The sequence below is a fragment of the Rattus norvegicus genome, chromosome 5 (assembly GCF_036323735.1).
Source record: "Rattus norvegicus strain BN/NHsdMcwi chromosome 5, GRCr8, whole genome shotgun sequence".
In the NCBI taxonomy this organism is placed as follows: domain Eukaryota; kingdom Metazoa; phylum Chordata; class Mammalia; order Rodentia; family Muridae; genus Rattus; species Rattus norvegicus.
Window position 1 is genome coordinate 76,167,758 of NC_086023.1, and position 72,089 is coordinate 76,239,846.

General features: G+C 45.8%; 1 long non-coding RNA gene and 1 pseudogene across 1 annotated transcript; one reads left to right on the top strand and one right to left on the bottom strand.

Moving 5' to 3' along the window:
• Positions 1 to 22,416: 22,416 nt before the first annotated feature.
• On the bottom strand, positions 22,417 to 34,676 carry Sec24c-ps1 (SEC24 homolog C, COPII coat complex component, pseudogene 1; annotated as a pseudogene).
• Positions 34,677 to 38,084: 3,408 nt separating this feature from the next.
• LOC102553455 (uncharacterized) lies at positions 38,085 to 42,389 on the top strand. The gene is made up of 2 exons (XR_354030.4): positions 38,085 to 38,249; positions 41,951 to 42,389. It is a non-coding gene; the product is annotated as an uncharacterized LOC102553455 (long non-coding RNA).
• Positions 42,390 to 72,089: the final 29,700 nt, after the last annotated feature.

Consider the following 72,089-nt stretch of genomic DNA (forward strand, 5'->3'; position numbering starts at 1 on the left):
AGCCCCCATGGCCTCTATGGGAACTATAGCATGAACTCACTATAGCATGCCAAAAACACAAAAAGCACACCGTGAAAGTGAATGAACATGATTGTGCCTCAATAAAACTTTATTTATAAATACAGATCCTGCACCAAGTTTAGTAGTTTACTTTTCCTTATTAGAAGTTCTTCGCTTCCAGCCCTGATATCACATGTACTGAAAACGAGACTCAGTCAGAGCCTGTCACTTGACAGACAGGGATCTGAAACCAGGTGTCTGTGTTCCAAGCCAGGAATCGCCCTCCTCTGCAGACTGCTGAGTCAACCAAGAAACCTGCAGCCACAAGAGCACCAGGTACCTCCATGGAGAATAGGAGCGATTTGCTAGGTTTCGGGCATAATGACTTTCCTTGGCATTGAGTCACTAGATTCCATGATTAAGGTGGCCCGAAGGCTTTCCTGCATTACCAAGGGATGTATCATCAAAGTGAATAGAAAGATTTGAGTAAGTGGGAATCTGCAGACCTGGAAATTTATCAAAGTCCCCTGTCCCCCTCACATGTCTTTTTTGAGACAGTCTCACTATGTGTGGTGGTTTGTATATGTTTAGCTCAGGGAATGGCACGATTAGGAGGTTTGGCCTTGTTGGAGTGGGTGTGTCACTCTGGGCATGGGCTTAAGATCCTCACCCTAGCTGCCTGGAAGTTAGTCTTCCACTAGCAGCCTTCAGATGAAGATGTAGAACTCTCAGCTCCTCCTGCACCATGCCTGCTTGGATGCTTACATGTTCCTGTCTTGATGATACTGGACTGAACCTCTGAACTTGTAAGCCAGCCCCAAATAAATGATGCCCTTTATAAGACTTGCTTTGGTCATGGTCTCTATCCACAGCAGTAAAACCCTAAGACACTGTATAACCCAAGCTATCCTTGAGCTCTTGTCTTGGCCTATGGATGCTGGGATTATAGCATAGACCACCAAGCCCAGCCACAGAGAACATCCCTGTGGTTGTTTGATTGGTCATCATGTATCTGTGGGATTGAACTTGTTTTTGGTTTGGTTTGGTTTGGTTTGGTTTGGTTTGGTTTGGTTTGGTTTGGTTTGGTTTAGTTTTTGACACATGGTAGCCCTAGCTGCCCTGGAACTCACTATGTACACTAGGTTGTCCTTGAACTCACAAAGCTCTGCTTGCCTCTGCCTCCCAAGTGCTGGAATCAGAGGTGCATAGCACCATGCCTAGCCATGGAACTGGTGTTGACAGGTAAAGAAATAGAGGCTTTGAGTAACTCCAGAAACTTGATGACAATAGTGCCTACGGCTACAATTCATTCCTTTGTCTGTCTTTTCACCCATCGTAGTCAACACTGACCAGGCAATTGACAAAGGACTTGAGGACAGGCAGTTACAATTAGCCCTCTTTCCCTGACTGCATGGAGCTTTTGGCCCAATTGTGATGTGGGGGCGAGAGACAAACAGAAAAATAAGAAAGAACATTGGGATGGGGAGAAAATAAGTATGGCAACCAGAGGATGGGGATCCTCAGGAGAATAAAGGCCAAGAAAGATTTCTAAAATGAGGGTTTGTGGCTGAGCCCGAGGGAGAAGAAGGATCCAAGCAAAGAGAGAAGCATAAAGGACTCTAAGAAATAAAAATACGGAGTCCAAAGAGTTGGTGACTGTGAGCTCTGGGCCCGTCACCAGAAGAAGGAAGTGGAATACCTGGGGAGGCAACTAGGCTGTGGGAAGCCAGGACCCTCTGCTCTTCTCCTCTGGGGTCACACTTTCAGGGTGATTATATTCCCACTTGGTAGGAAGGGCTCAGAGGTTTAACACGAGTGTCTCTTAAAGTAGGAAATGCAGGGCCTGCTCCCCAAGAAGTGCTAGATAAATGTAGACCATGAGGATTACAGTGGATAACAGGTGTGTGTAGTAAGGGACCATTTCTTCAAACTCTACTTGATAGCTATGATGTATTGAGTGATTTCACTGTCCTGGAAATCCTACTTAACAAGGAAGTCTAGAGTGATTATATGAACCATAATTTGCCTCTCTTCTCACTATCATTCCAAAGAAATATCAGATGCCCAGTTCTGCTTGATAGACAAGGTCTTACAACCCACACTCCTCCCTCAAGAGTTAAGACCCCTATAAATATGCTATGGTAAAAACAAATGTTATAATCAAGAGGAATGTTGGGGTTAAAAATAATGAAGTAAGAAACACTGAGAAAGGTAAATCGGATGGTCACCATTGCTCTTTGTTGCCCACCAGAACTTGATGTAAGACCCTATTGCTAAAGACACCACATATTTTTTGATCATAGGAAGGAGAAATCAATGACCTAGAAATCTCCTCTCTGCTGACAAGCTTTGAGAGTACTAGAAGGTTCTATGCAGGCTGCTCAGGGAGAAAACCATCAATAGTTTTCCCCAGGGTGAATCCTGTGAGCAATAACAACTAGCATAGTAAAATGCCCATCCACGTGACCATGGTATGAACATTATGGAGGCAACAAACTGCTTCTCATTGAATTTAAGGCCTACCTCACAGGAGAAGACTCGTGCCTGATACTGTAAATCTGGCTAAGCATCTATAGTTAGAAAGCTCATAGACCCCAAAAGTAGACTTACTGCTTTTTGTTATTAAATGGATATACTATCAAAGTGCCCTCTAAATTCCTATCTCTTTTCCACACAGGGAGTTAGCTATGATGTAACTGAGGAAAACTGCAGTTGCATCATGCAGCTCTGCTGCCTGAAGGTCAGATGCCCTTTGTGGTTAGATATCCTTGACGCTGCAGTTGGACTGTTCCCGCTACACCAGAAACTAGGCCACCTGGGCATTTGCCTACACACGTATACTAACAAAGGATCCTTGGTCTCGAAAGAGATGATGTCATCCAGGATCACCTGCATTGCTGTTTTGACACTCCTCCACTTTTGTGGAGATCATGGGAGGAACTTCCCTAAAAGGGAAATCCAATCCACTATGATTCGGGACAAAAATATCTTATTCCATGAATGTGCCACTCACTTCTTAAATGTTCATTAAGTGCCTAAAATCCACAAGATCGTGGGACTGTATAACTTTAATCCCAGAACCTGGGAGACAGAGGTATGTGTATTTCTGAGTCAAAAGCCAGCATGGTCTGTTTAGTGAGTTCCAGTCCAGCCATGTCTCAACAAAAGAAACAGACATTCACCACACAGAACCCACTAGATTCTACTAGGGTGCTACTCCACTCCACCAGTGCTACTCCACTCCACCCAGGGCATCCTACTCCAGAGTCTCTTTGAAGTGTTTTGCTCAGTTTCACTAACTTAACTGCTACTTTCCTAACTGTGTGTGCAAACTGTTTGTATCTCTTGGTTGAAGTCATTCCTACAAAAAATACAAGAACTGAGAGACTGCCTATAACGTCTGCCACAGAGGGACCACAGTTCTGTTCAAAGTAGACTTGACATCTGTCCAGCTTCACATCCCAGAAATGTCGTAACAGCATCACATCTACTATAACCCCATCTACCTAGGAAGGCTTCAATATCCCATCAAAGTCTCACCCACTCACTGCCACGTCCACCCAGCACAGTCTCCGTCTTCATCAGTCTTCCTTCATCCACCCCAGCCCCCAGCCCGCTATCAGAGCTCATCAGAGTCACCAACTGTCCATCACAGTCCTCACCCTGTCCAAGCCTTCATCCATCACAGCCTTTATTTATCACAGTCTCCGTCCACCCCCTCCTTCCAACCATCACAGTCTCCATCCATTCATTAGAGTCTCCATCAGCTCACTGCTCTGTCTGTCCATGGCTGCTTCTACCCATCAATCAGGTGTCCACTCACGTATCACAATGTACATATATCACAGAGCCTATCAGATGTCCCCACTGTGTCAAGGAAGTCAAGCGCCTCCCTTTCCGTGTTCCTTGCATTATTCCCCCTACTCTGCAAACAGGGATTCTAAGGCTCAGAGAGCTGAATTAGCGACCCTAGAAGTCACATGAATGAGAGATGACAGAATTCAAATTTTCAGGCTGCTTCTTTTCCGTCATAAAGAGGGAAAACACTTCATGTAAGATGCGGCAACTGGGAAACTTCACATTTAATTACCGACAGGCCAGAACAGAAAGTACTTTCCTCCCACAGCACGAAAGTTTAACCAATAGGGAAGCTATAAACTAATGACTTTCATGAGATTTTCCTTTTTCCAATTCTAATCCTACTTCTATCTACCTACTTCCTTCAAGATTATCTGGCAGGGTTGTCTTAGGCCATTTGATTACATTTTCCCCTTTCCAGTTTCTGTCTACCATCAGGTAGAGCTGCCTTGTCCTGCCCACACTCTCCCCTGCTATTCCCACTGCTATTTACTTTCCCCTCCTCCATTTTTCTTCTTTCTCACCACAAAACTAATCACTATCCTTATTCTGATTTTTTTCTATTCCACTCACGCCCTCGATAACTAATATCTGTGCCAGTACACAGACCTGGAAATCATGGGACAGCTTATGTGAGTTGGTCTCTCCACCACCAAGGACTTAAGTTGGCAGCAGTCTTGGCAGCAAATGCATTTACCCACCGAGCCATCATTCGAGGCCAATTACTTCTTAAAATGATGGGAGTCAAAGAGGTTGTTGCTGCTTTTGACTGTATTATCATAGAGGTTATCCTGTTCATGAACATTGTGCTAATAGTGATCGTTTCCATAAACGGTATTCTACTTTCTATTCCTAGGGTAATTCTAAGGAACTGAGCCTAAGGCCCAAAGTGCTAGAGTATGAGTCTAACTACGTCCCTAGACTTCCCAGTCCAATGGAGAGAAGCGACAACTTAACTCTACTCTAAACTAGACTTTCTTGAATACTAGAAGCACTTCCACTTAACAAATAATGATTCTGTTTTAATTCTGTCATTTGCCTGATCCCAAATGCATAAATCTCAGTGCAAAAATATAAGTAATAGGAAAAGTCAAGGAAACATGATTCTCCCAAAGAATAACCAGCCCCACAGTAATCCCCTGCAATGAGAAGGAATTAAGTGAAATCCCAGAACAGAAAAAAAAAATCAAAAGAATGATTATAAATATGTTCAAAGAAATCAAAGAGTAAACTCTTAAACAGAAGGAAAGGAACAGAAATATCTGAATAAAATAAAAAATCAGCACAAGATATAAAAGAGGAATTCACTGAGGAGATAGAAATACTGGGGGAAAGGTCTTCTAGAAAGACTAGGAGAAGGTACCTATCTCAACATAATTACAGCTATATACAGTGAACCTGTAGCCATCATATATAAAATTGGCCAAGACTAAAATAGGACCTCTACATCTACAAAGATGTCTACTTTTATTGAATGTCTATATTTGAAAATGATATGATCCTATATAAAAGAGGCCCTAAGATGATATCAACAAACTCTTTAGTCTGATTAATACTTTTGGCAAAGTGGCAGAATAAAAAAGAGAGAAAGAAAGGAAGAAGGAAAGAAAGAAAGAAAGAAAGAAAGAGAGAGAAAGGAAGAAAGAAAGAAAGAAAGAAAGAAAGAAAGAAAGAAAGAAAGAATAAAACATGTTGATAAATTAATCAGAAAAACAATTCCACTCATACCTTGAAATAAACCTAGCCAAGAAAATAGAAGATCTTTACAAAGAAAGCCTTAAAATATTTAAGTAAGAAACTTAAGAAGACCCTGAAGGCTCAAAAGAACATTCATGTTCACAGATTGGAAAATATAATGCTGTATAGAGAGCTATGATGCCAAAAGGAACCTCCAAATTTCATTCGATCCTCATCAAAATTCCAATGCTATTTTTTTTAACTTTTTACATTGGCTCTTTGTGAATTTCATATCATGCACTCCAATCCCACTCATCTCTCCTTGTACCCACCCTCTACCCTCGGAACCTTCACTGCAACAGAGGGGAAAATGTCATTGTGGAAGCTGCAGTATGATACAGGGTTTTCCACACTGTACCCTTTTGTCCACAAATGGCTGCAAATGTTCATTGCAGTGACTCATTGGTCTGGTACGAGGCCTCTGGCTTCTGCTACACTGTCAATACTGGAACTTTATTGGGACTCTTCTCAAATACCTGTGTCATGGAGGTCCCATAGGTTTGGATCTGTAGGTTCAGCCTCTTCATCAATGGGTTAGATGCTGGGCTGAGCCAATTCAAAACCCTGGATCTGGACCTGAGATGTACCTGAGCTTGTCAGCCTGCCGGCTCTCCCAGTCTCATACCCTTAGCGCCTGCTCATCAGCAACCCCTGCACCTAGACCCAGCGTTGGCCTGCTGTCCTGGTGAAATGTGCTGCTTGCTCTCCTAAGTGTTGCAGCTGGTGAGGCACTTGGCCAGTTCTCCCACTCTCGTGACCCTGAGGCCAACTGTCCCATCTACCATAGATCTTGAGGGACGAAGGAGAAGAGGAGGACATCTCTCCTTCATCCATGCCACCACCCAGCGAAAAAGAGGCAGGGACAGCTCCTGTACTCACAACCTCAGGGATGGCTCATGTACAAGCCCCACATCCAGGTCTAACTCTCCTATGCTGCCCAGGTAAGGTGCAGAGCCTCCTCTCCTGAGTGCTACAGCAAGTGAGAGACAGGGACAGCTCTTCTGCTCCCATGACCCCAGGGCCAGGACTTCCCCCTGCCATAGGTGGGGGGGAGGCATTTCTCCCTCACCCACACTGGTGCCAAGTTGCAGAGCCAGCTCTCCTATATTCACATCCTCAGGGCTAGCTCACCCACACCCCCACCATCAGGGTCAACTCCACTATGCTGCAACAGGTGAAGGGCAGGCATGGCTTTCCTGCTCTTGTGTCCCATTCAAAGCTAAGTCCTCCACTCACCACTGGTGTCGATGGCAAAATGGATGGCAGACAAGAGGCAGGGAGGGCCAGCTCTCCCACACCCATAGCCCCCACACCCAGGGCCAGCTCTACTGTGCTGTCCAAGTGAGGCTCAGACTCTCCTGCTCACCTCCTGCAGCAGAAGAAACAACTTCCCTGGGAAAGGGACAGAATAGATTTTGTGAGTGGACTAGGAGTGGGTAGGATTAGGAACAGGAGAGATCAGGTCAGGGAGAGGGAGAAAATACTGAAGAAATTTTCAGATGCATGGTGGAAACATCGCAATGGAAAGTCCATGAAATCTACAAGAGAAACACTAGCAAAGACTCCTAGTGATGGGGAACAGAGAGCCTGAACCAGCCATCTTCTGTAACCAGGCAAGGTTCACCAACCCAGTCACGAAACCTTTCACCTACAGTGTAGCCTCTATGCAGAGAGTTCTGAGGCCAGAGCATAGCAGAACGGACATCAGAGAGATCAATGAGACTTCATCCAGCAACTGATGGGAGCAGATGCAGAGTCCCACAGACAAACACTGGGCAAAGCTCAGGGAATTCTGTGGAGAAGGAAGAAGAGGAGGGAGGGGAGGCAGAGGAGGAAGAGGAGAAGGAAGGGGAGGAGGAGGAGAAAGGATCAGACGGACCAGAGGGGTCAGGGACACCACAAGAACACAGCCCACAGAGTCAACTGACTGGAACTCATGAGGACTCACAGAGACCTGGGGTCTGACCCAGGGTCCTCTACATCTATGTTATGGCTGAGTAGCTTGGTGTTCTTACAGGGCTCCTAACAGTTGGAGCTGTGGCTGTCTCTGACCCTTTTGCCTGCTTTCAGGACCCTTCTCCTCCTACTGGATTGCCTTGTCATGCCCTGATGTGGTGGTATGTGTCTGGTCTTCTTGTAGTTTGTTATGTCGTGTTTGGTTGATGTCCCTGGGAAGTCTGCTCTTTTCTGAGGGGAGGGGGAGTTAGGGTACACCAGAGTGGAGGAAAGTGGATGAGGAGAGGAAAGGGAGGGGAAATTATAACCAGGATGTAATATATGAGAGAACTTAAATGAACAAACAAAAGACCAAATGTCCATACATAGAAAAATGAATTAGATCATTATCTCACCTGTACAAAGTCAGCCCCAGAGGGATCAAAGACCTAATGTGAGACCCAAAATACTCCAGGAAGGAGACAAGAGTAGGAGAAATGCTTCAAAATGCAGGCACAGGCAAGGACTGTCTGAAGGGACTGTCACTCAGAAGAGGATGGCACCAACAGACAGGCAGAACCTCATAAGATCAAAGGGCAGTGCAAAGGAGACAGTCAGGTGAAAACATGACAGAATCCAAAAGGAAACCTTCGCTAGGGAGCCCGCATGTGCCCGCCTCCCCTGTCCCCGGTTCACAAGCCCCATGGCTGAGAAGGACGGCAAGGTCTGCCTCTGGTCCTAGAACAAATGATGGGAGTGTGTGCAGAAGCCAGTAACTGCAGCTTCCTCCCCCAGCATGCTTACAGCCTGGGACTGCTTGCCTACAGAGACCTCCTAGAGTCCGGCTAACCCTAACCCCTGTGCTGGGCAGAACAAAAGTGCTGAGGTCCCAGATCGTAGTTGTGTTATTGGCACAGTTCCACTAAGGTTCACACAGCCCACTCAAAATAGCTTTTCAGTGTCTGCGTGTTTGTCCTCCCTCCATACCCTGGCCAACCCATTCACGTTTCCAGACCAGGCCGTGTTGGACATGGCCGAGTATTAACTCTGAGGAAGACAAGTGGTTACTAATATACAGTTGTGTGGCAGGCAACGTAACTCAGTGGTGGAGCAAATGGTTAGCACGTACGAAGCACTAGGTTCGATGCCTGTGATCGCTAAAGAGAAAAAGTCAGTGCTACCACAACTGTATCTCGTGTTGTTTTATTTAAACATAGAGTCAAAACCCAGCTGCATGCTGGGGATGTTGCCTTGCTGCAGGATGCTGCCCTCTTACCGGGACTCTTCCTTCTCTGCCCACTCCGGCCTTGCTTTATACACATGCACAGGTTTGCATGGCTGCTCATCACACAGCAGAAGTGACAGTTAAACCTTGAACTCTGTTAAAAGCACAGCCTAACGGTGACTCACACTGGTCTGGATCCTAACCTGGAAAAGCATAGCTTTCCCCCTTTTCTTTTTCTTTTTATCCTTTTCTCTTTTTTCAGAATACAGGCCAGAGTCTGCATGTGTTTCTCTAACACTTGGGGCTTCCTTCCTCCAAAGCACCCTGCTCTTTCCTATACAGATGCTTGTCCTGCCGACATTTTGCTAACCTTCATGCCTAACCCGAAAGCGTGCCTTTCTTTCTTCCTCCCCCTTGTCTACGCACCCCCGACTCCCAGCAGCCGCTGAGACTTAAAGCCTGACTGCCCAGTTGTTGTTTTTCTCTGAGACTCTAATAAAAATTGCCCATGAGCTTCCAAAAAAAAAAAATTGAGCCTAAGTGAATTTGTGTGTTATTTTCATTAAGGATCCTTTGAAATTTCTGGGCTATAGGCATATGAGTTGGCTGTCTATTCATGGTAGGGGTTAAGAAAACAGACAGGGACACTTTGCAGTTGTCATGAATGGCTGTCTTAGTCAGAGTTTCTATTCCTGCACAGAATACCACCACCAAGAAGCAAGTTGGGGAGGAAAGGGTTTATTCAGCTTACACTTCCACATTGCTGTTCATCACCAAAGGAAGTCAGGACCGGAACTCAAGCAGGTCAGGAAGCAGGAGATCATGCAGAGGCCATGGAGGGATGTTACTTCCTGGCTTGCTTTCCTGGGCTTGCTCAGCTTGCTTTCTTATAGAACCCAGGACCACCAGCCCAGGGACAGCACCACCCACAATGGGTTGGGCCCTCCCCCCTTGATCACTAATTGAGAAAATGCCTTACAGCTGGATCTCATGGAGGCATTTCCTCAAGGGAGGCTCCTTTCTCTGTGATAACTCCAGCTTGTGTCAAGTTGACACACAAAACCAGCCAGTAGAGTGGCTTAGTGTATACATTGATGGCTTCCTTGTTCCAAGTGAACTCTCCAGCCCAGGTAGCCCTAGAGAAGAACAAGAATGATACCAGCAGACGCTGACGAGACTCGTGTTTAACAAGCATTTTAGCCCAGGTATCCCAAGAAGAAGATGAGAGGGAGGGATGAGATGGGAGAGGTGAAGACATCACAAGTGTCACCATCATGGCTGACCATGTGACCCATGGGACAAGACTAAGTTCAGGGTGACTGCCTTGGTTCCCTCTCACCACACACACACACACACACACACACACACACACACACACACACACACACCACAAAGCCTGCTGACTGGAGGGAAGAACCAACAAAGTTTTGGGGGTGTTAATTTCCTGTCCTCCCAGACCACCAGTCTAGTTCATCCAGTCTCCACTCCCAGTTGTTTTTGGTTCCAGGCACATAAGCTCCAGGATTCCAGTTACACTTAAGTACGCCATAGTGTGTTAGGAAGCAATTATTGAGCTCCTACTGTATACCAACTACAACCCTAAGCCCTAAAACAACCCTAAAACCCTGCTGGCTTTTTCAAAACTGCATCTGGGTACACCTCACTAGAACTCCATCCATGCCCTGCCTCCAAGGTTGGCAGCCCCAGCCTGCATAGCTCACACTGGGGATGGGATCTCTTAGGACAGGTTCCTATGTTCCATCATGAGGGAGGGACTTATAAATGGAAACAAAAGCCAGGGCCAGGCCCAGCAACTCACTCTGGGCCACCGTGCTACAGAAGTTGCCGATGTTTACTGCCAGCAGAGATGGCCCCAGGAAGATGTCCACTAGAATAATTCATCTGTGTTGTGTCTTAACTGTGTCTTCAGGCACTTGCCCACTCACAGTCCTTCCCAAAGACAGATACCCAGTACATTCTGATCCTTCCCTCACATGCCTCCATTCTAAAATGCATTGTTCCTGACTTGACATTTGTGTCCCGTCACTCTCTTGTCCCTGAGCTCTCTCCTTGCAGTCAATACCAAGTGCCTGTCAAATGTCAGAAGCCTGTGTGCTTCCACAGTTACGGTCCTAACCATTGACTTTTTGTAGTATGCTCTCACCTCTCCTAGCAAATGAAGTAAATGCCCAGAACACCAGACTGCCCAGGAGACCCACAGACCAGAAAACCAAGGATGGCCAGAGTGTTTGATGTGCCCCTGCCTTGCTCAGCAGAACACTTTGTTCCAAGCCTTAGACTCTCTTGAGGAAGCCTCTATGTGGCTTCCAGGGCTACATTGCCACACACCCATAAATCACAGCAACACGTCTTCACAACTGGGGTTTGTGCAACTCATATGAGCCCGAGAACTGGGCTTGTGGGCGTGGCTTTCTGTTGGTTAGTGGAAAGATGTTAGAGCGCTAGAACGGCGTTAGAAAGTGCCCAGCCCGGTTATCTAATCATTTTCCCTGATGAAAAAAATGAAATCCAGGATCCTAGTACCCACACAGACCAACAGTCTCTTCATCTCAGGGCAAACTGGGCTCACTCTTCCCTTACAGTTCTCAAAGTCAGCCCCGTGAACTGGATATATATCACTAGAGCGCAAGGAACATATCAGAAACAACAGAGGGGCGGCGCGGGAGGAGGGCCGTGAGGGGAGGAGGGAGAGGGATAAGACCCAAGAATGTATCCCAGGAGACAGGAAAGAAGTATCCCAGCACACTTGGGAACACAAATGTCTTCCTTGATCGCTAATGAACCTGGGTCTGCTTCACTTTTCCTGTAGCTTGTAACAGATGAGATGCACGTTGGCTGTCAGTCAAGTGTATGCCATGTGCACGGATATAAGCCAAGCTTTAGGTAACCAACTAACAAGACTTAGGTGCCCCAAAAGGAACTAGGCAGAAAGAAAAAAAAGAATGCCAGGGCAGGGCAGGGCAGGCCGGGCACTGATTCTTAAGTAATAAATTAAATGTTGCAGGGGTTGAATCCCTCAGCCAAGCTTGGGAAATGGCCGTGAAAACAATCAATCATGGAGCTCGAGCTCCTCCTCGTGGCGGATCTTGATTACTGCCAGGAGGCATCCTCTCCACTCACCCAGAGGCGTCAGCCCCACCCAAGGAGTCACTAGGTCAAGTCTTCAGTCCCCAGTTGGTGAGAAACTCCCATGGGCCAGGCTCTGGGCTAGTGCTGTCACGTCCTTGGTCTTATTAAAGATCACATTGGCTGACTGTCATTAGACACATTTTATAGATGATGAAAGAAAGTTTAAAAAAGCGTAAAAGCCTTCCCCAGAGTTACACAGAAGATTCCAGGAAGATCTGGGGAATCCCCAAGTCAAGGCTCCCTCCCCAACGCCACGCTGAGTACAAAGTGCTGCGTATGAGGAGATGAAACCTTAATGTATCCTTCATGTAGTTTAACTGGGCAGGCTGACTCCTATTAAATAATCAGAACACAAAACCGCGAGTGCTACTCACACGGGAGGCAGGGGGCGGGGCGGGGGAGCATAGGAACAGTTAACGTGGTGGGACCTGAGTACTGTCATTTTCCAGCACCTCTGGCCTTCCAGCCCCTCTTCGCCCTTCAAAGCGGCCTGCCATCCAGCGTCCACCACGCTCTTGCATCCCCTCCCCCTCAGCATCCTTCCTAACCCTCTGAGACTCCAGACACTAAAAAGGAGCTCGTGTGTGGACCACTGCATCCATCACAAAACGAAGACAGCTGAGAGAATGGCTTCCCCTCTGCACTGCAGCCAGATAAGAAATAAGGTCCTCATTCACAGAGCTGTAAAAAGAAACACCCCCCCCAAAAAAAAAGAGTCTAAAAGGCTTCTTTTGCGTGGTTTGACCTCACTCATATCGAGCAAGGACGATCTAGAATCCTGTGGGAATTTGGCGCAAAGTCGGGCTGTCATTTGGGCTGGTTGATTGCAGAGACAGGTTAAGCACCCCTCGTGGCCGGAAGACCTTGGCATCTATCCATGCAAAGAATCTGCATGCCATTTCTGCTTGCTACTGGTGACAGGCTAGCTCACAACAGTGGACATGGGTAGCTGAATCCATCCCTGAGAGCCTGCTTTGCATGCCTATGACACAATGACAGGGGTTTTCTTCTAGGATCCAGATGCATATAAAAACATTTTGCAGAAACGGTATCACATTATGCATGCACTCCACAAACACCTCCTTTCACCCACACTCAAAATATTTTTTTCATATTATTTAAATATCCTACCACATATTTGTGGGGCTTGGGGATTCCGGTTTGTTATCTGAGGGCATTTTGCTTTGTTTGGGGTTTTGGGTTGGGTTGGGTTTGATTTTTGAGGCAGGATCTTATTTGTCCTAAGCTGACCTGGAACTTGTGATGCAGCTGAAACGACCTTGAATTTCTGATCATCCTTCGTCCACCTCCCAGGGCATTAAGATTAATAACATTCACTACTTTACCTGGCTAAGGAGAGAGGTTAAGGAGAAAGCTCATGGTTTTGCATATCCTGGGCAAGCACTCTTCCAACTGAGCTACACTTCCAGCCCAGTCCAGCTCGTCTGTTTGAATGGTCAAGTTCTCCTTGTTTATAGTCCAAGCTGGCCTGGGACTCACTATGTAGCTAGGCTGGCCCCAGATTATCAATCCTCCTGTCTCAGCCTCCCAAGCACTAGGATTACAGGAATATACCACTGTACCTGTGCTCACGTCACGTGTATTTTAGCATGGGCCAGCTCTCCGATTTCTAGTTGTGTCTAACTTTAAGACATCTACATACAGACGTTTGAAAACGGAAAGCAACCTTCATGTGGCTTTTGGATTTTGTTATAAATGACTTTGAGGGGAGGGACATCAAGGTGTTTGCTGCATCTTCTCCTTTCACAATTAAATCACAAATTATGTGATGTGTTTTCCAAATATTTACCCAGGAGCTGTTCCTCTTTTCTTCACATGGAGTGGAAGGGCTGAGTCTGAAGACTGGTGCTGGGTCTGGGCTCAGAATCTGGGGCTGCAGTGTGCTGTCTGGGCAGCTTTGGGCTGGGTAGAGACTGCCACAACCTCATTCATTTGTCTACAATAGACGAGTCCTGAAGTCATGATGCTCTAGCATTCCCAGTGACATTGCAAGAAGCAAGAAAGCAGTATGTGGGAAGCCCTTCACAGAGAGCAGCCCAGCTCGTGTATCTCTTCCCTAACTCCTTGCCTCACAGCACTGTGGCACAAGAGGGACACTGTTCTCATTAGTTTAGTTTTATAATCGGTGTCATTAAAACTGGGATGACCCTCCTCAATGTTCTTTTTATAGATCCCTTGGCTTCTCTCACATTTGTCCTTTCAAATGACTTGAGAGTCACTTTTGTTAAGTTTTAAAAAACACTATATGTGACTGGGAAGACAGCTCGGTGTGTAAGAATGCTTGCTGAAAGCAAGGGGACCTGAGTCCAGAACCCCAGCACCCGGAGAAGAGACTCTGTCTCGAAAAGTTAATAAGGTGGACAGTGATAGAGGAAGCTCCATGAAGCCTCTGGCCTCTGCATGCATAGCCCATGTACGTATTTGCATACAACACACACACAAACATATACACACACTTAAACACATACACACACATGCACACACATACACACACACACACACACACACACACGTGTGTGCATATGCCTGTGTGCCACATGCATGCCTGGTGCCCAGAGGCCAGAAGAAGGTAATGGATTCCCTAGAACTAGAGCTGCCACGTGTGTGCCGGGAACCAAAACTAGTTCTTCTATGAGAGCAGCCAGTGCGCCTAACCCTCTTCTACTGCAATTGTGCTTCAAAGCGCTGGTTCTCCCTACATTTTCTAGTTGTTTTTATGTTTGCTCATTTATAATCCATTTATTTATTCTCTCGGTCAACAGCTCTAATGGATGAAGCACCTATTGTTCATTAATTAATCTCTCTCCCCTTCTTCCTCTCCCTCCTCCCCTCCTATGCCTTCCCCTCCTCTCTTTTCTCTCTATCTATCTATCTATCTATCATCTATCTATCTATCTATCATCTATCTGTCATCTAATCTATCTTTCCTACCTTTTCCTCCCTCGCTCACACATAACTTGTAGCCCTTACATCCTGGTGGGCGTATAGCTAGAGAAGATGTCTGGTAGGAATCAGGAGCATTGGAGAATGGTTAAGTTTTTCCAAAAGGTGGTTGCAGAGACAATGTCTGTGCAGAGGGATGTGGAGAGATGAGGAGGAGCTATCCAGAACTGTTAGCAGAGGTCACAGGCAGGGCACAGGGCCTCAGCATGGAGAATAACCAGCATGATTAAGGGAACACAGAGGACGTGCTTGTAGAATGACAGCGACTGTTGTCACACAGTACAGGCAGAAGACTGCACCAATGCCAAGGGCTTGGAGAAGGAGGTACTCACAAAGATGTCCTTTCACAGCAGACAGCTCAGCAGCCTTGGTTTCTTGGGAAAGGCCCCAGCATCCACACTTTAATTAAACCTCAGGACTCCAAACCAGAGACCCCCCTCCAATCCTGTGTTCCCCAGTGTGGATTCTGTTCATTTTGGTACCAGAAAACTCTGAGTGCAAGACTGTGGGTGTGTGCTGAGATCATGGGACGCCCTGCCTCACCCACCTCATCAGCTCATTGCACTCAACCCTGTGCCAGCATTCCCTTGTTGGAAGCTCTGCATTGAGACCTGCCATGGGGATGCACTTGGCTATGGAGCACTTGTTTCTTCATTGTTCAGGAATCCATGGGGTTTCCGCAGCAGCCATGTGGTCAGGAAGATCCACACTGTGCATTTTTAAAGATTTATATATTTTGGCTTATGTGTGTAAGTGGTTTTGCATATATATATATATATATATATATATATATGTATATGTATATATATGTATATATATGCCGTGTGTGTGTGTGTGTGTGTGTGTGTGTGTGTGTGTGTGTGAAGAATAGGAAACAAAAGGCCAGCAAGTGTCACCAAACCTGATCTGATGACCTGATTTCAATTCCTGTAACCATATGACAGAAGGAGAGACCCAACTCCCATAAATTGCCCTCTGGCCTCCACACATGAGATAGATAGATAGATAGATAGATAGATAGATAGATAGATAGATAGGCAACCTATTAAAATGTTGAAGCTACCAAAGCCATAGAGGAGTAACAGGGTTAGGAAGAGGCAAAGAAGGATGGGCTTGGTACCCACCCCAACCCTTTAGTCCAACAGTGCCTATGCCTCTCTACAGCAGCAAAGAGTAAGTTGATATAATAAGTCCCTAGGGTGTCTATATTTTACAGCAGGTCTTCATATTCAGTTCTCACCCAAAGTATATACATATATATATATATATATTTATATATATGTCATTATATATATATGTCATTATATATGTCGTTATATATATGTGTCATTATATATGTCATTATATATACCATTATATATGTATATATATTATATATGTCTCTGTGTGTGTGTGTGTGTGTGTGTGTGTGTGTGTGTGTGTGTATAATGAATCAGCCAATCTAAACAGCAGAATGTCAAGAGAGTATCTATCCTTACTTAGGGTTCTATTGCTGTGAACTGGTACCATGACCATAAGAAATTATAAAAAAAATTCTTTAATTAAGGCTGGCTCACAGAGATTTAGTCCATTATCATCACAGCAGGAAGCGCAGAGGCAAGGAGGCAGACATGGCGCAGGAGAGAAGGTTGAGGATTCCTCATCCAGATCCAAAGGCAACCTCAAAACCAGCTTCCGAAACCTCAAACCCTGCCCACAGTAGCATTTCCTCCAACAAGGCCACACCTAATAGTGCAACCCCCTGCAGGCCATGGGGGGCTGTTTTCATTCAAATGACTATAGTGACTAAAAGTTGAAGGCTGTGGTCACCTCAAGGTCCAGTTTGGCCAAAGTTAAGAATGCTAGAGAGTCCATTCCATGGTAGCTATTGGTGTCTATGTTACTTTAGAAATACATCAAGACTAGAGCATCTCATAAATCAGTTCATAAAGGTTGTCAGTCTTTCACATGGTGTCACATGGGTACTATGATTTGTACCATGACAGTGTCCCACTGGAAAATCAACAGCACATGTTTTAGGTTCTGGAAACACTGGGCACCTGGGTTTCAGAAACATGACATGAACTCTTGCCAAACACAAGACATTTGAGAAAATCGTCATCCACATTGACTCGAACCTGAATTGTCACTTTCTTCTATACTAAGCTGTTCCGATGTTAAATGAGCTGGAATAACTCAGAGAGCATAAGATGTGTAAGTGAGAGAGGAAAAGAGATGAACACCACCCAATGCAAGGGACTTTAAAGATCGATGACCAGTGTACGCCTGGAGTCCACGCACCGAGGTGGCAGAGCAGGAATACTGACCCAAGTCCAAGATCAACCCTAGCTACAAGGTTAATTCCAGCTGACCCTGTGTTGAAACCAGCATCACTTAGCAGACTGCCTGGGCCTATCCACCGTGTAGGGGTTATATAAGCTCCTGCTCGCCCACAGCAGAAGAATTCAACCAGTGTGGATTTGTGTTCTTGTCACCTCAACCCCCAACACTTACCAAAAGTTAAAATCATATAGACAGGAAAAAGTCATTCAAGAGAGGGGAGAGAGAGGAGAGAGAGAGAGAGAGAGAGAGAGAGAGAGAGAGAGAATACTACAACAAGTTTAAGATTAGGGGGCAGAAGAAGCATATCTTTGTGAGTTTCAAGAACAGCCCAGTCTACAAATTGAATTGTAGGATAGCCAAGACTACATAGAGAGACCATGTCTTAGAGAGAAGGGATGGGGAAGAGAAAGAAAAAACCTTCTATAACAACATACTAAATTTTATTTGGGGGGAGGGTGCAGTGAACTTTATTGATGGTATTCAAGAGAGTAGTGAGGGCTCCCTAGGCCCCTCCTGTTATTATGGGGGTCTGTGATGGAAATTGTGAGGGAGATGCTCAGTGTTGGGGATAGAGTTGGGACAGGAACTCCTCAGCAACTGAGGGTCTTTCTCTTGCTCTCAGTGTCCTTGCTGGGCTGGGGTGGGTGGTCCAGGGTTTCTTACTTCTTAGGCCATGAAGTCCACCACCCTGTTGCTATAGCCATAGTCATTGTCATACCACAAAATGAGCTTTACAAAGTTGTCATTGAGAGCAATGCCAGCCCCAGCATCAAAGGTGGAAGAGTGGGAGTTGCTGTTGAAGTCCCAGGAGACAACCTGGTCCTCAGTGTAGCCCAGAATGCCCGTTAGTGGACCCTCAGATGCCTGCTTCACCACCTTCTTGATATCATCATGTGTGGTATGGATCTCCTGGTGGCTTGTCAGATCCACAACAGATACATTGGGGGTATGAACACGAAAGGCCATGCTGGTGAGCTTCCCTTTCTTCTCTGGGATGACCTTTACCACATCCCTGGCATACCAGTGAATGCAGAGATGATGTTCTGGGCAGCCCCATGGCCATCAATCCACAGCTTTCCAGAGGGGCCATCCACAGTCTTCTGAGTGGCAGTGGCAGTTGGTGGTGCAAGATTCATTGCTGACAATCTTGAGCGTGTTGTCATATTTCTTGTGGTTCACACCACAAACATGGGGGCAGAGGTGATGGTGATGACACTTTTGGCCCCACCCTTCAGGTGAGTCCCAGCCTTCTCCATGGTGGTGAAGACACCAGTAGACTCCACGACATACTCAGCACCAACATCACCCCCATTTGATGTTAGTGGGATCTCGATCCTGGAAGATGGTGACAGGCTTCCAATTGATGACAAGCTTCCCTTCTCAGCCTTGACTGTGCCATTGAACTTGCCATGGGTAGAGACATACTGTAACATGTAGACCATGTAGTTGAGGTCAATGAAGGGGTCGTTGATGGCATCAATCTCCACTTTGTCAGATGCAGAGAAAGCAGCCCTGGTCACCAGGCACCCAATACAGCCAAATCCACTCACACCCACCTTCACCATTTGTCTAAGGAACAAGTCTGGCACAGCACAAGAAGATGTGGCTGTCTCTGGAACAGAGAGGAGCAGAAAGCCTAAAGTTTACTTTTTTAACTCTGGCATTCAACTCCTCCCTAATCCTCAAACAGAAGAAGTGACAGATCCACTTCTTGTTGCCTTATGCAGAAAAATAGGTTACCATTTATCAAGAAAAGAAGTCGTCTGATAGTCATTTCTAGAAGGCATTTATCACTTAGCAGTTAATGTGCAACACATTGAAAAATCCCCCATAGCATTCTCCATTTTGACTTATTAAAAGAATACAGGTTTCTTTCCATGGCTGTTTCTCACATTGGTCACAAATTACAATATAGACTGTGGCCACGTGATACACTTTGACCAGTGAAATTTCCCTTCATGTTATGTCATGTGCCAGAGCCCAGGCTAGCTTCCTGGTATATGTCACGTGCCAGAGCCCAGGCTAGCTTCCTGGTATATGTCACGTGCCAGAGCCCAGGCTAGCTTCCTGGTATATGTCACGTGCCAGAGCCCAGGCTAGCTTCCTGGTATATGTCATGTGCCAGAGCCCAGGCTAGCTCCCTGGTATATGGAAGACCGCACAAAGGAAACAGTTGTCCTACTGATGCCCCATAGAGCAACCAGCATGGCAAACACCAGACCTGTGAGGGTGGCCAGTACAGACCAGTCAGGCAACCCAGCTGCCTGTACAACAGCCAGTCAACCACCCACTCATGAACAATAATTGTACAATTAGTACTTTTCACAACATTAGATTTTTAATTGATTTATGCACCAAATCGAACTGAAACAGAAACTGGGTGGGAGCAAACAGAACTGAGGAAGAGGCTGGCCACAAGTAATTCTAACACAAGGAAGATTGAAAGTGCATCTTCTTCTCAATTACCTAAGCTTCTGGCTTCTGTAGCAAACAGTCTGATACGTACGGCTCCTCATGATGCCCACTCCTGTTACTCCACACTCACAACCTTCTCCTTGGGCGTCAGCTAGACTTGGTGTTTTGCTTCTCATGAATTTGACAAAGCTAAAGGAAGTCCATTGTGAGGTTACCGTTCACTGGGGGCTTCTATCTTGAGGATGATCTCTCTCTCTCTCTCTCTCTCTCTCTCTCTCTCTCTCTCTCTCTCTCTCTTCTCTCTCCCTCCCCTCCCCCCACTCTCTCTGGTCTCTCTGTCTCTAGTCTCTGTCTCTGTCTCTCTCTGTTTCTCTGTCTCTGTCTCTGTCTCTGTCTCTCTCTCTCTCTCTCTCTCTCTCTGGGTGTGTGTGTGTGTGTGTGTGTGTGTGTGTGTGTGTGTGTGTGTAGTTCTAGTGTATGTGCTTCAGTGAAGCCAGTGCCTTATTAGAAAGATTCACACAGTGAGGAACTGAGGAGGACCTCCAGTCAATAGTCATTAAGAAACCCTATCCATTGGGAGGCCTCAGTTCAACGGCCTATAAAGGACACCGGCCCCTGTCAACAACTGTGTATGGAAAGTTAGAAGCAGAAATTTCTCCAATCTCGACTCAAAATTATATGACCACCCTAGCTAGCTAAACACTTGGTTGCAGCCTCTTGATAGATTCTAAAACTGGGGACGTAGGCAAGACTGGTCTGTATGGCTGACCCACACACAGCGCAGCAGACAACGTGGGTGCTGCTTAAAGCTATCGAACTATGAAGTCATTTGTTTACACAACAATAAATATCATAATTATGTCCAAGCATGTGTGCCCATCAAAGTCATTTAGATACTGTTTGGGTTTAAACATAATTCAAACCATTTTTTTAATTTACTAAGAGCCAAGCATGGTGGCTGACTTCTATATCTTCATCACTCAGGAGGAAGAGGAGGCAGGAGGATTGCCGAGAGCTCAAGGATAGCCTAAGCTTAGTGAGTTCCAAAACAGGCTGGGTGACAGTGTGAGACTCTGTCTCAAAAAAATAAGAATTAATTAGTTAAGTAATTACATAAATAAAGAATCCTAGTTATTAGAAAAGTCTCTAAAGAAAAACTCCACTCTGGTTTCCCAAAATACCCTGTCCACTGGGAGCATCTACGCATGTTTGAGCAATCTTTTAAAAATTCCTGAAAAAAATAAATGAAAGCAGGAAGGCTCTGTTTTAGTTCATGGTTTCAGAGGTTTGTCCCATGGTCCCCAGACAAAGCTAGACACCATGGAAGAAAGCACATGGTGGGAGCCAAGAGAGAAGAGGAGTCCAGGGACTAAATGTACCTTCAGTTTCGTGCACCAGCGACCTGTTCCCTTCAACCTCCCCCACCCCTGACACCTTCATCAGTGGATTCATTCACTCATAAGTTAGCATCCTCATGACCTCCTGCCTTCTCTATAATGCCACCAACAGGGCACCAAGGCCCAAGTGCATGAGGTGTTAGGAACAACAGTTGGATTCAACAGTAACATGTGATATCAAACTTTATGCCGTGCTCACGAGTGTGTTCTGCTGGCCTTCCCTGAGGAAACATGGAGGAATTATATTATTTTCACCAGCTTCAGAGCATTTTGTGAAAGGAATGAGCCACTCGTTAATCATTTCCTATTAACCATTGCTGATGTTTCTAGATTATAAACAGTGCTTCAATGAACGTTCTTAGACGTGTCTTGTTGTTCATGTATACAAATAAAACCTAAATACAAGCTTAAGTTAATAAATACAACAAGACGGCTTCCAAACAGGCTCTGCCCACAGTCACTTTCACCAAAGAAATTGTGAAGCAGAATAGAAGGCGTTGCCATTTTTCTTGCAATTGGTTTATTATTCACTAAGCCTAAAAACCTGTTCCTTGGTCTAGCAAGATGGTCTGGTGGGTAACATTTGCTGCCAAGTCTTATACCAGAGTTTGATCCCCAGAATTCACATAAAGAAGAAAATGCCATCATAAGATTGTCCTCTGACCTCCACATGCATTCCACAGTACACACACACACACACACACACACACACACACACACAAACACACACACACACACACACACACCATATAAAAATTAATGTTTTGGGGTTGGGGATTTAGCTCAGCGGTAGAGTGCTTGCCTAGCGAGCACAAGGCCCTGGGTTCAGTCCCCAGCTCTGAAAAAAAAAGAAAAAAAAAGAAAACTGTTAAAAAATTAATGTTTTGTTTTGCACACAAGTGAATTGTTTATGGATAAAATGAAAGCAAGGCCTAGGCTCTTAATCTCTGAACTCAGAAGGCAGAGGCAGCCAGACCTCTGTAAGTTTGACGCCAGCCTGATCTACATAGGGAATTCATGGCCACCAGAACTATGTGGTGAGACACTGTCTCAAAAATAAATAAATAAATAAATAAATAAATAAATAAATAAATAAGATTTCCTAAGGTAATTTACAAGTGTCAGAGGAAAAAAGAGGTTTTTTTAAGAAACTACATTCATTACAACAGGATTTGTAGGGAAAAGGGTAGAGTAAGGGACCCGGGGCACCTTTGATCAGCAGGATATGACAGAGTGGTAGGGCATTTGAGCCCAGAAAGAAAGTGCCCCCTATATCTCGCCCTCTCTCCCCCCAAAGAAGTCAACTGAGGTCAGCTTACATAAATTCTAAGATATGGAACTGTCCCAATTTCTCTGCTATCCTGGGGTTCTTCCTGGAAGCTGGCCTGGGACCTTGACATTTACCCACCCGGTTTAGCTCAGTAGCTGCTGAATCTCCTTGTGCACGTGGCAGAGAAAGTCCACATGGGATGCACCTCCCCTTAGGCTCTTGTCTTCCACCAGGAAGTGCTTGAACACCACCTCCAGCTTGTCCTCCTGTTTGACCACGATAAGCTTCATGTACCACATATCTGTGCCCATAAGCTATCAATGAGGCCTCAAACTTTCTTAGACCGTGGATTCTCCAGAACTGGCAGAACACTCTGGCCGCTGGTGATCTGACTGAAAGAAGAGACGTTGAAAAGGCTCTGGACAACACCTTGTTGGACACTTGCTCCCACCCAGATAAAGAGGTTGAGCCCATTTTCCAGAAAATATATATCTCCACTGCTTAAACGCTCTATCAGAGTCTCGAACTGCTGGTGGTTCAGTGGTACTATCAAGGGGAGACTTTGTCAGTGGTAGGAGCCGAGGGTAGATGAAGACATTGGTCTCAGCCACATCCATGGAGGAGACCAGTTGTCGAACATAGGCATGATCATCAGTAGTGACCTCAGGTCCAGGCTGCAGAACATCACTCTCCAACACACAGTTCAGGTAAACTGGGAGTAGCTTCATGCACTCAAGAAGGATCAACTCCCCTGCATAAGAAGAGTTGGCCCAGTTATTTCTATAACAGACCAGGATCTGGGCACACTGGATGATGAGAGTGCCTCGGATAGTCTTCACAGGGCCACTCAGGACAGCCCAGTATACAAACTTGGCCGTGTAGTTGATGAGCGGGTCAGTCTCAGTTTCGATACAGATCAGCCAGCTGTGTGCAGCAGTTTAGGGCCAGGTTGTGGATGCAGAGCCAACGCTGCCCTGCACAGCCGGTATAAAGCAGGGCACACTGCAGTAGGGTCCCACTCCCTTCACTGAGCCGGTCATCACGCTTGAATGCCACAGTCACTGTCTCATCGCCATTCAGTCCAGCCAACTCCACCTCTGATGTTTTGCTCATGTAGAAAATCCCAAAGAAACCTACAACACAGATACCGGTTCTTATCCGAACCCACGTAACGGCATCAAAGCCACCCACCTTCTGTACATCCCAACACAGATCCCTCAGGAACCGTTCCTGGTCATTCTCCACCTGGAAGCAGGCATATTTGTAGACAGAGCCTCCAGTGAGCTGGGAAACATCAGAGAGTGTGGCCACATCGACATATTGGTTAGGGAAGAGGGAGAGATCCACACAGCAGCCTGGGGCCACACACTCTTTGGCCGGTCTGATAGGTACCTGTTGGAGGCTGAAACAGAGTCTTCTCCTTGTCTGTGTTGATCACTTCCTATCTCTACTTTTCGGCTTCCCCGGGCCTCTGTAATGGGCAAGAACTGTGGAACAGAAACAGTTTTCCTGCACACTCGGCAGCCTTCAGAGTTTTCATCCCAGCCTGGATAACTAGAGCAGATACTGTCTCTGTCTCTCTCCTGTATCTGCAAACATTTCTGGAATCTACTCCAATAAGCCGGTGATGACAGCCCGAAACTCACTGACATTGACTAGGAAGCCATCCAGCAGTGGCACAAGCATGTCAGCCACCTCAGATACAACCATCGTCTGTGGCTGAGCTGAGGGGCTCTTCAGAGTGTAGAAGTGGAGCACTTTCTTAGAGGTGACAGAGCCAACTTGGATTGCTGACTCTTCTGTCCCGCCAGCCCTAGACGGGTGACTAAGAGTGACTTGAGGTCCTCACAGAGGAGCCGAACAAGACCAGTTCTGATGGCATTGTAGGAGACGTCAATCACAAAGATGAAGGCAGGAGGACTAGGGAATTTATTGTTCTTCCAGTAATCTACAGTAGCCAAGAATTCATAAGATCCCGGAGACAGCTCAGGATGGTCATAAGCATCCACACGTTTGCCAGTATGATCCAGATGTTGAAAATACTGGGGGAGAACATCACTGAAACAGCTGCAAAAGGAGCACTGGAAGTGCCTCCCTCCCTGGATGAATGTCATGAGAGGGCACATGTATGCTTTGAAGGGATTACAGCGCAGGGGGCCAGATTCGCCATGGTGTACAACATATGGTGAAGCCTCCTCTGGGGGCAGCCTTGCCGGTGGCTTGATGACAGCTGCCAGAGGCACCTGAGCCCGCTCAGCCATGTCGGATGCACACGGGATATTACAGGATGTGCATAGAATGTAAGGGAGATTTGCATTCCCTTGGACTTTTACCAGGAAACTGGTGGTGACTAAAGGTGGCACCTGTCCCCGTACACCAGTAACAAATGGCTCTGAACCTTGGTTGTTTCTAATATCTTCAATAACCTGAATAGGGCTGCGACGGCATCAGGGTCCAGGCGCTTAGGAGGCAATGGCTGAGGAGGCCCAGGCTGACTGACAAAGGTAGGTGCTCCAGGGTATGGGTTTTCATGATTAGGTTGGGGCCCTCAGGCTGGCCTAAAGGAACCATTTTGTCACAGTTGATAGCCTGGCTGCTGCGGGGAGTGCATAGGTGGTGGTGGTGGAGCTGTGGGCCCCGTCATCTGAGCGCCTGGAGGCAGAGCATGAGCAGGAGGCGAGGTCACATGGTTAGCCTGGTTCTCTGGGAGACTCCTGAAGCCCTGTCCAGGCGGGAGTGGGCCAGGCATGGAAGGCATCCGAGGACCACCTGGAACTGGGGATGTAAAGCTGGAAGTCAGTGGTGGGGCAGGTCGCAGGGAAGTCTGGACTCCAGGATGACCTTGAGCCTGACTAAGGGGAGGAGCCTGGCTCTGAGGATAGGAGCCATAGGGACCAGAATTAGGGAAGTTTCCTGAGGCTGAGGCCAATGGTGTTGGAGGACTATAGCCCAACCCAGAAGGGGAGGGGCTTGGGCCACAGCACCACTGATCTGCATTCCCCCCAGCTGTGCAGTCACCTTTGTACTTGTGCAGGGAGGGTCATAGGGCTAAAGCACAGCTGGCTGGCTGGCCACAGGGCCAATGGGGGCCCAAACTGCTGAGAAACAGGGACCCTCTGGGCTGTGACGCTTGGCCCGTTCTGTATAGCACCTTGGCCAAATTGGCCATATGTAGTCTGACCACAAGGGACCTGCGCTGCAGAGGCTTGAGGTGCCCCTGAGGAAGGTGTGGTTCTTGGCACACCTTGAGGAGGTGCCTGCTGATAGCCTGGCGCTGGGCCATTGTAGGCTCCATAGGGAGTAGCAGGGGCTGCAATCCTGGTTGCCCACCATAACTAAACTGATGATACCCTGGGTAGATGGGCTGGTTCTGCCCAAATGGTGGAACAGGTGGAGCTGACCGGTTATGAGAGCATCCCTGATTTGATCTTGCCCAACTCCAGATCCAGGTTCGACTTCATTCCTAACGTCAAGGCTCCCAGGCTCAACTTTGGATTCTGAGGGGGTGGAGGGGGTCATTAGAGAAATTTTTTAAATTTTTAAAAGTGAATTGATTTTAAAAATAGGCTCAGAAGCAAAGTTAATTACAGACAATGGAGTACAAAACAGAGGTGTTCAGCCTAAGACCTAAAAACAGTCAAGGGGAAATATTATCATCAACCTGGACAGATTGGAAGGAGGCCACTGTTGACCTGGGAAAGATGTTCAGTTAACTTATGTGTTCACAGCTGAGGCCCTGGGAAAAACCTATATTAGTTTCAAGAGAGTTCAATAATCTACATTATGGATACGTTTTCTTAAAAAAATTTATATGATCAAAAAATCTAAGAAATTATGTGATCAGGGACTAGAGAAATGGCTCTGTGGTTATAAGGACTGGCTGTTCTTCTAGACAACCCAGGTTCCATTCCCAGAACTCTATGCATTTCACAAGCAACTATGATTCCAGTTTCAGGGGATCTGATACTCTTTCCTGTATTCTATAGGAGACAGGCATTCATGTGATGCACATACATACATACATTTATACATACATACATTTATACATATATACATAAATACATTTATACATACATACAAGGCAAAATATCCACATACATAAAATAAGAAAGAAAGAAAGAAAGAAAGAAAGAAAGGAAGAAAATTATATCATCAAATAAAACCAACAATAACAATGTTCACTTTGGTTATCTACAAAGAAGAAGAAAAATATTTCCAATACAGTTTTATAGGTTTCTGTTCCTGCACAAAACATCACGACCAAGAAGCAAGTTGGGGAGGAAAGGGTTTATTCAGCTCACACTTCCACATTGCTGTTCCTCACCAAAGGAAGTCAGGACTGGAACTCAAGTAGGTCAGGAAGTAGAGGCCATGAGGGGTGGGATGTTTCTTACTGGCTTGCTTCCCCTGACTTGCTCAGTTTGCTTTCCTATAGAATCCAGGACCACCAGCCCAGGGATGGCACCACCCACAATGGGCTGTGCCCTCCCCCCTTGACCACTAATTGAGAAAATGCCTTACAGTTGGATCTCATGGAGGCATTTCCTCAAAAGAGGCTCCTTTCTCTGTGCTAATTCCAGTTTGTGTCAAGTTGACACACGAAACCAGCCAGTACAATAGGGAATCGGCATCTGGACAAGATGAAATAGTTTTACTCTTGAGTCAGTAGAGCAGACTCTTGAGCTCAAGAGTGGCTGATGCCACTCTTTCTAGCAAGCTTTGCTACTCCAAAACAAACAGAAAAACCTGGGCCTCTGCACTAGTTTCTAGTTCTTGCCTTATAGTCCTAGGAATTCTCTTAACTTCCTGGATCTTGAAGGAAGGCATCTCTGACATTCCTGAATCCCCTTATCTTCTGAAATATGAAGAAAAGAGGGAGAAAGGAGGAGGGGGAGAGAAAGTGTGAATCTCATGTGGAGGCTGCTTTTGAGCAGCATATGTGATATTCCGAGACACAATTCCAGAAAGATGTTTCTTCCTCTTAAGAGAGCAAAATGTCCTAAAAAGAACATTTTGTGAATGGAAGCCAGAACAAGTCAAGGAAGAGCCTCCAGGAGATTGTTCCAGAAAGCTCGAGTTTCAATTGTCAGCAGGAAGAAATAAGGTTGAGGGTCAAGCTTACATAAGTGGAGAAGAAAGTGGAGCTGAATGGGCTCTTGAGAGTCTGACCAGAGCCTGTTTGTTCCAGACTAGCTCTGGTAAAGCCAACTTTCCAGTTACCACCGTCTATCTGTCAATGCTTCCTGGAGTAAAGGCAAAATCTCTACTTAACACATAACAGAGACTGGAACAGATGAGATGCGCACACACACACACACACACACACACACACACACACATGCACGCGCGCCAGCAAATACAGGAAAGAAGGGATTGTTATTCTTAGATATTATCACTTTTTCTAACTCTACAAATATTATATAATCACTATTGAAATTTTGGAATGGAAAATAATTACTTAAAATTACCTTTAATCCTATTACATCATTATGTGGCTATGTTTGCTGCTGGCTATTCTCCTAAGCTCAAGTTTTTTTTGTTTTTTTGTTTTTCTTTTTTTTTCCGGAGCTGGGGACCGAACCCAGGGCCTTGCACTTCCTAGGCAAGCGCTCTACCACTGAGCTAAATCCCCAACTCTCAAGTTTTTAAAACAAAATGGAGTCTGTTAGATATGCAGTTTTGTCTTAATGTTTAAATATTATCACTATGTCCTCAAGTTACCATAGATTTAAGATTTATTTATTTATTACATAATAGCATTCTGCCTATCTGTATGCCTACAGGTCAGAAGAGGGCATCAGATCTCATTATAGATGGTTTTGAACCACCATGTGGTTGCTGGGAACTGAACTCAGGACCTCTGGAAGAGCACATAGTGCTCTTAACCTCTGAGCCACCCCTCAAGCCCCCATAGGTTCTTCAAAAACAATATCTTGTAATGTCTACATGATACTCTGCATTTGGCATATATCATAGTTTACTGCACATGACTTCTCCTTGGGCCTGGGCTTCCTAACAACATGGATGCCTAGATTCTGAGATTAAAAACTCCCAAGAAAAAGAATGATACATCCTCCTTTCAAGCACCCTCATGATGCTCAGTTTTCTGTAAATAAGCAAACACTCTGGTGGATGCATAAACTAACTCTCTAATTAGAAGTAGTTAGACTCTTTCTGCCCTAGATGCCTGAAGGAAAAAAGAAAAGGCCATCAGTCAAGCAACCAGCTGTACCTCCTTTATATCAGAACCAACCATCCTGAGCACTCCATGGCCACATTCAGAAACCTACGTGAAGCTCTTAACTCATTGCCTTAGCCTTTGAAGATGCAGCCTCAGGTGCTTTCTGAAATCCTTTGTAGCAGACTTAAACTATTCCAAGCCCTAGTGAACTCTAGATAGCCCTACAACCATGCCCACCTAGTCCAGAGAGGACCTAGTAAGGGGACTGCTAGGATTGTTAGTAAAGAATGGGTTGTTAGTAAATGGCTGATCCAAAACACAAACCTCCATGGCTGTGATTGGTGCCTTGGGCTGTGATTGGTCCAAAACTAATAGCTGTGGTTGATGCGATGCCCCTTTAAACTATATAAGCCAACCACTCAGGCTCTGTGAGCCCCTGTGCTGCATCCCTGAGTTTTGCAACATGGGCTGATGTAAAAGGCTTCTCTCCAGCAATCTTTTGACTGCTTTTAGTAATGAGGCTGTGCTAATTACACGAAGAAACAGAAGAAATAACAGAACAACAGTGGCCGGGGCAGGCCCAGCTGTGAAAGCAGCAGGGCACCTGGCTGCTTGACAGATGAAGGGGACACTGCACCGTTCAAAAGCCACCAGGGCCGAGGTCAGACCAAAGAGGGGCCCAAGAGCTGAGGCTGAAGGAAGATGTCTAAAAGGAACCTGAGGGTGGGGGCGGGGCTTACAGGCCACAGTCACCACAGGAGCTCCAGAGAGACAAGGGTCTCTACCCCAGGCTGAGAATTGTAACGCTTCCTAAAGAGCTGCCTTCCCCAAGCTGTGACAAGGCTATGACCAAGGTCTGAGGAATCCCCATACTTAACACAGCTGGAATGGCTGGGAGCTGTGATTCCAGCTGCTGGTAAGGACTAGGGAGTCCAGCCTTCCTATGCCCATAGAAGAGCTGTAACAATTGTGGGTCCAAAGGCCGGAATACCCAGGACTGCATGAGACCTGCAGCACAGAGGGCAGAAGCACTTGCTCACACTTACTGCCCACTAGTACTGACCAAGGGAAGCGAGAGGCCTGGACTTGATCTCTCACTGCTAAATATACAAGCACACCAAGAAGAGGAACACACACACACACACACACACATATATATATTACACATACACATATATATACATACACACACATATATATATTACACACACATATATACACACACATACATACACACACACATATATATATTACACACACATATATATACACATATATACATACACACACATATCTATATTACACACACATACATACACACACACACACACACACATATATATATATGGTGCAATTGAAGAAGACACTGATGTCTACCTCTGGCCTGCACATGCCCATAAACAGAGCACACACAATTAGAAACACACTGAAGGGAAAGGGGAGGGGAAGAGGAAGACAAGGTATGTATATGTTTTACAAAAGAACTGAAATCTGAAGAATCGTCAGAAAACATTATATTATTGTTTATTATCAACATTACACCAGTGTCACTTCACTTTAGACCCAAGGTTTTTATGGTCCCCAATTCTGCCTCAAGCTATACGATCAGTTTTGTCATAACTCCTCTTTATGTTGGAAAAGGATAATTCTGAAATCTATCTTTAAAATGTAAATAATTCTGCTATTGATAGTGTGGGCTTGGGAAAGTTACAACTCCTCCCTACCCCCGCCCCTACCACCCCCACGCCCACCGCCTGTGGCAGGCAGGTGAGCTGGCCCTGAGGGTGGGAGGGCTGGAGAGCTGGCCCATGGGGGTAAAACATGAGAGCTGGCCCTGGTGACATGATCATGGGAGATGTGGCAGGCTGACCACCTCGGCGTTGACCCAGATCTAGGGCTCTGAGTTGGCCCACCCAAACATCGTAAACTGCTGGAGCACGTGAAGGGGCTGATCCTGCAGAACTGAAGCTGCAGGACCTTCACATCACAGGGCAGCAGCAGGATATTGGTGAGGGTCCAGTATTGTCTTATAGCAGAAACCACAGGCCTGGGACCAGACCAACCCCTCACTGCAGAGAACATGTGAAGGTAAAGCTGTTTGGGCAAAAGGCATATGGTGGGACACACTGCAACGTCCACAGTGAGGAGTTTTTGGGTTTTAGTGGGTTTTTTTCTATTGTGCAGGGGGGTGTGGGGGGGTTGCAAGGGCAGAGGGCAGATATGAAGGAACAGAGGGATGAGTGAGATTGGGTGCATGATGTGAAATTCCCAAAGAATCAATAAAAAAATTGAGAAAAAAAGAAAAGAAAAATGTCCTACAGGCTTGCCAATTGAATGGAGGCATTTTCTCAACTGAGGCTCCCTCCTCTCCAGCTACTCTAGCTTGTGCCCAGTTGACATAAAACTAGCCAGCACACACACACACACACACACACACACACACACACACACACACAAAACAGCTTTTCACATTCTCTGAGCGGTTGACAGCACAAAACAGCCACTACCCCACACTGCACCTTTAACTTCTGTGGGTGACAAAGGTTCAGCTACCGGCATGTGATTTCTCGAAAGGAAATGTGAGAGCATTACTTTGGGGTAATCTTATTTTGAGCAAACCTCTTCACGCCAAAGCATAGAATTGACTTTTTTTTTCCCTTTCAGTTTCAAGAGTTTCAGATCTCGTGGCTTAGGTTTCATTCCACACTCAGGGTATTTGGAGGGTCTGAAGAGGTCACAGCTCAGAAAATTATACCTTGGCTCCTAAAATGAAACAAGGATTACAACATCTGAGCTTCCGGGTTGCGGCTGGAAGGGCATTGCCATATCAGGATGAGGGAGGTGTCTTGCTGGGCCGTGGGTGGAGAGGGCTCACTCCAGAAAGGAAGATCTTTTTCATCCTCAGGGCTCTTTGTCCACACTTTCCTCCCCACGCATCCCCGATTTGCTGGGCTGCCCTCTGAGGCCAAGACGTATAGACAGACTCAAAGTTCACTCCAGGACATGAACAAGAGAAGGACAACAAAAGTCATCTTCTCACCAAAGTCTCTTTTCTCCCATATTCTAGGATATGGCCTGACACACAGTAGGCAGCAAATAAAGTTGAATAAATGTTATCTTAGAAAAAAAAGTGAGGGGAGAAGAAGAGGGAGATAGAGGGAGGGAGAAGACAGTAAGGAGGAGGGAAAAGGAGACAGAAAAAAAAGATTCAGGAGTAATTTTTGTGAGGTAATTTTGTTGGGGGGATAGATTGCGACAGGACCTTGCGATATAGCCCAGGCTGACCTCAATTCACTATGTAGTCCAGGTTGGCCCTGTTCATCTAAGCAATCTGAATAAATTCTCATGTATATATTTTTTACATAATCTCTGTTACGATGACCAAAAAGTAAAATATTAAAATTTTTAAATAATTATAATAAAATGCTACAAGGCAGAGCCGGGATGCACAGGTGCAAACCTCAGCAAAAGACAACTGCACCTCCCAGAGCTGGCTCACCACCCACAGCTGAGTTGACTGAACCAGGCTGTCTCACATGCCCAAAGGGATGGGTAGCTCTATGTGTCTAAGACTCTATGTCACGCATGTTAAGACAAGAAAGGATGTCCCACATAAAGACCCAGTGTGGCCACAGTGATAGGAGCAGTGGGGTCTGCGGAAATGCACCACCAGGACAAAAATCTCACCGAGTGCACTACCATAAGCCACTAGGGGGTTTTGGGCACAGGGACAATCTGGAGTCACCCGTGCTCTTCAGAGGATGCTCGCCTGCTGCCCAGAGATGAGCTGGAGCCCAGAAAGGCTCTGACCCTTACTGAGCACAGAGACTGGACTCATTGCCAAAGATATGGATTCTCTGAGTTCCACGGAGCCTTTCTCAGCTTAGTGAGCTCAACCCTGGAGCTAGAGTACCCAGCGAGCGGATGTCACCAAAGCTGCCCCAAATCAGTGGCTTCCAAGTTCGGTGTCTCACACCAAAGAAGGCTAGGGAAGCACAGACAAGGGGCAAGCAGAGAAAATGTAGTCTTATTAGGGGAAAGTAAGAAGCCTCCCGGTGGTGGGAGGGCTCCAGGAAGACTGCTGCTGTGTCGCTCTGACCAATAGCCTTTTACGGGTCTTATGGATGGAACTGGATGGAGACTAAGGTAAGTCATTTAGGGTACATCACAGACATAACCAGTGAAGTGTCCATATGCCCTATGCATGCTCCGTTGACCCAACCAGAGGAGTGATCATGTGTTGTGTGTTCAATTAGAAACATGGTGGCATGCTGTGACCCTTTCTCGGTGAACGGATTTTTGAATAGCCCATGATGACTCTTGCCTCACTGAGGACTCTAGAATGACTGGATCCTGTTCTTCCAGAGCTTTTGCTTCTGGAGAGGAGGAAGATAGAGGGCTGGGGGAGGGTCATCATGCTCCAGCAGGAGCCGTGACCACACAGTGGGTTCAGAGGACATCCCACTGAGGGAAAGGTGTTCATGACTCAGCACAGAGGCTGGATAGCCAACCAGAGTGCTTGATGAGCCCTGCTCTCACCCCATCCCCTCCCATAGGTCTAGACTTTGTGTACAATCTCACAAGACCTGGACTTGTCCTAAAGCAAATAGCCAGAAACAATTATCTAGCAGAGCTATTTTCTTCTGTGTCCTGGCTAGTTTTATGTCAACCTGACACAAGTTAGAGATATCTGAGCGGGGGTGGGGGGAACCTAATTGAGAATTTGCCTTTGTAAGATTGGGCTGTAGGCAAGTCTGTAAGGCATTTTCTTAACTAGTAATTGATGTGAGTGGGCCAGCCCATTGTGGGTGCCCTTGGATTGGTGGTCCTGGATTCTATTAAAAAGCAAGCTGAGCAATCCATGAGGAGCAAGCCAGTAAGCAGCACCCTCCATAGCCTCTGCCTCAGTTCTTACCTCCGGGTTCCTGACTTCCTTCAATGATAAACCATGATATGGTTCTTACTCTAGAGTGAAATTAAATCCTTTCTTCTGCAGGTTGATTTTGCTCATGGTGTTCTGTCACAGTAATAGAAAACCTACAACATTTTGTTAATATGGCGGGATAGGCCTGAAAGGGAGAAACATTGAGACTTCCACAAAAGTGATTAATATCCGCTGTGGGTCCCCAGTAGAGCGACCTGGGGTCCAGGAGCCATCTTCCTCCAGCCCTCAGTAACTTCTGTCAAAGGCACATACACTGTGTTCAGCTGAAGAATGCCTTCCTGTCTGAAGAACTAAGCAAGAGACCTAAGATGAAGCCAGATATGGTAGCACACATTGGTAATTCCAGTTAGAAACAAGAAGGTCAGGAGTTCAAGGTCATCCTCAGCTATGTTTGAGGCCAGCCATTACTGCATAACATCCTACATTAAAACAAACAAACAAACAAACAAACGAAGCAAATGAAAAATAAAAAGAGGGAGGGAAGGGGAGGAGAGATATGTAGGTACAGAAGGAGAGAGGGAGAAGAGAAGGGAAGGAGGGAGGAAGGGAGGGAGGGAGATCTAGAATGCCAGAGGATCACCAAATAGAAGTTCTGGTGCAAGCCAAACTCAAAAAACTACACACCTGAGTGGCTCCCATACAGTAAATCTCCCCAGCCCCTCCACACTCACTCCTGTCCCTCTCCTTCTCCCCCTCCCTTTCCATGCCCTGCTCTTGACTGAACTTGAAGTGATGGGGGGACAAGAACATAGTCCTGCCCAGGAATATGCACATCCCACATCCCAAACCCCACCTTCCAAGCTTAGTAACTGCCCTTCTATCCTGGACCTTAGCTTTTCCCATGTCCTTCCCCCATCATGAAGATAGGAAGAATGAGTCTTATAGAAGCTAGAACAGCATAAACATCTGGAAACCCCCTGCCTACCTCACAAAGTTTTAATATTTTTAATATCCGAAAGTTTTGAGCACTTGTACGATGTTGATTTATCATGTGTCTCTCCCACCACTTCCCTGCAACTCTTCCCTAGTGCCCTGGTTCTCCTTCCCAGCCCCATCGCCTCTTTATGGGTATCCATTGATATTTGTTATTAATAATCCCCAGAGTGCTAGCTTGTGCTGCCCATCTGCACATGAGTGTGCGGCCATTCACTGAGACGTGAGCAACCTACTAGCAGCCACATCCCCAGAGGGGAGTGACTCGGCCTCCCCTCGCCGCCATCAACTGCCAGTGGCTTCTCTGCTGGGGGCAGGGCCTCAGGAGCGCTCCTCCCTGCCATGTTGGGATTCTGACTGACTTGATCTTGTGTAGGTCTTGTACGTTAACCACAGCTGCCATAAGTCGGTGCGAGAAAGAGCCACGCCATGTCCAGTAGTCAGCAAGTCACAGCCCTCCCCACCCCATCCACTGACTCTTACATGCTTTCTTCCCTTCTTCCGTGAGGTTCCCTGAGCCTGCGCTGGAAAGAGGGTGACGTACATCACCTGTCCCCATGCAAACACTCGAGTCATTGGTGCTCAACACCAAGTCCTTGTATTTGAATTGAAGGCAACAATGAGGAGACAGCAGTTGTCCTGGTACACAGTGTGGGTGTTTAAGGGCTGTTATAGAGACCGTGGAAGTTTCCAGAAGAGCACTTCTGGAGCTACAGGACCTCCCCTTCAGTTTGCCACTGGAGCTTCATGGAAAGCAGTGAGGCCCCGTGTCACTTCAACTTGGTTCCCAGGAACTTAGGTGTCTCTAGTGCCAAGGACTCGGCTGTGCAAAGGGAACCCTGCTTATTGAAGGCCGCTCTACAGAGGAAGATGGGCAGCCCCCTCAGAGAGGGAAACAGCCGGACATTGTCTGCCCTCAGCATGGAGGCATTGGCAGCAGAGCAGGGCAGACCAGTGGGTTGAGGGGAGCAGAGCATTCCTGTGACAGCAGGGCTTACAAAGAGGCATTGTTCACTCTCTGCAGCTACACCTGTCCCCTCTGACAGGACAACTGAGTCAGAGAGCCCCTGTAGGGGACCAGCTGGCAGCTGGAGAAAAGGAATCCTGGAATCCTATGGGGCCAACCCTCAGCCAGTCAAGCAAAGTCTAAAGGTGTAGGGAAAGTTCGGTTCCTTTACCCTTGACCTCGTCCCTCTCCAAGCCAGGGCTTTGATTCTTTCTCTTATTTCAGCCCCCTTTGCTCCATGCTGTGCTTTGGGCTGCTTTTGTTTAAATCATTTTTTTTTCTTTGTAAGCACTCATGTTGTATGCTTCCAATTTCCCTGAAGTGTCTTTTTTGTAACCGAGCATTCCTGTCACGTTGACTTTTAAAGTCATAGAGCTTGATGTGTTCACTTTGCATCCACTTGAAGAGCTGATGGGCTACTCTTCACAAAGGGATTGGAGGACAGGTAAGGATGCCATGGATGATAGGTCTGCTCCCTTTCTCAGACTAGCACATCAGAGTACTCAGGAGGGTTAGACGGACACGGGGCACCGAGAAACTCTGGAACCCAGGCTTCCAACATTGCTCACATTCTCTCTGCCTCTCTTCTACCCCCTCTCTGCTTCTCTCTCGTCTCTGCCTCTGTCTCTCTCTGTTTGTCTGTACCTGTTCTCCCTGTGTATTTCCGCTGGGTCACTATCTCTTACTCATGCACGCTCACGCACACACACACACACACACACACACACACACACACACACACTCAGTCAATCAATGAAAAATCAGTTTTATGTCCCTTTCCCCCTGTCCTCCTCCCTCCTTCCTCGGCAGCCTAGATCCCGGATGCTGTATCCACATCTCACAGGGGTATAACCCACCCAGCCCCTCCTCAATACCCTGACAGCATTCCCGGGAACCCAGGCTAGCCTCCTCCAACCCCTCCGCTTTCTCCCTCTCAGAAAACATCAACTTCTGGTCACAGGAAATCAGGCCTGAGTCTGAGGGAAGCAAACCCTGGAGAGAGCTTAAGGCAGAAGGGTGGCTCAAGGAAGACCTGTAAAGGAAGCCAAGGTGACAACTGGTTTTGTTGTTGTTGTTGTTGCTGTTTAAATAAAAAAAAAAGTCAGTTCCTGGGCAAATCCCTGGGGAGAGGAGGTGAACTCGTCCCCTCAAATTACACAGTGTTGGGAAAATCCACACACTAAATGGGAGGAGCCTCCTTTCTCCTCCATGTGCTGCTCTGAGACCACACCAGCTCATTGAAACATCAGCCAGAGAAGTCACTAACTTCCCTTGCACTGAAGCCAACCTGGTTGACTTAGACATCCATGGGGATCCTGGAGGAAGCAGACAGCTGCAACGGAAGGGGAACCGTGAGTGCATACTGCAAAGCACAGAATGTGTAAGGTCAGGGGTGCAGACTCAGAGACCCTGCTCTGCCAGTGACTTGCCAATCACTGTGGAACCCTCCTCCTCTTTGACTCTCAGTTTCCCCACTTACAACGTGAGGAGCTAGGAGCCCTCAGAGGGCCTGGAATAACAACAGTCTCCAGGGCAGTATGAGCTTCTGTGGGCTTGGAAGATGATCCAGTAGTAAAGTTATTCAATACTGAACCTGACACCTGAGTTCTATCTCTATGATCCACAGTGTAAGATTTTAAGATTTTTTTTTAAGGTAAAAAGGCCACTCCCGGCCCACAGGTCAATTTTAGCCTCAATGCTGTCATCTGCAAGCAGCTGACATGATTCTTACCTATAAGGTGGAGCCCCTACAAAGCTGTGTGGCCACACATGTCCCCCCACCTCTGGCTGCTAGATCATGCAGATACTTGGAATAATAACAGCCTAGAATCTGATGCTATGGAAACGGGCAAACAAGCAAACCACATGTTTTTTCCTGGATAGCCAGTTAGGGAATGCCACTGTCTAGAGAGAGACAATGACAGAAAAAAAAATGCTTCTAACACCCCCAAGAAATGCAGGCAGGAAAGCCTGTGGAGTCTGAGAAAAAGAAAGCCTGAGGACCCCAGCCTTCTGTGACTAGGGATTTTTGGTGACTACCCTGAGGTCTCGGGTTTGCTTTTCTGGGCTATTTTTTCTCCTCTCTCGCTTTGAATGTGCTATTTCTGTCTTCGCTGTCATCCCTGGCAAGACCAGAGCTGCAGAGGTCTGTTCAGAAACCACCCAGAGACATGCCACACAAAGCTGGCATGACTGAGAGAGGGTGCCAGCAAAGGAGGCGGACCTTTGTGGAACTATGACCTCCTCCGTGCTGGAGTGAACTGGGGGCTCCTCTCAAAATAGAAGAACAAGCGTGCAGGCCTAGACGAAGCAAGCAATTTTGGTTTTATGGAAAGCTGGTACCCAGTAGGATACAAACAACCCTGAGAAAGTTTGTTTTCAGCAATTTGAGCTCAATTAGGTAGAAAAAGTGGCTGAGAAGGAACAAAGAAGGAAACAGAGCCAGGAGTGGCCTGAGTGGCATTCGGGAGCCAGGTCCTCCTGCCAATGCCCAGACTGAAAACACTGGCAGCCTGGTCCCCTGGGGGAGATGACAGGCCACCTTCACTCTCTTCTAAGAGGCAGACTCTCTGTGCTGTAGGGTGCTCAACCCAGGGGAACCCACCCTGTGACTGCAGGCTTCCTCTTGGAGTGTGAAGCTGCTTTGGCCCACTTATCAGGAGTTATCTGTATTTTGATGCTAATTTCACTGTCCCAAGGACAGCTGCCTAGTCACATGCTCAAGACTCAGGGGACTTCACCAGAACCTTCTCCCCATTTAAATTGTAAAATACAAGTGAGGGCAGGAACAGGATAGAAGGAGGCCTGTCATTGGATGAGAAGGAAGGATAGGCGGGAGAAGAGTTTGAAGGAAGAGGAGGAGATAGAAATGGAAAAGAAGAAGAGAGGAGAGAGAGGGGGAGAAGCCATGGTAGGTGATGTTAAGATTCCACTCTGTTATTAACAGGTTGTTATTAATGTTCTTAAGGGATGGATGGTGCTGGGCTTTGTATGTTTAGGTGGGCAATTATATCTTATCAATTGGGTCAAAGATTATTGTGTTGTGTGTTCTTTTATGTGACGGTTTGAGTTGTAGGAACGTGTGCGGTGGCGGCTGGAGACGCTGGGCCGCCACCACGGAGCTGGGATGTTTCTGCCAAGATATCTAGCAGATATCTTGGAGCACTGCGGTGTGACCTAGCGAGGTAAAAGATAAACGTACTTTTATTATTTTTTATATTTTTACAACAACAGAAAGCAGTTCCATTCCCCCCAGCACCATCTTGCCTTTACCCCAGAGCACTAAATGTTGGTGGCTAAGAATGAAAACTGAGATGATTAGAGGCAGCTGGGTGGAAGAACCCTAGAGGAAATAACCAGGAGACTAGCAAAGAGACATACGGTACGCTGCCAGGCAGGATGGTTACTGTTTGTACTTACGGGCATTTGTGCCCACTTGTGGAAGAAACTCAAACAAAAGCTGCAAGGAGAAGTGCCAGGGAGTTGACCTCACTCAGTCAACAGCTTCCTGCACAAGCATAAGGACCTAAGTTCGATTCCCCAGTGCCCAGTACATGCCCATAATCCTAGTCAGCCCTGGGAAGGAGGGGAAGAGGCAGGGGGATCCCTGGAGCTCACAGGTCAGCCAGTCTAGCTGAAGATAAAGTGCTTCAGAACAAATATGGTGAGTTTGGATCCCTAAAACCCATGTAAAAGTCAGATAGGCGTGAGCTGGCCTGTAATCCCAGCAGACCCCGGGAGGTGGAGACAGGGGTTCCCTAGGGCAGGCTAGCTAGCAAGGCAAGCTCTAGGATCAGCAACAGACCTGCCTGTCAGCAAAGAAGAGTAAGTGTAATGGAAGAAGTCATCTAACATCAGCCTCAGCTCTCCATGCCCCTATACACAAGCATACACACACACACACACACACACACACACACACACACACACACACACACACACACACACGCATACATACACATATACGCATATACACACAGGAACATACACGCAAAAATCTATGCTTATAAAAAAATATGCATTAAGGCTTCAAGAAAGCAGATTAAAAAAGAAACCTGAAAAATGTTCTTAAAAATTGGTCCAGTGAGAGTAAGGAGAGAGAAGGTTGGTGGTAGGTGGGATGATCCCGAACGCGTAGATTGACCTCCTACCCCCAAAGCTATCAGGGTCTTCATTCCAATCAAAAGTGTTCCCCCAGGACTTTTTATAAGGTATAAGTATAGGCTGACAGGCCGTCATAATCAACATTACAGAAGAGACTGTGGTGTAGTAAGACCTTATGGTCATTCTCTAGCACCGAAGAAGGAAAAATATGTAGCACCAGAAATAAAGAAGAATCCATTATCCAGTTACCCCTGATGCTGTCATCTTTACGTGGCTCCTAAAACCAACACTGACGTTGCTGCCCACCTTATTCAGAAACTTTAAATGACCTCACTTGCATGGGCAAGCATTCAACCCCATGCCCTTAGCAAAAACAGCAAACTATCTCTTCCATGAGCAAGATGTATGTGTTAGCTAGTTTTCCACTATGGTAATAAATATATGAGACAAATAAACTTAAAAGAGAACAGGTTCAGAAGCTACTGGCTCAGGTTTGGAGTTTTCTGCCCATGATCATTTGGTCCCATTATTTGTGCTCATGGCAGCATAGAACATCGTGGCAGGATGTTGTAGAGTAGGCCCGTTCACTTCATAGTGATTGCAAAACAGAGAAACCAAGGTTCCCCACAATCCCCTTCAACTCATGACTGGGACGCTGCCTGACCAGCTTTTGAAGATTTTAAGAAGCTGTAAAAGCACAGAATACAGTCTTGGGAGAGATGAGGGCTCCCAGTCCAAGCCCCTGCCCTGAATGGTGAAGCACATGCAGGGTGTGGAGCTCCTTAGAGAGAGACCCAGCTGAGCATGGCTAAGAGTCAGGTCTCTGGGGTACATGTGATTGTGACAGGGACTATTGGACAGGGACAGATGACAAGTGTCTGCATGAACAGTGTCTAAAGCCTCCTGGGAGAAAATGGATCCTAGGGGAAGAGGCTGCCTGGGAAGTCTCCAGAAGAAACTATAGCAAACACTAGGAAACTGATCCCTCTATACCTCTAGGCCCAGAGAGTTCATACCTGCAGTCATGCCTGCAGGAGAAGTCACAGCCCTGCTTGGCCAAGAACAGAGCAGAGTAGTCACCGGGCCAAGCCAAAATCTCAGTTCACTTGAGGCTGTGCTACCCACTGGAGATAGTGACATCTGTTAAGATAAACCTTTTTGTTGAAGTATAAATACATATCAAAGCCTGCATGTGGCATGTGTAGCACTTGATAAATGTTTACAAAGGCATCAACCAAAATATAAAACACACTTAAAAGCCTAGGGCAGTGTGGCTTGAAACTTTCCTAATGCTATGCCCTTAATATAGTTCCTCATGCTATGGTAATCCCCAATCATAAAATCATTTTTGTTGCTACTTCACAACTGTGCTTTAGCCACTGTTATGAATAAAATATAATCATGAATATTTTTTGGAGATAGAGGTTGACAAAGGGTTGCGACCCACAGGTTGAGAACCTTTGCCCTAGTGCCATTTCTGTGCCCTGAGGAGGTTATACTGAAGCTGTAACTTGAATGTGAAATTAAAGGCTCCTTAAAAGCCTGGATTTAGAGTGTTTCAGCAGAAGACAAAATTTACTGAGACAGTTAAGGGAAGACTCAGCATAGTAGAGGAGAGCAAAGAAAACTGGCTTATACCAGTCTACTGACTCAGACTCTGCACAGCAAGATTTGAGGTCTGTGTTTGTGACACAATCACAACCCAGAACATGGGCCTGGGTCACTATGCTTATAACTGCTAGTCCAAGGCTGAGGAGATGGCTCCGTGGGTAAGGGCCTGCTGTGCAAACAGGAGGAACGGGGTCCCCACACAGAAGCTAGACATGGCAGCACACATCCGTAGCCCCAGAAATGGGGATTGGAAGGCAGAGACCAGTGGATCCTTGGGACTTCCGGCCAACTAGTCCAGCTGAAATAGGCATTGTCTCAAAAAATAAATAAATAAAAATAAAATAAGTTGTAAGACTCTTGGCCCACGGCTGATGAGCCAGCTTTGCATGGTAAGCATACCACTCACCCTTCAACCAAGAGGCTTCTCTTTGCAAGAGACAATCACAGAAAACCACTGTCTTAGTTACTTTCCTATTGCTCTGAAGAGACACTGTACCAAGGCACTTATAAAAGAAAACATTTAATCGGGCCCTTGCTTACAATGTCAAGGGTAAGACCACAATCATTATAGTGGAGAGCATGGCGGCAGGCAGGCAGGCATGGCTCTGGAACAATAGCTAAGAGCTTACATCCTGATCTGCAGGTTGGAGGCAAAGAAAGAGACTGAGACTGGGCCTAGTGTGGCCTTCTGAACCCAGTAACACACCTCCTCCTACAAGGTCCCACATTTCCTAATCTTTCTTCCCAAAATTGTTCCACCATCTGGGAGCCAAGCATTCAAATATATGAGCCATTGACTCCCATTGATTCTCGTTAGCTGTCTCTGTGACATTTTAACTGTCTTCCACTGATGTGTCTATGTGCCAGTTCATGTGTCTCTTTTCTGTCTTTCTCTAGGCTCTAAGTACCAAGAGAGACTTAACAATAACCCACAGGCCATATCCCTCATGTCCGTGCTGTACCTGGCAAAGAGAAGAGACCAAAGAGTGAACTAGTAAATGATGGTTTCCTCCAGTCCTGTTGTGACTTCCCGAGCGTTAGCATGTCTTGGGATAAAAGAGGAGCACACTCCCTCTTCAGTCTATTCCTCCAGGAATTCTCAAGGCCATCTCTGGAGAGACGGATGTCACACATTTGCTGCACCAAAGGTCTCTATGTCTTAGATAGGAAAGTGGCTGGGTTGGGCTGTCTGCTGCATGGCCCCTCTGAAGCTCCCCGGGCTCTTCATGTGTTCTGTGGTCAATGGGAACCATACTGCCATGGTGGCTGCAAAGTTAGATGGGAAGACGTATGCAAAACAAGAGAAACCGTAATAAAAAAACAGTGGAAGGCTTCACATTTGTTGCTGCTGTTGTTACCAGAATAAATCAAGGGATGACTTGACCTTGAGCAGGGCTCATTCACTTTTGGATAGCATTGAGAGTGGGTGGGGACAAAGAAAGAGCTTTCTCCTGTGCCTAGAAAGTACAGTTCTGTGAAGAAACTTCAAGGAAGAATGGAGGAAGTTCCTAGGGTCCTAATAACGTTTCTGTTTCTTATTTTGAGTCTTAAAGACATGGGTAGAAATTTGTGAAAATTCAAGCTATAATACACGTTATGCCTTTCTGAATGTGCATTTGACTGTCCTTTAAATCTTTAGTTAGGCATGATGGCACATTCCTGTAATCTCAGCAATGGGAGGGGGTGCTGGTGTAAGAGGTTCAAGGTCAGCTGCTTACATAACAAGTATCAGGCCAGCTTTAGCTACATAGCAAGATCTATTCAAACAAACAAAAAGGAGGGAAAAGGAGGAGGGATAGAAGGGAAGGAAATGAAGGAAGCAATCAAGCATCAAGACAAATTTGTTTCTCAGATATGTGGCAAATGAGCCATAGCTCCACAAGCCACTGATAGAAAATCTGTGATGGTTTTTCTATGCTTGTCCCAGGGAGTAGCACTATTAGAAGTGTGGCCCTCTTGGAGTAATGTGTCACTGTGGGTGTGGGCTTTAAGACCTTCATCCTAGCTGCCTGGAAGTCAGTATTCTGCTGGCAGCCTTCAAATGAAGATGTAGAATGCTCAGCTCCTCCTACCCATGCCTTCCTGGATGCTGACATGGTCCTGCCTTGATGATAATGGACCGAACCTCTGAACCTGTAAGCCAGCCGCAATTAAACGTTGTCCTTATAAAAACTGCCTTGGTCATGATGTCTGTTCACAACAGTAAAGCCCTAAATAAGACAAAATCCATGAGAGATTCTACAAGGCATCCCTAAGTGCTGATATTTTTAATTTAGAGGGTCAAAAGTTTTCCCCTTGGACTCTACAGGGCTAACCTGATGGAAAGGACTCAGTGGGTCAGCAAACACATTGAGAATTCCATCTACCCTACCATTGCAGAAGGCACTTTATGCCTGCATAGGCAAAAGGTTCTGATTCAAACTGTCAAGGTAATTAATTAACCTTAGATCCTGCTGTAATTTTTATGATGGAGACATAAACCAAGGGCATAAAAGTCAAACATTTCCATTTATTTGTGGGTATCACCTCTCATTCAGAACAAAACAATGTGTTTTAAAACTCATTAATAATTAGAATTAAGCCCAATATTATCTGTGAGGCTAATCTGCTGAACTGCCACATGTCTCCCACACAACAGAGAACAGTCAGACGTTTGTAAGGCTGTCTTGCAGTGTTCAAACATGATGCTGGGGTCAGGGAGGTGGATCTGTTGGTAACGCACTGCATGAAGACCTGAACTTGCTCCCTCGAGTTCACATAAAAGCAGTGTAGTCACACGTGCTTGTGATTCCAGGCTTGGAACGTGGAGACAAACAAGACGCTGGAACTCACTGGCCTAATGGGTGAGCAGCAGATCAATGAGAGACTCTTCCTCAAAGGAAGCAGATGACGTTTCTAAGAATAGCACAGAAGAGTTTTCTCTGACCTCCGTGTTCATATACCTGCGTGCACATATACACATGTATCCACAGAAATATGCCCCCACACGCACACTCACACACACACTTTTAAAAAGTCATGAACCCATTATATTCAGTAATGGAATTCTTTTCTTCTGTTGGTCTCTCAACTCAGTGTCCCCATACTGGGGTCCTGGTAGAATTTGTCTCTGACCCTACAAATTAGACTCCCTCCAGTGCTGCCCTCCAAAGACATCTGAACTTCAAATAACAGTGGCCACACCGAGTATTAACTGGTCCCCAGTAAAAATCACAAGAAATTACTTCTTTCCTGATTTAAAAAAATGTTATTTTATTTATTCTTCCTTACCTATTTCCGTAGTAGATCTGCTTCCCTGAAATTTTCCAAATGAGCTAAGATTAAATGTGTGCTTTTTTTTGCATTTCCTGTGGGAAAACAGCTAACAGAAATATTTGAAAAGTGACCAAATATTTCCAGTTCCTTAAAAACAAAAAGCTGCTGGCAAAATATAAGTGAATGGATGGATGGATGGATGGATGGATGGATGGATGGATGGATGGATGGATGGATGGATAGATGGATGGACGGATGGATGGATGGCAAAATGTAAAGAAATGTATTTAAATTTAAATGGGAAATGGTTTCTCTCACCTCACTCTCAGGACCTATGCCTTTCTTAATGGGCCCATCATGTCACCAAAGGCTCTGTACAAAAGTTGAGGGGTGTCTTCAGAATCTTTGATGCTCTGCCTGATGTGCTAAGAACACTGATCCCAGAAGACATGGGTTATTAAGTAAAAGTTCCAGTATCAGGTATGGGTTACCTCTCTATGAATTACTAGTGAAGGAGGCCCCAGGATCATGGAAAACAACCCATACTATTACATTTGCTCTAGGTTTCCCACTATAACTAGATAGTAAGACAGTATTGCTAAAGTCACTGGGACACAGAGAAATCAACCTTGAATTGAACAAGAATCTCACTCCTGTTGCCTAGCTTATGGGATGCTGGAATGCCCTTCCAAGCTGCTGGAGGGAAAAAGACACCGGTGGTCTTACCCAGCACTTGACTCTGCCTGTTACAATACTGACCTGCTTGGAAGATGTGCCCACTGGTGCAAGAGTCATACAACGGCTATGGGAATAACCAACCACTTTCTGCTTGGAGATGAGACCTGCTCCAAAGAAAGGGTTTCATGGCAGATACCGAAAACCTGATCCAAAAGTCGATGGATAGGGAGATCCTGGGCCCTAGGGGGAATCCTACTATTGTTTTGCTAAGTGGTTGTTTTAGTTAGACCTTTTATTGCTGTGAAAAGACACCGAGACCACAGCAATTCTTATAGAGGAAAACATTTCATTGGGACTGGCTTACAGTTCATAGGTTCAGTCCATTGTCATCCTGGCAGGAAACATGGCAGCATGCTGGCAGTCATGGTGCTGGAGAAGGAGCTGAGAGTTCTACATCTGGATCAGCAGGCAGCAGGAAGAATGGCACTGAGCCTGACTTGAGTTTCTTAAACCTCACAGCCCACCCCCGATGACACACTTCCTCCAGCAAGACCATCCCACTCCAACAAGGCCACATCTTCTAATCGTACCACTCCCTATGGACCTATGTGGGCCATTTTCATTCAAATCCCCACATGCTGTCAAACTGCAGTCTAAATGTTTATGTTTATAGCCATAGATCTGGGCTGTTCTCACCTTTGTTCAGAAATACTTCTTTCTACAGTGGGCTCTCATTAATACAGAGATTCATAACTGGGCAAAGTGATTAGTATAACTCTGAGTGCCCCATTGTGGATGTGTTGTCTATATCATGCTCTCACTATTTGTGGTTCAAGGAACTTCATATAACATGGGGATTAAGGCATGTGAGGGCCAGAAAGGGAGATCTGTACAACTCTGAGTCTGGGACATAACATGGCTCTTGCACACAGCAGCTCACAGCAACTGTGGTTATCAGAGATCTAGACATCTAGACAGTTAAAATTTTAGCATGAATGGGGGATGTACCCCTATTACAGGAGCTACTGGCAGTTGATGGCAGCTGAAGTAAGGAGAATCACTCTCCTTTGGAGACTTGACTTCTAGAAGGTTGTTCATGCCCCAGTAGATGGCCACACACCCCTGCACCTGTGAGCAGCACTAATGAGACTCAAGAACTTATTAATAACAAACCAAAAAGGACATGACATTAGGAGAGAGAGAGGTTGGAGGATACAAGGAGAAGTTGGAGGTACAGACTAATTTAGTCTGTACATAATCAATGTATATTGTATAAACATGAAATTTCAAAGAATAAAAATATTTTTTAATCCTTATTTATTCTTTTTTGCATATTTGCAATTTTAATAAGGGTTCAACTTCTCCTCTTGCTCACCACCCAGTGGAAGAGAAAAGTTATTAGGATGTGGGAGAAGTGGACCTGTTCAGTAATAGTTCTTTCAGGGCGAGCTCAGTCTTCTTTCTCAGCAGTTCAGTCCTGTAGCAAACACCAAATAGGATTCAGCAGGGGCAAACCAGCAGGCAGACAACAGGCAGCTGTAGTTCAATCCTGAAGAAACCGCCAGGCTTCCCAACCAGCCTGAGGGGAGGCTGCAGAAGTGTCAATGTGGTTTTATCACAAGTTGAGTTCAACAAAACCATGTAAGACGAACCAATACATGGATGTCATTAACAAAGAATAGTGAGGCAGAGCAAACCAAACCAGGCTCAGTGCTTGTCTCCCACTGTCTGTGGTCATATTTACCCTCCTTCATCACAGGTCCTTCCACATGTTTGTTATTTCCAAACATCCTTTCACCTGGGTCTGCCTCAGGAAAGCAGTCTTTCACATGTCTGCTTTAATAAGACATCCTTTCACCTCTGTACCATATCTACCTTGCTCCCAGCCTCTTTTGTCATCTCCTTAGCTCAGTAGGAAGCACATCAGTCTTATAATCTGAAAAAATATTTTTAAGTGTGGTTGTAGCCCATTTAACACATCAGTCTTCCTTGAGCTAAATGTGGCCATGTGGCTATGTTCTGGTAAAGTAGATTATATATATATATATATATATACTTGCTATCAAGGAAAAGGAGTGCATGGTGGCAAAAGAATCAAAACTAGACACCAACCACCAACAAACCAAGTAATCCAATTTAAAAATAGGGAGCATAGCTAAACAGAATTCTCAACAAAGGAATCTTGAATGGTGGAATGGCTGAGAAGCACTTAAAGAATTGTTCAATGTCCTTAGCCATCGGGGAAATGCAAATCAAAAAGACAGAAATTCCATCTTACGCCCATCAGAATGATTAAGATCAAAAATTCAGGTAACAGCACATGCTGGTGAGGATGTGGAGCACGGGGAACACTCCTCCATTGCTGGTGGGAGTGCAAACTGGTACGACCACGTTGGACACTAATCTGGTGATTTCTCAGAAAATAGTTCCATCTCAAGGCCAAGCTATACCACTCCTGGGCATGTACTTAAAAGATGCCCCACTTGCTCAACTATATTCATAGCAGCTGTATTCATAACAGCCAGAAACTGGAAACAACCTAGATGTCCCCAAACTGAAGAATGGATAAAGAAAATGTGGTACATCTACACAGTGGAATGCTGTTCAGCTATTAAAAACAAAGACGTCATGAAATGTGCAGGCAAATGGATGGAACTTGAGAATATCATCCTGAGGTTATCCAAACACAGAAAGATATGTATGGAATTTACTCACATATAATTCGACATTAGTCATAAAGTGCAGGATAACCATGTTACAATCCACAGACCCAAAGAAACTGGGTAATAAAGAGGGCCCAAGGGAGGATGTGTGCATCTCAGTCAGAAGGGGAAACAAAACAGTCATCAGAGGTGGATGAAGAGAGGGAACTGGGTGGGAGAGAGGGTGAGGAGGGGTATGAGGATGTGGGTCAGGTATGGGGGAGGGGGCAGAAGAGGGCTAGGGAATGGAAATCAGTGAGAGGGCATCTCTGGGACAGCTGGAAACCTGGGATGGGGGAGGCTATCAGGAGTCTTTAGGGATGACTCTAGATGAGATTCCTACCAACAGGGGATATAGAGACTGCAGGGCTTTCAGTGGAAGGAGGGGTATATAAGCTCACCCACAAAACCCTCAAACCAAAAATTGTCCTGCCTACAAAATGTGCAGGAATAAAGATGGGACAGAGACTGAGGGAACAGCTAAACAATGACTGCCCACTTGACTCCTATCCCATGGGAGAGAGCCAACCCCTGACACTATTAATGATACTCGACTATGCCTGAAGACAGGAACTAGAATAACTGTCTACCAAGAGGCTTCATTCACCTTCCTAGAAACACATGCAGAGACTCACAGCCAAACTTGTAGAAGGATGGGTGATAGAATTGAGCTAGCTGGAGGGGCCAAGGACACCACAAAAAGATCTACAGAGTCAACCAACCTGGGTCATGGGGGCTCACAGAGACTGAACTACCAACCAAGAGCATGTAGAGGCTGGGCCTAAGTCCCCACACATATTTGTAGTAGATATGCAGCTTGATCCTCATATGGATCCCCAAACAATTGGGAGGGACTGTATCTGATTCTATTGCCTGTCATTGGGTCCCCTTCCTAAACATGGACTGCCTGGTTGGGTCTCAGTTAGGATGTGCTTGGTTCTGCTAAGACTAGAGGCTCCAGGGTGGGGTAGTACCCAAGGGGGCCTTCCCCTTCTCTGAGGAGAAGGGGAGGGGATAATGGGAGGAGGAACTTGCAAGGGTGGGACTGGGAGGAAAGAAGGGAAGGGTGCTGTGATTGGGATGTAATGTGAATAAAAAATAAATCTTTCTATAGTTATGTTCATGGATTTGCCTACCATTATTCTCTATTTGTGTAAAACAACCTACTTCCTTGTAAACATGGTTTAACAATTGTAGAGTATCTTTGCATGCAATTTCTTCTAATAAAAAAATCAGGGGAGAAGAGTATCTGTGCCACACACTCATGAACTCCCATCATCTGAAATTACCTGCATGAGACTTGTACAAGATTGAGCCCATCGATAGTCAATCCTGGAGGGAGTGGGGGCCACAAGGAATTATCCTTTCCTCAAGATCTGTAGGCAGCTAAGAGTATCTAGGGTAGATACTGGTAGGTTACCCGTGCTCCAAGAGATAACCCCTCACCATGCTCCTGGGAGCAACCCTATTCAAGTCATTGGGTCACATTCAAAAAAAAAGATAGATGGGGGAGAAAGAAAGGGAGGGAGGGAGGAAGAAAGTTAAGAAAGCAAAGAAACCAGACTGGAGACTATTTGGGAAGTGAAAAGAGACCAGTGGGAGTGGATAAAAGACCAGAGACAGTCACGGGGCAAATATGGTCAGAATACGCTATATAAGCACATCTACGAAAATGTCATAATGCAACCCATTATTTGGTATAATTAATATACCCATTTTAAAAAGAAGTAAAAAGATACTCTCTGCTCCAGACCCTAGTAGCAGGAAGCCTACTCATAGCAAAGGCAGAGCAGGTAGACCACAATAGTGGGTGTTACATTGTATCCTGACCACAAGGAAGAGAAAATTGTTTATTCTAATGTTGAAGAAATAATCCTAAGGTATCCTGATTTGAAACAGGCTTCTGGGTGTTCAGTAAAGTACCTCTGTGTGACTGAGTTTCCTCACACTTGGGCAGTATGCCAACCCCATGCTACAGAGATGCTGTGGGGTTTCAGTGAGGCTATTTAAATCCACCTCCGGCTGAGCACAAGGCGTCTACTCTATCCTTGATATCCCCTCCTCATCTTTTCCCTATGTTGTTCAAGAACTAAATCCAGGACGCGAGAAGCAAAGATGCTGGATGTTGAGCAGCCTGGGACCTGATGAACTGTGGACCTGTCTTGATCACCAGGAAAAGCCGATAGACCACTGATATGTGCAAGAATATGAGCCTCTGCCCTGTCACTGAAACCAGACCTTGCTTAGAAAGCACGTGATTAACGTGTTGGCCTAGAACTCACTGTCATTGACAAGGACCTTGAACTCTTGATCCTCCCGCTGAATCTACCAGGTGCTAGGATTACAGGAGTGCACCACTCTGCCTGGCTAAAGGTGGGGATTTCTTTCAGGTCATTAGCATGGCATCAATCATGCCTATCTGTGATGTCAGAGCTATGCCCTCTGTCACCACCCAAGAGAAGCTATGTTGAAGCCAGGCAAGAAGGCTCTCAGGAGGCTCCACCCCAGTTCTTTATGCTTAGCCACTATCCTATCCTCTTCACCGTCTTGATTTATGGGATGAACTTGGCCAAGTGCTCTTCAAGGAAATGAAGAAAAATAAATCATTGAGAAAGGACTGAAATGTCTTTATTTGTAGCTCTGTCTTCTTCCCCCAAATTATGGGAATGTCCTCATAAGAAAAATATATATCAAGGGCAGCCTCCCCTCCTAGGATGGGATTCAAGAATCTCTCAAGGGGGTTGGGGATTTAGCTCAGCGGTAGAACGCTTGCCTAGCAAGCGCAAGGCCCTGGGTTCGGTCCCCAGCTCCGAAAAAAAAGAAAAAAAGAAAAAAAGAATCTCTCAAGGACCAATGGGGCTTCACGTGCGTGCTACAGAGCAAGAGCCCCAAACCAGCTTTCTATCACCAGTTTCAGGTTCTTGTACATCCACTCAAAAGCGTCACAGTGGCACCCCTGACGGTGAGCAGACATTCCACGAGCTTTTCCTTCTTTGTCCCGTGAAAGGGTTTGCACTTGCATTAATAGCATGCGTTGACTCAGTGTTTCTAAGCAGTGAGATGAATGAGCTCTCGGCACCTGTGAAGGTGGTACCCACGTTGTCTGTTCTCTAGTAAGATGTTTGTCTTGCCCTCCCTCAAAGAATGGAGTGCGTAGAAAGAAGGAAAAGCAAACAGGGGAACTTCTGTTTGCAGCCAGGAGCAATGCATGCAGGAGAGAAGAAACTTGAATAGAGAAGAAGAACAGGATGCCAACCAATCCCAAGGAGCCAGGGGTGTTACAGCTGTAAGTTCCCGACAGGCTTTGGGGCACCTGTCCAAGAGACTCTGAAGTCTTCATTCTTTTTGCAAGAATGCTGTGGAGCCCGGGCCCCTAACCTCATCCAGAGGGGACTATGGCTGGAAGCTGATCTGATGAAAATCCCGCTCTGGATATGCATATGCAAATGAAGCATAGAACAGGGGCCAATCAGAAGAAAGCTGTCAAACACCGGCAGGGAACGCAAAAAAAGCTACCCAAATCCAAGTAAGTTCTTCTGGCGACTCAGTTCTTCTTCCAGCCAAGTGGTAGAGGGCATCAGAAGTGGGTCATAAGAGTGCTCAGGAATTTGAACCAGATTCTGGTTGCTGCATTGACCTTTGTGCCTGGACCAGTTACCTGTCCGGCTGCCAGGATGCCCAGCTCATTCATCCTTGGTGCCATCAGATCCTTGACTGTCATTGCAAGCTGGGCTCAGCTCCAACTACAGCAAGAGCTTTCAGCATCAGTTTTGCCCTTCATCCCATCTTCAGCTAAGATGACAATGAGGAACCCTCCTACCATTATCAATATCACGGGTTCCTCAGATTAGCATAGCGAAAGGCAAAGTCTTGATGAACATCCCCAAGACCTGCTCCTTCCACTTGGACATATTAAAATCCTTACTGCTGCCCCTGCATCTTCTCCTCCTGTATCCCCCATTCAAGCCGTCAGCCAGTCCCTGCTCTTAAGTCTCCCCACAGAAGCGGCTCTGCTGGATTGATACGTCATCTGTGGATAGCTCTCCTAATCCATCCCGGCCCCTCACATCACTCTCAACATCACACCCTAAATGACACTTGAAAGCCATGGCGTATCTGTTCCAAACCTCTCAGAACTTCGTTTTTTTTTTTTAAGATTTATTTATTTCACATATATGAGTACACTGTAGCTGTGTTCAGACACACCAGAAGAGGGCATCAGATCCCAGTACAGATGGTTGTGAGCCACCATGTGGTTGTTGGGAATTGAACTCAGGACCTCTGGAAGAGCAGTCAGTGCTCTTAACTGCTGAGCCATCTCTCCAGCCCCCAGAACTTCGTTTTTAACTGAGGTTAAATGCTAGCCTCCTCAGAGTGTCGGATGACTGAGCCCCCATCTCTTTTCAACCTCATTGCGTACCCACTCCAACTCCATGCTTGCCCTGATCTGGCCCCTCTCAACCCCTTACTTTCCCTTAGGCATGGTAACCACTTCCGCAACTCTTCACATTGCTGGAATTCTCTTCCCTGCCTAGGTTTCTGTTCAATTATCACCTTGTCAAAGAAGCTTCCCTTTGGTGTCCAAAATAAACAGCAACTCCAGATCTAGGGAGATGGCTCAGTCAGTAAGGGGTTTGCAGTGCAGTCATGAGGACCTGAGTTCAGTCTCTCAGGACTCACATTTAAATAAAATGCCAGGTGTGGCGGTGGCTGCCTATAAGTTCATCACCGAGGAGGTAGATCACAGAAGGCTCTCTGGGACTTGCTGACCGGCCAGTCTAGCCAAATCAGCTTACACTTTATATTGAGTGGAGAATGAGTGAAGCAAGTATCCAACATCGATGCTATCTCTCTTCCACATGCATGTATACACATGTATATGTGCACATATGTGCATATTATACACATAGAAATTCCAATGTCTTCTTCTCCTCCATGCTCCCCCAAATTGCTCCATCTTTCTGTTTTCACAGAAGTTATGTTCATGACAACCACATTCACCTGGTGGATCATGTATTGATTAACTTTTCCTGTCTGTCTTTTACCACCAGCATGTGGTCCTCTAAGGACTTTGCTTTGGCCGCTATTGCGGCATTCGGTATTTTAGATGTGAATAGATACTAATCTATGTCAGAATACTTACAAGGGCTAAGCACTGATTAGTCTATACAAAGGAAAGTCTTCCTTGGCCCTTTATAGAATCTAGAAACAGATTCTGAAGAGGAGAAGATCCAGCCCCCTGCCTCATCTCGACTCCTTTCAGGCCTACCTTCTTCTCCATCTTTGATCTGGGTCATTCTTCAACCACTTAAGGCAGTGGTTCTCAACCTGTGGGTCTTGACTCCTTTGGGGGTCACATATTCTGTTTATCTGATGTTTATACTACAATTCACAACCATAGCAAAATTACAATTATGAAGTAGCAGCAGAAATGATTTTATGGTTGGGGGTCACCATAACATGAGGAACTGTGTTTGAGGAACTTTGTTAAAGGATAGTAAGTAGCATTAGGAAGATTGAAAACCACTGCCTTGGAGTCCTCCCAGAAGGGCAGATGGGGGTCGAGGAATGTGACAGTCATAGTCATATATCAGGATTCAAGTCTGACGCACACAGGCACCAGAGTTGGATCCAGGGCTCCCAGGGCCTCTGTTGTGACTGTGACTGCCAGACAAGAATGTCTGTCTCTGTTAATTTGACTTAAGCCCGTTTAATTACTAACTTGGTAGTTTCTGCTCTCTGCTTAGCTACCCGGCAAGTATGTGGCCCTTTTGATAATTTAAGGGTTGAAATTTAGTCTATTTTTGCCATTGAAAACTCAGCCCAGAGCCAGAGTTTCCCTTTTATTTGGGAAGACGAACCAGACGGGACATCAAAGGCAGTCATGCTGCAATTCCATCTTCCCTGAGGCGTTCCAAGCAGGCCTTTACACACTGGCTGCCTGTACCACTGGCGGTCTGTACTGGGCAGTAAATATGAAGTCTGGTTCATTCGTATGAATTGCTTCTGTTTCTTTGTGTCCAGCTTTGTCCAAAATATCACCCAGCAATATTTGGTGGCCCTACCCCAAGGCAGCTTAGGAAGTTCCCAGAGAATGTGGGGAGTGGGTGTGGGAACCTGGGCTTTTCAGAGCCTCTGAGATCAATCGCTTGTCTGCGCTGACGTTAGCTACACATACATTCTACAACATGCATTCACTCAGCCCAGCACTTACACAGTACCCCACAAATGTATGTGGCACTTCACAGACGCACAGTGTCTGTCGTCGGGGAGTATTCATTCTGATGGGAAAACTGGGAGGGAAAGAAAGATACCACCTCAAGCCACAAAACCATTGGAACCAGAGTGTGAGGAATGTGAACCAGGCGTGTGGGGACAAGCAAGCATGGGTCAACTGAAAAGAAGGCGGAGAATTCCTAGGGCATAGAAGGTGGTGGGTATTCAGAGGCCCTAGACAGCTTTAAGGAACAGGAAAATGAGAGCCCACTGTAGGGTTTGAATAGGAGAGCAGTTGAGGACAGCATGAAGCCAGGAGCTTCCAGGGCAGATGAGAGGATGTACAGGGAGTGAGGCCTGACCTAAGCCAGTTACTATGGGAACAGCTAAAGCCACTTGATGAAATAAACATGATAAAAATGACACCATGAAGGCTAGCGGTGTGGCTCAGTGCTAGCAAGCTCGGCTAACAGGAAGAAATCTCCAGTTTGATTTAGCACAAAAAAAAAAGGAAATAAAGTAATAGTATTATCTAACTAAGCATCGGTAAACTACTTCTATAGAGTGAGTACTTGCGGCTTGGGTCGGTTATAGGCAGAGATGGGACATCACGTGTCAAAGACAATCTGTCTAAATGAAGGTAGAGTTTTGGAAATGACCCATGGACTCCAGGATCCAGCCCTTCACATCATGCTGCTTAGCCAGGGCAAAGCAGTTATCAAATCAGCTACTGGACAAGGACATAGTCTGCAAACTGTAAAGCACTGTGAAAACGTAATCACTGATATCCATTTTTGGCCAGGTCTCCCAAACAGGAGGTTGTTCTGAGTCTTAACAGTACAACCGTGAGTCTTTCGTCCTTGACTCAGAGTCGCAAGCCAACACGAACAAACAAACAAACAAACAACAAAAACCTGTGGGAGACAGAAATCATTCTCAGGATAAAAGGAAAGGAAGTCTGGGCTCTCACGGGTCACACTGAGGGACAGAAGGATGTGGAAATGAAATCGAATACCCCCTCTGCATGCTTAGCTTGTACTGGCACCTGCTGGCGCTCAGTGTGAGCATTGTCAGCTTTACTTCATCCGGGAACATTCCCCTGGAGAACAGATGCCCTAGGATAGCCCTGTGTGTGGACAGGCTGGATCAGGGTTGGGAGTTTTGTATCTGGAAGTCTTCTCTTATCTGAGATGCTGTTGTGTCCTTAGAAAAACCTCCAGTCTAGAATCTGATCAGAGTAACAGCCACTGAGACCTGGACGTGTGATACTGTGAGGGTCTCTTATGCCTTCCTCAGAAGCAGTGCCTCACACGATCCTGCAAGATAACAAACTCCTTATTTTAGAGGTGTGGATGGCTGGAGGATACTTGATCAGACCAGTATCATGCAACTGAATGATTAAATAGCAACCCTAATTAAGGACCAAAATCCAATCTGATCTGATGTATAGTCTTTCTTGTGGCACCGGATTGTTATCAAGTCCAAAGCCCAGTTCACTTGGGTGCTGCATTGTGATCCACTCTGAGTTTTCTTCTCATCCTTTGATGGGTTAATGGCAGCCGTACTTTGTGTACAATTAATATTGGTCTCCAAGAAGATAGTAGTGGAAGGTTAAATCTTTCAGAGGTGAATAGGTCTGTAAGAAGGATTAATGTGCTTCTCCAAAGATCAGGTTAATTACCAAAGAGGTAGGTTGTTAAATGTAATGCAAGCCCAGCCCCTCATGCTGTCTCTCTACGACGATCGACGATCGGACTCACCAGCTCTCCTCCATGTTTGACACAGCACTAGGCCCTTACCAAAGGTCAAGCAAATGTTCATACCACCATGCTCTTGGAACTTTTGCAGTGTCCCAGTCTCAAGTACTCTGTTATACAGCAGAAAATAAAGGCAGTGCTGTTACCTTGTTTATAAAAGGTTTACTATGGCTTCCCTAAAACCCTTTTGTCAGCTATAGTGGGGCATGCCTCTAATCCCAGCACACAGGAGGTAGAGGCAGGCAGATCTCTATGAGTCTGAGGCCAGCTTGGTCCACATAGCAAGTTCCAAAACAGCCAAGGCTACACATAGAAACTCTGTCTCAAGAAAACAACAACAACATCCTATTTCCAGTCTAGGGAGAAACCCCTCCCACAGTGTTTGTGGAGACAATGCTCCCGGGAGTGGGGGGTGTTGATCTGAAAACATAAAGAACAAAACTACCTCTAAAACCTGAAGCCCTGCTTCCTCATAAATCATGTCTGAGAATTCTTAAGTGGGGCTGGAGAGATGGTTCAGCAATGAAAGCCTGCTGCTCCCTCAGAGGACTGGAGCTTGGTTCCGGTATCCAAATTCTAACTCACCCCAGACCTGACTTCCTCTTGTGGCCAGCATAGGTACCAGTATCTCTTTTTAAAAAGTAATAAACTAAAGTTTCCACCGAGATGGTTTCTAAACTCACAGGCACGGAAACCTCTATTCTAGGTCACTTATTAGTTAATATTCACACCTGGGAGACGTCTCTTCACCCAATGTGTATTCACTCAAAAGTCTCGGTAACTCATTGTCTAGATCTCCATTGAGCTAAAAAAAAAAAAAAAAAAAAAAAAAAACATGCTAAGTTAGATCATGCAAAATTGCCAATATTTGACTCTTTTGACTTGCAAACCTTGGAAGGGTCCCATAGAATTTATGGAGTGCTTGCAGTAAGATGTGCACAATCACTGCACAGTGATGGACAACCCCAAGGTGGGGGTAGGGGAAGGGTCAGACACCAGCTTCTTGGACTCATCTCAGTGATGTTGACTCTTCCGAGTCCCTCGTTCACCCTGACTCCACACCAGACTTGGGGTACAGTTCTTCAAGGTCCGCCTTTTAAGAGCCATATCAACTATTCGACTGCAGGGAGATTGTGGACTCAAGGGAACCATGTTCTGCTTCCAAGTCCTCAGAAGACAGCTCAGACATGCCACATTCTCACGGTGTCTGCCTGTGAGGTCACTGGGAGGACCCCTATCGTGACAGTCAGCAAGTCCCTACGGGGGCACCACTTCGAATCTCGCCTCTCTCATTTTCGGGCCCTAAGAAATCCTCCCAAGTACCAGCTTTCTGTGTGGGTGTCCTGCCTCCACTCTGTTATTGTTTTCATCTGCTTGTTTTGTTTTCTTGCCTGAGTTAATGGCTATGGAGGGAACATGGAGGGCGTTCTGAACAGCCTCATGCGGGTAGTGTGCCCAGCCCCCATCCTCTACAGGCGCGGAGAAGGTGAGAGGCTCCACTGGGCGGTCAAGAGACTATTTATAAGCGGGGCAGCCTTCCGCGTCTCAGACCCAAACCGAAGCCTCCTGGCTTCCTCGGTGCTTGGTTCAGGCTAGCAATCGTCTGTAGACTGGTGACATTTCCATGGAAATGGGTTTCCTTCTCTAGCCTGTAATTAGGATTGTTTGCTTTTCCCTTTTGGACCTCTTTGATGGTGCTGAAGAGAGACCGTCCACAGGAAGCTCGAGAGAAGAGCAGAGTGGGCTGCAGAGGGGCAGGGGTGGCAGCCATGTGGTCTACTCCCCTGCCTCTTACCCACCACTGCAGCTTCCTTAGCTGAGCTAAGCAGTCTCCTTCTGCCGTTCGGCATCCTAGAGCGAGGGCAAAATAGATCAGTGTTTAGGGCTCAAATTGAGCCGGTGAGCAAGTCTGACCCGCCCAAGGTCTTGCTTCTGGTGAACAGTGACTGCACTTGACCAGCGGGCCTGCAGACACAGCGACTTTCCAAGTTCCTTAGGTTCACAGCCCTCAGAGGTAACAAGACGCCGTCTACTCACCCATGTGGCTCCAATCCGACACTTTTGCTCTCTCCGATGAAGAGATGTATCTTCTTTGTTCCCGGGGCATAAAAATGATAACCCCCTAGTAGTGTTCCCCCAGAAGTCCTTCATTCCAAATATGAGGTCATTACCTTGTAAGTTTTTTCAGAAACTTCCCAAAGCTTTAAACGCTCTCACGTGCCTTTACCCTTACCGGCGCCCTTTGCCACCTCCTTCTAATTCCAATTTAACTTTAACTTGAGATCTTCTGGCTTCTTTCCATCTCTGCTCTTTCCCCGGAAGGTCAGTTCCATTAAAATGTTACTTCCACTTCCAGGTACACACTCTGGGCAAATGCCTATGATAAGGCATGCGGAAGGACCCCTTACTTACAGCACTGTTGACCGTGACGGAGAATAAGACACAAACATCCCACAGCTTAACAAAAACTCTGGGAAAATCACTTAATGGAATGCCATAAAGGTACCCGAAACGATGAAGCCAATCTGGATGTGTTAATTAGGGTGGACTACCAAGATGCATTGCAGAATAAAAGACACCTGCTGTAGGATGTCACATCATGCTATCTTCTATGTATGAAAATAAGCTATGTGTGTTGTAAGTATCTACACAAATGCATGTAAACACACAGCAAAGGTTTGGAAGGATGTTTGTTAAGCTAGGGTCATTGTTTACCGCTAAAGAACGGGATGGTCAAAGGGACTCTGAGATGTTTTAATAGTTCTGTCTTTATTAAGCTGCAAAGGGCCCTACAGAGGGTATAAGAAAGCACAAGTTTTCACAAGCTTTGTGAAATAGAATGCTGTTATTTGAAGATGACTATTTAAAAAGACGTAACTAAAAGCCAGGTGTGATAGCGCATGCCTGTAGCCCTGGTTGTTAGATGACAACAGGAACATCAGGAGTTCAAGGCCAAGGTGGGATTCATGAGACTGTCTCAAAAGCTGGTAAATAAAATAAGGGCTAGTATTTTAAAACCTAAAACCTAAGGCGCTTGCATAAAACATGGAGAAGAAGAGGATTAGTAAACAAGAGTGAAGATAAAACAGCGTCATAAGAATACGTAACCCAGGGCCAGGGTGTAGCTCAGCTGGTAGAGTGCTTGCATAGCATTCACAGAGCTCTGAGTTCACAAAGCTCTGAGTTCAAGTCCCAATGCTACATAAACAGGACACAGTGGCTCAGGCTTGTAATAACAGCATGTAGGCAGTGGACTCAAGGTCTTCCTCGGGCTGTACTGGGAGTCAAAAACCACACAAGGTCTAGAGAGCTGGATCATCAGCTAAAAGCACTGACGGCCAAGTGCAACCTCCTGAATTAGGGCCAAGCCCAGCTACCTGAGCTTAATGTCATGGATCCTAGAGAACCTATTTCTAGAAGTTGTCCCCTGACTTCCACACATGCACCACAACACGTTCATACATATACCACACATACATACATACATATACATACATACATACATACATACATACATACATACATACATACATAAATGTAATAAGAAACCAAACAAACAAAACTGTTTTAGAGTTATCTGAAAAACATCCGAATACCAGAGAAAGGGGACAAAGAAAAGGCACAATGATAAAGAAAGAGCTAACCAAAGCACAACAGTGTCGTCTCTACTCTTAATTGAAAACCTTAATTTTCACATTACAAGTAAGATTTCGCCTATGCTGTCTAAAGAAACCCCCCTTATGCTGGGTGTGAGGGCCTGAGCCTGCAATCTCAACCCAGGGTCTCACTCGAAGGCTGCGGCAGCCTCATCTGCAGAGCAATTTCCAGGCCAGCGAGGACCACACAGAAGTCCCCGTCTGAGTGAAAAGGAGCAAAGAAGGAAGAAAGAATAGGGGGAAGAAGGGGAGAGTGAAAATGAAGCAACGAAGAAAAACACCTTAGATATAAGGACACCCGAACCATAGGGCAGAGACATTCTCACACCCAAAATTCACTGAGAACTGAGACCCAAAGGTAGAGCCCCAAGCCTGAGGTTCACAACAGCTCTCTGACTGGGAAAAAGACTGTTCATTAGTGAGAAAGAGTATCCACAAAGACGTTAAGCCACATCGTATGCTATCAAAAATTTAGGCCAGCCATGGTGATGCCAACATTTAATCCCAGCTCTCTGAATTCAAGGCTAGCCTAGATATCGAGCTCCTGTCTCAAAAAATAAAAAAAAAAAAAAAGAAAGAAAGAAATCACCTAACTATCAAAGAAAAGGAAAAAAGGGGAGTTTAGCATTATGGACATTGAAAATGATGGTTAGGGAACATATAAAATAATGCTCATGATAAGGTATTGTGTTTTTCCAACCTTAATATATAATGTACATTATACATAAGCAAGCCAAAAAAAAAGTCCAGCAGAGAATTTCTACAGTTGATAAACAACTTCAGCAAAGTGGCTGGATGTAAAATTAACTCAAACAAATCAGTAGCCTCCCTTTTTATAAATGATAAACAGGCTGAGAAAGAAATCAGGGAAACAACACCCTTCACAATAGCCATGAATAATATAAAATACCTTGGTGTGACTCTTACCAAGCAAGTGAAAGATCTGTAGGACAAGAACTTCAAATTCCTGAAGAAAGAAATTGAGAAAGACCTCAGAAGATGGAAAGATTCCCCGTGCTCATGGATGGGTAGGATTAAGATAGCAAGAATGGCCATCTTACCAAAAGCAATCTACAGATTCAGCTCAATCCCCATCAAGATTCCTACTCAGTTCTTCACAGACATGGAAAGAGCAACTCTCAATTTCTTCTGGAAAAACAAAAAACCCAGGATCGTGAAAACAACTCTTAACAATAAAAGAACTTCTGGGGGAATCACCATCCCTAACCTCAAGCTATACTACAGAGCAATCATGATAAAAAAAAAACTGTACGGTATTGGTACAGAGACAGGCAGGTTGATAAATGGAATAGAATTGAAGACCCAGAAATGAAGCCACACACGTATGGTCACTTGATCTTTGACAAAGAAGCCAAAACATACAATGGAAAAAAGAAAGCATCTTCAATAAGTGGTGCTGGTCTAACTGTGGTCTGTATATAGTAGGATGAAAATATATCCATATTTACCTTGCACAAAGCTCAAGTCCAAGTGGATCAAGGACCTCAACATAAAACCAGATACACTGAATCTAATAGAAGAGAAAGTGGGAAAGAGCCTCAAACTCTTGAGGCACAGGGGGAAATTTCCTAAACAGAACTCTAATGTCTCAGGCTCTAAGATCAAGAATTGATAACTGGGACCTCATGAAACTGGAAAGCTTCTGTAAGACAAAGGACATAGTAAATAAGACAAGTCAGCAACCTACAGATTGGGAAAAAAACTTCACTAATCCCACACCTGATAGAGGGCTAATATTCAAAATATATAGAAGCTAACCAAAAAAAAAAACCCAAATAACTCAATTTTAAAATGGGGCACAGAGCTAAACAGAGAATTCACAACAGAGGAATCTCGAATGGCCGAGAAGTCCTTAAAGAAATGTTCAAAGTTCTTAGTCATAAGGGAAATGCAGATCAAAATGACCCTGAGATTCCACCCTCCACCAATCAAAATGGCTAAGATCAAAAACTCAGGTGACAGCAAATGCTGGCAAGAATGTGGAGAAAGGGGAGCACTCCCCCCTTGTTGGTGGCATTGCAAGCTGGTACAACCACTCTGGAAATCAGTTTGGCAGTTCCTCAGAAAACTGGACATAGGACTACCTGAGGACCCAGCTGTACCTCTCCTGGGCACACACCCAAAAGATGCTCCACCATAACAGAGGAATGTGCTTCACAATGTTCATAGCAAACGTATTTGTAATAGCCAGAAGCTGAAAACAACCAGATATTCCACAATGGAAGAATGGATACAGAAAATGCGGTTCATTTACACAATTGAATATTACTCAACTATTATGAATTCTGCAGGCAAATGGATGGAACTAGAAAATATCATCCTGAGTGAGGTAACCCAGACCCAAAAGGACATGCATGGTATACACTCACTGATAAGTGGATCTTAGCCAAAAAGTAGAGAATATGTAGGATACAGTCCACAGAATTTAAGAACTTTAACAAGCAGAAAGGCCAAGTAAGGATGCTTCGATCCCACTTAGTGGGGGAAGAAAATAATTATGGGTGGCAGAGGAAGGGAGGGACCTGAGTGGGAGAGGGGATGGGGAGGGGAAAGGGGAACAGGATCAGGTGTGATGTGGTGGTCAAGAGAGAAGCCCAGAGGGCCACCAGAATGAATGGAAATATGTAGCCTCAGAAGGCAGGAGGTAGGGAAACCCTCTAGAAAGTACCAGAGACCTGGGAGGCAAGAGACTCTCAGGACTCAAAGGGAGGGACCTTAGATGAAATGCCCGGCAGTGGGGAGAGGGAACTTGTGGAGCCACCTCTAGTAGATAGGCAGGGCCTCAAAAGGAGGGATGGTGTTACCAACCCACAGTCAAAAACCCAGAATTGTTCCTGTCTAAAAGAACCGCAGGGACAAAAGTGGAGAAGAGCCTGAGGGAAAGGAGGTCCCGTGACCGGCCCAACTGGGGATCCGTATCATGGGGAGACTCCAAGGCCTGACAATATTACTTAGAAACAGGATCCTAGCATGGCTGTCCTCTGAGAGACCCAACCAGCACCTGGCTGAGCCAGACGCAGATACTTACACCCAACCATTGAACTGAAGTCTGGGACCCCTGTGGTTCAATTAGGGAGAGGCTGGAAGAAGCTGAGGAGGAAGGTGACCCCATAGGAAGACCAGCAGTCAACTAAGCCGAACCCTGAGATCTCTCAGACATTGAGCCACCAACCAGGCAGCATACATGAGCTGATTTGAAGGCCCTGACACAGATATAGCAGAAGACTGCCTAGTCTGGCCTCAGTGGGAGAAGGTGCACCTAATCCTTGAGAAACTTGAGGCCCCAGGGAGGGTGAAGGCCTAGTGGTAGGGGAGCATCCCCTGGGGCACAGGGGGAGAGGGATGAGGAACCATGAGAAGGGGAACCAGGAGGAGGAACAACAGCTGGATTGTAAAATATATATATATATGTATGTATATATATATTATGCATATGATTTGAATATTAAATATGTACAGCAAAGTCTGAAAAAAAATACGTAAGTATTTTTGCAGTAAGTATTTTTGTAGTTTTCAATCTGTGGATCACCTCTATCTACTATAAGAATATCTTTCTCATGATAGTTATTTGCAAGATAATCCTTATAAAAATTGCTATATAATACTCAAAGTGGAGAAAATATTTCAAAAAAAAGAAAAAGATTCCCTTCTAACTCTAGTGAACACTGTCATAACTAGGGTTTCTAATGCAAAACCTTAATAAATGCATTGCTGTGCCAACCAGCGCCTGAGCTTCTTCGGAAATAGCTGAGACCCCAGACCCTGCCGCTCTATCCAGTCTGCTAGAGACCTCGCCTCCATAACTTCACAAATAGCGCCACCTGCTGGATATCAGGTGTCCAAACACATGCGCATATGGGGGACATTTCACATTCAAATAACACTGTCTCCTTCATGGTCCTCACGTGAAAACTCGACTTTGAAAACAACAACACTGCATTATTTGCTCAGCCAACGACGGGACAGTAGCAGGGAGGACTCATACAGAGGCTGGGAAAGGGTGCAGGCCAAGGTTGGAAAAGGCAGGCAAGGAGCTGGGGAGCCAGAGGGCGCACGGGGAAAACTCGGCTTTCCCAGACTTGCCAAGCAGAGGTTCAAAGAGTGCAATCTTGCTTTTCTTCACATCTCTGAGTACCGCCAGGACCACGGCAGGAACAAGAGAGTCTAGGTCACCCCTTACGATTGGCACATGCCTTCATGACTCCTATCCCTGCTCACCCCAGGCTCCTCCCATTCAGTCCTTTATGAGCCTCTCCTTTGGCTGCAAGTCCAGGCTGCACTGCAGCCATCAGATAGCAACAGGAGGAACATGGAAGAAGGAAGGGTCACAACCTGCAAAGTCCACACGCAGCACTGCAGTTTCTCTTCGGCTAGAGCCACAGGCAGGAGACTGGGCTAAGAGAGCAGAAGAACTGGTTTGATCTTGGAAAATGAAGCCCTACAATGCCACTCACCAGGCTGGGTAATGAAAGGAACACAGAGCCAGCTGCAAGAGCAGCAGAAAAAGGGACACTTTCCCAAGGAAGCCCTGCAGCTGCCCAGCCTCCCGCGGAACTGTGTGTAGGAGATCACTACCTGAGTCCTGAGAAGTCAGCTTTCTGAAACTGTGGCTGATCACGAATATAGATAGAGCTAGGGCTTTTTTTAGGGTGTGTGGGCATGTGGGGGGTGTGAGTGTATACACACGTGCAAACAGGTGGTAGAGGTGTGCATGTATGTATACACATACATGTGGAGGCCAGAGGACAGCCTGTGGTGTTGTTCTTCAGGAGCTAGCCACCTTGTTTGTTTAAGACAGAGTGTGTCATTGGCTTGAAGGCCAGCTGGCCAGCAAGCCCCAGGATCCACCTCTCTCTACCTCCTCAGTGCTGACTCCACAAGCTACCACCACACCCAACTTTCTGTGGTTCTGAGGTTATCATCATGCTTGCTATACGAGTAAGTATTTTACCAACTTAGCCAGCTCCCAGGTTCCGGAATACAGGGATGCAGGGATGTGGGGATGCAGGGATTCGGGGATGCGAGGACGCAGGGACTCGGGGACTCGGGGACGCGGGGATGCGGGGTGTTTCTGTTTGTTTTGGTCTGTCAGTAGTTGTCTTAAGGCATAGATTGGTATTTTTGCCTCCACAGAGTAACTGAGGCACCTGGTTTCATTCCATCCCACTGACATCACCAAGGACTGTATCCTTATCTGTGCAAACATTTACGTGCACTCAGAAGGCTGTGATGTGGCTGGGTGATCACAGGACCACAGCTGAACTTGCAGTTCAGGCTGAAACACACAACGTGTTCCTTCTATTGTCTGTTCCTCTGTCTCGCCTACAAGTTTTATAATTTTAAGAATTCAGCCTTATTTGTGTTTTTCTTTATATCAATTTGTATTATTTTCTAACAGAAAATTTTAACAGAAGCCTATGTAACAGACCGCAGTGGACACACATCCCCCAAATCTATAGACCTCGTGTTCATTCAAGTGACCTCGCTCTTCCCACATTTCAGATATAATTTTCTTAAGTGGCAATGCAGATAAAACTATAAATGTTTGCTTTGACCATAAAGCATGGTTTTAAGATACTTCAGGATTCCAGCAGCTAAACAGTTGTCCATGTTTCCCCAGTTTTAACCATCTCAGCTTCATCTTCCCTGATGAAGCTCCACACCTTCGCCCACTGCCATTTCCTTCCGATTCAGAGAGTTTCCTCTAGCCATCCTTTAAGGTTGGCCTTTGGGGGACATACCGGTTTGGGGATTCTTTTCTCTCCGTTCTTGAAATTTATCGTGCCACTTCTTTATGGTTTACATGTTTCAATTGAGAAGTGTGTTGTCGTTCAAGCCAGGGTTCCCTGTGAGCAGGGGCGTTGATCTCCTCAAGCACTTGTTTGGTTTGACTGTGAAGTGTCTTGGCACAGTGTTTGTTGTTTTGTTTAGTTAAGAGCAGTTGTTTGGTTTGTCCGGGTTTGTTGTTGTTTTGTTTTTGTTTTACAGGGGACCACTCTGCAGCCCAGGTTGGTCCACTACTTACTACGTGGACTAGACTAGCCTTGAACTTGGAGCAATCTTGATTCTCCTGGTTCAGCTCCTGAGTGCCCACCACCAGGCCTGGCCATGATTTATTCTTGACTCTTTATCTTTTGTCAAATTTGGGATATCCCAGCCATTTTATTTTGAGCACACTATTGGTCTTCTCTTTCCATTGGAGGAATGTCAGTTAGATTCTTGGCACTGGCCACAGGACTCTACTTAGGCCGACAGATTACCTGCACATAAAGGTAAGCAATATTTTGCTTTCTTTTATACTTTATTTCTGTATTTATTATATGTGTGTGCACACACACATGGCACACTGGGTGGGATGGGTGAGGCCCAAAGATGACATGAGGGAACTGGTTCTCTCCTTCCACACTATAGGTTCCGAGGATTGAACTTGGGTCATCAGGCTTGGCAGCAAGCCCCTTTTCCTGCTGCCATTTACACCCTGCCTCCATTCATTTAAGAAAGGTATATCCCATGTCTACTAAGGAAATGATATTGATCTGTCTGCAAGGTCACTGACTTCGTCTTCTAGCAAAACTCTGAGCCCATCCAGTGAGTTTTTCAAACTTGAAGGTAGATTTTTCTATGCTATCATTTACATGAGTTTGTCTTTTTATTATTTGTGTGTGTGTGTGTGTGTGTGTGTGTGTGTGTGTTCATCCATAGTCACACTTGTGCAGGGTTGCTCATGACAGCATGTAGGAGGCTAGAGGTTGATGCATCCTTTTCCACAGCTCTCTGTCTTATTGTTAGGGACAGGGTCTCTCACTAGGTGGATTCAGTTGGCCAAGCTGCCTCTCAGTTCCTCCCAGCACCAGCTTCTCAGGCTTTCTTTGCTATCCCCACCTTTCCTACGTGGTGCTGGGGATCTGAGTCCATCCCTCATGTCATGCAGCAAGCACTTTGCCAAGAGGGCCCTCTCCCCAGGCCCTGCCTGTTCACAGCTTAGTTTTCTGCCAACTTTCTGTGTTTGGTGATAATTTCCAGTAGCTTATTAAATAACCTTACAATGACCTCTTAAGAGTCTGTCAGTCGTCCCTGACGCCTTGTTTCATTTACCTTTATTTGCCCGATTCAACTTGTTGCCTTTTCTTGTGCTTGGTGCAGTTTACTGACAGGTATGGGAAGCTTTGGCCAACTACAAAGTCCTTTGGAGTTGTCCCTAACCACAGTATTGTCACATCTTAACTGTAAGTCCCAGGAACTCCCTAAGCAATCATTTGCTCCACGGACTCCCAGAATTCATCAGACCCTATTAGAAGTTTGGTTGTGGTTCAAATTCAAAAATGTCCATTATTCTCTCTCCTGAGATCACATCATTCTCCCAATATCAATGCTTGCTACTTTGTACAAGTCTTATCAATCAAGAAAGAGTTCCCAAGTCTTAGTGCTCAGTGTTTATACTGGAGTTACATTAGGTAGGCATAACTGCGCTGGAGAGATGGCTTAGCAGCTAAGAGCACTGGCTGCTCTTCCAGAGGTCCTGAGTTCAATTCCCAGCACCCACACGGTGGCTCACAACCATCTGTACTGGGATCTAATGTCCTCTTCTGATGTGTCAGTGACAGCATACTCACAGGTAGGCATAACTGATCAAATACCTACACAGTTAACTTCAGCCTTCAAGTCAACTGACAACTGTGGCCCCAGCTCCCTTCCCTAAATAGTAATGTTGATCTTTCTGGCATAGTCAATTACCCTAAGATTTTTGGATGTGACCAGACCAACCCTAAGGAAAGGTATTACTTTGAGGTAAGATATAGATTACCTTCCAGATGCTAAGAGCAAAAGGCAAATCTTCCTTTGAGCAAGACCAAATTTCTTTCACAACCAAATGTTAAGTAACATTTGTTAAGTCACTTAACATTTAATTGACTTCTGGATGTTTTGATATTATAAGACTGTCTTAGTTAGGGTTTTATTGCTATGAGCAAACACCATGACCACAGCAACTCTTACAAGGAAAACATGGAATTGGAGCTGGCTTACAGGTTCAGATGTTCAGTCCGTTATCATCAAGGTGGGAAATATGGCAGCATCCAAGCAGGCCTGGTGCAGGAAGAGCTGAGAGTTCTACCTCCTCATCTGAATGAAGGCTGCTAGGAGAAGACTGGCTTCCAGGCAGCTATGACCAGGGTCTTAAAGCCCATGCCCATAGTGACACACCTACTCCAAGAAGGCCACACCTAATAGTGCCACTCCCTGGGCCAAGCCTATATAAACCATCATGAAGACTCTCTCTCTCTCTCTCTCTTTTTTTTTTTCCTTTTCTTTTTTTTCCAGAGCTGGGGACTGAACCCAGGGCCTTGCGCTTGCTAGGCAAGCACTCTACCACTGAGCTAAATCCCCAACCCCACAAAGACTCTAGCTCATTTAAGTGTTTTTAATTGGACAACTCCATATTGATGTAAAGCTCACTGACCACTTGGGCTGAAGGCTCAGCTCCCCACTGTGCGTCACGGGCATTTCCATGGCTATGGTGAAATGCTGACTCACCTATCCTAGTCACACACCAGCTAGATAGAAGTTCAGTAAACGTTGTCATGGCTCTCTCTGAGGAGGGGGTATGAGATCAGCTCTCCACCGAGCCCCACAGTAGCAGAGGACTGGGGGTGGGGGAATGGAGAGATGGCGGGTTGAGTGCTAAGCAGACTCACATCTCATCCCCTGTTTGTAACTGAGCAGGAATGGAGGCTCAGCTCTGTGTGGAACCACTAACGCCCGGTAGGAGGATTATGAACAGGACCCCTACTTCTGTGGAATGAGAGGGTTAAAAAGTGCAAATCTTGCACAGAACCCTCTTGCACAGGGTTCTCTCCTGAAGACATCACAGTTCCAGGGGGCTTAGGCATGGCTTTTCCATTGGCGTTTGACTAGAGTCAAGCATGTGTTATCAAAAGGACATTTTGTTCCAGGCCCTGTTTGTTCTGTTTCTGAGTAACTCCAGGGTTTCCTAGCTTGACTCTGCCAGAACTCTGCCAGAACTCTGCCTTGCGGTGACTCATTTGATTTATGTCAATTTACATACTTACGTAAGTGCCGAAACTTGGAGCCTGGATCCTTTTCAGACCCCTCTAGAATGCTGAAGTAGCAGATTGACATTCAGGAGACACATTTTCCAGGATGAGTTACGATGCATTTAGATATTGCTAGATATGCTGGCATTTCTAACTGTGCAAATGGAAAAGACTGGCCCTCGAGGCTTCCCTAGAGCAGCAGTTCTCAACTGGGCTACACATCAGAATTGAGGGCTTCCGCGGTCATGCCAGGGTAACTGCTCTACCACAGACATTCTGATTTTATTCAGGGTAAACTCAGGCACTCCCCGGGTGAGTGTAATATACCATCAGGTTTGAGACTCTTAGAAAATACCTCTTAGGTCTACCAGAAACAAACTGAGCACCTGCTTCAGGCCAAGATCAGTGGTCCATGATGCTGAGAAGGACAAGTGAGGTCACTGTCCTTTCATGATGACAGAAGCCAAGGCAGACATAACCATGGTCACAGTAACATAGAGAGGTAGGTGGCGGAAGTTTCTTGTCCGGTATCCTAGTTAGGGGTACTGTTGCTATTACCATGACCAAAGCAACTTAGGGAAGAAACAGTTTATTTGGCTTACACTTCCTCAACACTGTTTAATTGTTGAAGCCAGGACAGGAACTCAAAATAGGGCAGGAACCTGGAGGCAGGAGCTGGTGCAGAGGCCATGGAGGGGTACTGCTTACTGGCTTGCCCCTATGATTTGCTCAACCTGCGTTCTTGTAGAACCCAGGACCACCAGCCTAGGGGTGGTACTACCCGCAGTGGACTGGACCCTATTACATCAATTTCTAACTAAGAAAATTATCTGTAGGCTTGACCTTATGGAGACATATTCTGAGATTCTACCAGCCTCAATTTTCTGGGCTTCTCCATCTCCACCTTCTGTGGCACACACACATTACCTCCTCTCTCAGGCCAGCTCCACTCCACCACTGCTGCTGCTCTTGGCGGTCATCCCATGGTACTGGCATCTCCAAAATTCTGGGATCTCTGGCTGCAACTGGGCTGAGCTTTTACCAACAGGCTCTTCTGGGCCCTCTTCATGGTACTGAGACTCAACTTCTCTGCATGACCCCTTTAGCCCTGCACCTCCACCAATGGCCTTCCCTGACCTCTCCCAGTGGCAAGCCTCAGGTGCTATCCATGGCCCTTCATGCCTTCAAAACCTGGGTGACTCTTACACACTACTGAGATAAGCTGCCAACACAAGTTACAACATTGGACACCTCTGGGTCTTAGCCTCTGTGGGCTGACCTTAAGGAAATACTTCCTAGATTTCAGCAATCCTGATCTCTTCTGAATGGCCCTGATAGAGTCTTTACACTTCCCTCTGCAACTTCCCAAGACAGGCTCCCACCATCTGCATTTCTCTCAACACTCCTTTCTTCCAAGCTCCCACAGAGCAGCTCACCAAGCTTTGAACATTCAATGGCTTCTCTTGGCCAGTGTCCCAATGTCTTTCCACAAACCTTCCCAAAACAGTGTGATCACCTCTGTCATGGTGACCCATACCCTACTATCCTGGTAAAAAAAAAAAAATCTGTCCTAATTAAGGTTACTATCATTGTGACCAAACACCGTGACTGAAGCAACTCAGGGAGGAAAGTTTATTACCCTTACACCTCTACATCACTGTTCCTCACTGAAAGAAGTGAGGACAGGAGCTCAAGCAAGGAACTTGGAAGCAGGAGCTGATGGGAGGCCACGGAGGAGTGCTGCTTACTGGCTTGCTTCTCCTACCTTCTTTTTTCACTCTACTTCCTTATCGAACTCAGGACCACTAGCCCACCTACATGAGAGCTGTGCCCACCCACACCAATCACTAATTAAGAAAATGTAGGCCTGCCTACAAGCCCAATCTTTCAAAGATTTATGTATTTTCAACTGAGTACACTATAGACATCCACAGACACACCAGAAGAGGGCATCGGATCCCATTACAGATGGTTGTGAGTCACCATGTGGTTGCTGGGAATTGAACTCAGGACCTCTGGAAGAGCAGTCAGGTGCTCTTAACCGCTGAGCCACCTCTCCAGCCCTACAAGCCCAATTACATGGAGGCATTTTCTTGACAGGGGTCCTCTTAGATGACTTTAGCTGTGTCAAGTTGACATAAAACGAACCACCACACCTCGGCACATCCATGAGCATAGCCCGGGAGAGGAGACAGATAAGTGGATGAGGGGTTGAGGGAGAGCGGAGCTTGCACACAGCTGTCCTGACTCCAAGGAGTGGCATCTTGGGCACCAGCACTATTGGCTTGTCCCACTAATGTCAAATAAACTTCTGGTTTGCTTGAAATATGGACTGTATGCGTCACACTGTCTTCTGAACAACTTCATAGAATGTCTATTAGAACTGCTCAGAGAACTTTTCAAATATGGGGTCCTTGTTTCTTTCCCAGGTCTATTGAACCTCCTGAGAGGACCACCATTCATGTTTGAGTCTGCTGTTCTTGTTTGGTTTTTATGTTTGTTTCGTTTTGGTTTTTTGTTTGTTTTTGTTTTTGTTTTTGGTTTTTGGTTTGGAGTTTTTTGTTGTTTTTGTTTTTTGTTTTGGTTTTTTGATTTTTTTTTTTTTTTTTTTTTTTTGGAATTGCCTTCACAAGTGATGATCTACTACTCTCCCCACTCTCCCAATTTAAACAAGCTTGAGGAGACGGATTTGCTCTGTCGGTATAAATGGTCCCATCATGGCAAGTTTCAAGTTACTCCAGAATATTTAACTATCAACTCTTAGCAGATATTAAAAGCAGCCCAGCATACATACCAAACGGGCCACATCTCTACCTTAACTTCCCAGTGGTTGGCCAGAAAAAATATAATAGTCGAACAAAATCTTTCTCAGAGAGATTTTGAAGTCTCCCTCTGTGTGAGTAATGTGTGCACAGTGCCGTTTCTTATCTCCTTGAGCTCCTGGAGGCTCTAGTTACAGGTGTTAGTTACCGCCCAACAGAGGGGTCATTAGGCGCCAAACTCAGAACCTCTACAAGAGCAATGCCTATGCTAACCATTGGGCCATCTCTCCAGTCTGCAAACAAACAAAAAAACGTAGTGACTTATATCAAAATTAAGTTGATTTTTTTTAAGATTCATTTTACTTATATGAGTACACTATTGCGGTCTTCAGACACACCAGAAGATGAGGCTGATGGGAACTGAACTCAGGACCTCTGGAAGAGCAGTCAGTGTTCTTAACCACTGAGCCATCTCTCCAGCCCTCAAGCTGATTCCTTGAAACACTCTGTACAAGCTGAGCATGGTTGTCACACTAATCCCAGCACTTGAGAGGTATACGCAGATGGATCTTTGTGAGTTCCAGGCCATCCAGCCCAGGTAGTGAAATAAAACTAAAATTAAAAATAAATAATAAAACTGGCCAATTTTTTTAAAAAAAAAGGTATTTGAATAACACTTGGTGCATACCTGGTAATATTTGGTGAGGAGAGACCAGGCAGCCTGGACAGGCACTGCATGCAGGTGCCATGCCAAGTAGGACTTAAACACTTTGTGTCACTCATGACTCTGGAAACCTCAGGTAAGACAAAACTCTCCTTTGCTAAGCTACTGGCCTTAATTTTTTTTTAAAGATTTATTTTATTTATTATATATATATAAGTACACTGTAGCTGTCTTCAGATACACCAGAAGAGGGCATCGGATCTCCTTACAGA